The sequence below is a fragment of the Quercus suber genome, unplaced genomic scaffold (assembly GCF_002906115.3).
Source record: "Quercus suber isolate HL8 unplaced genomic scaffold, Cork oak 2.0 scaffold_9, whole genome shotgun sequence".
NCBI lineage: Eukaryota > Viridiplantae > Streptophyta > Magnoliopsida > Fagales > Fagaceae > Quercus > Quercus suber.
In genome coordinates this window covers 454,665-526,008 of record NW_027069475.1, presented here as the reverse complement: position 1 = coordinate 526,008, position 71,344 = coordinate 454,665, and the positions used below count along the sequence as shown (strand labels likewise).

At 32.9% G+C, this 71,344-nt stretch overlaps 6 protein-coding genes across 15 annotated transcripts; 3 read left to right on the top strand and 3 right to left on the bottom strand.

The window, feature by feature from the left end:
- Nucleotides 1–4,735: 4,735 nt before the first annotated feature.
- On the bottom strand, nt 4,736–6,126 carry LOC112040807 (2-oxoglutarate-dependent dioxygenase AOP3). The gene is made up of 2 exons (XM_024073730.2): nt 5,650–6,126; nt 4,736–5,373 (listed from the first exon to the last, which is right to left on the bottom strand). The coding sequence occupies exons 1-2, from the start codon at nt 6,015–6,017 to the stop codon at nt 4,995–4,997; spliced, it is 747 nt and encodes a 248-aa protein (XP_023929498.2). The 5' UTR covers nt 6,018–6,126; the 3' UTR covers nt 4,736–4,994.
- Nucleotides 6,127–16,141: 10,015 nt separating this feature from the next.
- On the top strand, nt 16,142–19,152 carry LOC112040514 (large ribosomal subunit protein uL18). The gene is made up of 9 exons (XM_024073405.2): nt 16,142–16,265; nt 16,673–16,742; nt 16,853–16,944; nt 17,501–17,627; nt 17,741–17,820; nt 17,940–18,056; nt 18,165–18,302; nt 18,420–18,589; nt 18,838–19,152. The coding sequence occupies exons 1-9, from the start codon at nt 16,263–16,265 to the stop codon at nt 18,941–18,943; spliced, it is 903 nt and encodes a 300-aa protein (XP_023929173.1). The 5' UTR covers nt 16,142–16,262; the 3' UTR covers nt 18,944–19,152.
- Nucleotides 19,153–20,591: 1,439 nt separating this feature from the next.
- LOC112040440 (uncharacterized) lies at nt 20,592–21,865 on the top strand. The gene is made up of 2 exons (XM_024073335.2): nt 20,592–20,934; nt 21,376–21,865. Exons 1-2 carry the CDS (start codon nt 20,780–20,782, stop codon nt 21,605–21,607), a joined length of 387 nt encoding a protein of 128 aa, XP_023929103.2. The 5' UTR covers nt 20,592–20,779; the 3' UTR covers nt 21,608–21,865.
- Nucleotides 21,866–24,399: 2,534 nt separating this feature from the next.
- Nucleotides 24,400–35,114, top strand: LOC136068830 (uncharacterized). 3 transcript variants are annotated; one of them, XM_065776579.1, is made up of 8 exons: nt 24,400–24,563; nt 26,932–27,001; nt 27,226–27,385; nt 28,301–28,382; nt 28,999–29,215; nt 31,797–31,861; nt 34,155–34,421; nt 34,638–35,114. In XM_065776579.1, the coding sequence occupies exons 1-7, from the start codon at nt 24,468–24,470 to the stop codon at nt 34,407–34,409; spliced, it is 945 nt and encodes a 314-aa protein (XP_065632651.1). In that variant the 5' UTR covers nt 24,400–24,467; the 3' UTR covers nt 34,410–34,421; nt 34,638–35,114. The 3 variants fall into 3 exon arrangements, with proteins under 3 accessions (XP_065632651.1, XP_065632653.1, XP_065632657.1); XM_065776581.1 differs by lacking the exon at nt 26,932–27,001; XM_065776585.1 differs by lacking the exon at nt 24,400–24,563 and having other exon boundaries at nt 26,926–27,001; nt 27,229–27,385.
- Nucleotides 35,115–49,322: 14,208 nt separating this feature from the next.
- Nucleotides 49,323–58,890, bottom strand: LOC112040878 (uncharacterized). Of its 8 annotated transcripts, none has more exons than XM_065776572.1 (15): nt 57,309–58,884; nt 56,391–56,654; nt 56,045–56,249; nt 55,806–55,891; nt 54,524–54,827; nt 54,350–54,398; nt 53,154–53,215; nt 52,685–52,808; nt 51,590–51,663; nt 51,391–51,430; nt 51,191–51,282; nt 50,564–50,667; nt 50,387–50,485; nt 50,167–50,274; nt 49,323–49,962 (listed from the first exon to the last, which is right to left on the bottom strand). In XM_065776572.1, the coding sequence occupies exons 6-11, from the start codon at nt 54,359–54,361 to the stop codon at nt 51,265–51,267; spliced, it is 330 nt and encodes a 109-aa protein (XP_065632644.1). In that variant the 5' UTR covers nt 54,362–54,398; nt 54,524–54,827; nt 55,806–55,891; nt 56,045–56,249; nt 56,391–56,654; nt 57,309–58,884; the 3' UTR covers nt 49,323–49,962; nt 50,167–50,274; nt 50,387–50,485; nt 50,564–50,667; nt 51,191–51,264. The 8 variants fall into 8 exon arrangements, with proteins under 8 accessions (XP_065632644.1, XP_065632639.1, XP_065632621.1 ...); XM_065776567.1 differs by having other exon boundaries at nt 54,572–54,827; nt 57,309–58,883; XM_065776549.1 differs by lacking the exons at nt 54,350–54,398; nt 54,524–54,827 and having other exon boundaries at nt 49,323–49,754; nt 49,836–49,962; nt 57,309–58,885.
- Nucleotides 57,320–60,859, bottom strand: LOC112040806 (putative disease resistance protein RGA3). Its single transcript, XM_024073715.1, has one exon. It carries the CDS (start codon nt 60,857–60,859, stop codon nt 57,320–57,322), a length of 3,540 nt encoding a protein of 1,179 aa, XP_023929483.1.
- Between the last annotated feature and the right edge of the window lie 10,485 nt (nt 60,860–71,344).

Sequence of the window (71,344 nt, the reverse complement as noted above, 5' to 3'; positions counted from 1 at the left end):
TTTTTTCTTCTTTTTAGTTTTGATTTACTAGGCAGGCGTCGCCTCCCTCCCCACCCCCCTCCCCCCCTTTTTTTCCTTTTCTTCTGATTTACTGGGCAGCTTGTCCAGTATTCTTTTTTTTTTCTTTTTTCTTTTTTGCTTTCTTTTTGTGTTTATGCAAATCATTATTAAAAAATAAACAAACATGGTATAATTAAATATAATTCAAACTCAAATAAGTATATGTGTTTGCATGTGTTTTATGAGTGTCGCAAAAGTAGAGATAATTTACTTATAAATGAAATAGGGCATGAGAAAATAAGCAACTTGTTTCTATGGTAACTTAGAGTGATCATTTTCTAAATCATGCTTCTTACCCAATCTTCCCAACTTTAATCAATACAGCATCATAGGGACCTAGGCATACCTTGTAAGAAAAACATATAACAAAGCCTGAAACATTACAAAGTGCCATACAAATAATAGTAAAGAAGGCATACGCAGGATTGTACAAATATTTTATTTTTAAAAACTATTTTCTACTCAAAGTGGGGTTTGGATTCCGCGTTTGCGTTTCAGCAAACGCGTTTTCCTCCCCCTTTTTTTTTTTTTTTTTTTTTTTTCGCCGCATTTTTTTACTTTTGGGAGACAAAAAAAAGCTGTGCATGAACAGTGTATGCACTGTTTACACACTGTTCATGTAATAAAAAATATTAAAAATGGATCCCACGGTACTATTTACACATTTAAAAATTATTTTGCTACAGTGGTTTCAGTTTTCAGTTTTCAGTTTTCAGTTTCAGCAACAATAAGTTCAATCCAAACACACCCAAAATGTACAAATATTGAACTGAACATTGGGTAAGATAACATTCCGTTCTAATTTAAGAATTCATAACATAAACATTCAAATCAATCTTTAAGAAAATGCTACCTCGGCTTCTTATAATGGATTCTTTGATTTCTTTTAGTTGTATTGTTTTCACTAATCAGTTGCATCAAACTACATATTTTCTCCATCCATTTGAAGGTTTTGTTAATAAAAATTTATATTGACAACTTCAATCATGGAATTAAGGTCTTTCTCTCTGTAAAACTCAAGCATCTCCTCTACGTCCTTAATACTCCCCTCAAAACTCCCTATGTTTGTCTTCATCCCTCTATAAATTGAAGAAAACAAAGCAAATCACCAACAATTAGAAACTATAAAATTCAAGTTTCTATTTTGTAATTACTATAGGATAAATTCTATGACATAGAGATATCTAAAACACAAATTAAAGCAAAAAATTGAAATTTGATATAGAAAAAAGTAGCCGCTCAAATAACCCTGAAAACTTAGAAACCCGTATTAAAAATAAAAAGTTTGTGGTTGCTCATTTTGTGACGAGAGATATATAAAATGTACACTTTTTTTTTTTTTTGCTAAACCTATAAAAATGTACACTTTCATCTCTCACTTGGTAACACTATAATATAAGTGATTTGCTATAGTCAACATTAATTATTGGTACCATATAAGATCATGAACAAATTTTAGCTACAAACTTGGTTGTAGCTAATGCTACAACTCCCACTAACAAATTAACTTGGTTATATAATATGAAAATTTAAATAATGAATGGCATGTTTTTTATGTTCTTAATAACAAGTATGTCAATTTTTGTGCTAATTAGATGTTATTTACTATTCGATCTATAAACTTATTTTTTATGCATAATTGTAGACTACAAAAATTTAAATATTTAATTAATGACATAGTTATTAATCCTCTGGAAATTTTGCAAGCATAAACAATGGACCCAAAAAAAAAAAAAAAGTATTCCAATGATAGATTTGTCCTAAAATCATATGCTAACTCTCATTTTTTTTTTTTATGACACACTAATTGGTGTCAAATAGTGACTTTGACTTGTCCTGCACAAAATTTCACTTTTTGATTGCATCATTCTTCTTATATCACTTTGTTTACTTTTATTAACAAAGGTTCTCTCGTTTATTTCAAAAAACCAATGAACAATATTATACTACGAATGTATAAATGGTTTTTTTTTTTTTTTTTTTTTTTAATCTGGATAAATGGTTTAGCTATTTAACAAGTAATAGGCATTGGTTAATACTCCAAAGTTGGTTCCAAGGTTAGAAATATGGTCCAAGCCCATACCCAAGCCGGCGACTTTAGTCATACGTGCCAGTCCTTGTGTTAACTTGCACTTTTGATTTTGTCAAGTACTTTCAAATTATCAAAAAAATAATTAAAAATTAAAAAAATACGAAGAGAAAACAAAAACCATATAATACCAAGTTGTATTACTTATCCAAAAAAAGGAAAGAAAAAAAAAGTGTACTTCGGCTAAAAGGCCCATTCATGAAGGTTTTCCTTAACAAACTTATCTTTGTCTTTACACCAATTAAGTATTGATACGAGGACAAAATAGGCTTTTGCCATTTTCGGGCAAATTAAATAGCCTTATGCCCTCTTTCCCAAACTAATTAGGGAAATGCCCATTTTTGAAAACTCGACTTAGTCAAAATCGAGTTAAGCTCTATAGTGACGTTTTTAAGGACCTATAGTGACATTTTTAAGGACCTATAGTGGCGTTTTTTAATTCAACTTTCATGAAATCGAGTTAAAAAATGTCACTATAAGTCTTTAAAACGTCACTATAGGCTTCTTAAAACGCCACTATAGGGTTTCAGAATTTTTTTTTTTTCTAACTCGATTTATCATAAATCAAGTTTTAAAAGATGGACATTTCTCTAATTAATTTGAAAAATGGGATATAAAGTTATTTAATTTGCCCAAAAAGGGCAAAAGCCCATTTTGTCCATTGATATCACTCAATAGTCTCAATTTCATCACGAGGCATGCAAACTTTGACATTCATCCATCGTTAGTGTTCTTTTGCCTTTATCAATCAATTGTCTCTAGGGTCCGTTTAGATACTACTTATTGTTAAAAACTAAAAAAATTGTAGCAAAATAATTTTTAAATGTGTGAATAATGCTGTGAGACCCAATTTTTAAAAAAAAGTTGATGAATTCCGTATTTGTGGGTCACGTGAACAGTGCATGGGACCCACACAAAAAAACGCTTCTGCTAGAAAATGCGCAAAATGTGCTTCCCAAACAGAAGCTAAGNCGGCTTCTTATAATGGATTCTTTGATTTCTTTTAGTTGTATTGTTTTCACTAATCAGTTGCATCAAACTACATATTTTCTCCATCCATTTGAAGGTTTTGTTAATAAAAATTTATATTGACAACTTCAATCATGGAATTAAGGTCTTTCTCTCTGTAAAACTCAAGCATCTCCTCTACGTCCTTAATACTCCCCTCAAAACTCCCTATGTTTGTCTTCATCCCTCTATAAATTGAAGAAAACAAAGCAAATCACCAACAATTAGAAACTATAAAATTCAAGTTTCTATTTTGTAATTACTATAGGATAAATTCTATGACATAGAGATATCTAAAACACAAATTAAAGCAAAAAATTGAAATTTGATATAGAAAAAAGTAGCCGCTCAAATAACCCTGAAAACTTAGAAACCCGTATTAAAAATAAAAAGTTTGTGGTTGCTCATTTTGTGACGAGAGATATATAAAATGTACACTTTTTTTTTTTTTTGCTAAACCTATAAAAATGTACACTTTCATCTCTCACTTGGTAACACTATAATATAAGTGATTTGCTATAGTCAACATTAATTATTGGTACCATATAAGATCATGAACAAATTTTAGCTACAAACTTGGTTGTAGCTAATGCTACAACTCCCACTAACAAATTAACTTGGTTATATAATATGAAAATTTAAATAATGAATGGCATGTTTTTTATGTTCTTAATAACAAGTATGTCAATTTTTGTGCTAATTAGATGTTATTTACTATTCGATCTATAAACTTATTTTTTATGCATAATTGTAGACTACAAAAATTTAAATATTTAATTAATGACATAGTTATTAATCCTCTGGAAATTTTGCAAGCATAAACAATGGACCCAAAAAAAAAAAAAAAGTATTCCAATGATAGATTTGTCCTAAAATCATATGCTAACTCTCATTTTTTTTTTTTATGACACACTAATTGGTGTCAAATAGTGACTTTGACTTGTCCTGCACAAAATTTCACTTTTTGATTGCATCATTCTTCTTATATCACTTTGTTTACTTTTATTAACAAAGGTTCTCTCGTTTATTTCAAAAAACCAATGAACAATATTATACTACGAATGTATAAATGGTTTTTTTTTTTTTTTTTTTTTTTAATCTGGATAAATGGTTTAGCTATTTTTTTTCTATTGGGTTTTAATTGAGCCAGCTTAATGGAGAATTTTATACAAGTTTTTTTTTTTTTGCAATTAATTGTGTTTGAGAAGTTAATAAAAAAGAACATATATTGAATAAAACACAAATTTGAACCAAAAACCCTAACAGTTTAACCCTTTTTTTTGAGATAGAGTTTCAATCTATGACGTCCGTTTTGATGATAGCTCTTTATCATCAGACTAAAATACTAATCAGTTTTTAGTGTAGACGAATATTGAACCCAAAATCTCTTATTCAATTATCACTAACTTTACCAACTAATGTTTGAATATTAGATATAGTAAAATGATTTAGTGTAGCTGATGTATTACACTCTCCAATACATAAGGGTGAGTCCCTTTCTTATGCGAGATAAATTAATAAAATGGATAAAAAAAAATTTGAATAAAACACAAATTTGAATAAAAACTCTAGCACTTTGACCACAGATGTCGTTAAATGACCCGTGCACTCAAGACATTATACTTTCTTATCATATAAGGGTAAGTCTCACTCTTACGTTACATAAAGACTCAACGTGTATAATAACTTACTAATAACGATCTTTTTTCACTATGAAAACTTTTACTTCTATTTCATATTGTGCATGATAACTTAATAATGATCTTTTTTTCACTATGAAGACTTTCACTTGTATTTTTAATCTCATCACTGTCTCACATTAAATTAAATTAAATAATTAAAACAGAAAACAAAAACAAACATATATTTTTGTAAAATAGAAACAGTGACATACCTGAAATGCATCACCAACCATGTACAAAAAGGATGAAGGTGTAGGATCTAAGCCAATCCACTCACCTTCCCTGGTCTGTACCTCAAAGGCGTTAACATGGTGCTGCTGAACTATGCTGGTGAAGGACTTGTCCGTGTGTGTAGGAAAACCCTTCTTAGGATCATAATTCTGATATTCTTTGTATTTTCCAAATCGGATAACATACCCAGTTGATGCAATGTTTGAGTCATAGTATTTCTCAACACCATAGTTTTCAAACACCATTCTTGTCACCGTTCGATCAAGTTCTGCCATTATCTTTGCGTACAAATTAGCTCCTTCACTATTTAAGAGAGAACAAAAAGATGGATCAAACAAGTAGTCGCACAAATGATCATTAAAGGTCAAAATTTCAATGGAATTTTTACTTAATTCTCGTGTTAACCCAAACAAGGGGAATTAACATTGAGAATTCCTCAATTATAAATTTAAGATTCCACCTCAAAACTCTTCCTCCAAACAAAATATTGATACTATTTCCTCTCATAAAATGTAAATTTAACTGCATAAGATAATTTATATATTTATATATAATGGAAAAATTAAGATCGAGCAATACCAGAAATGATCATTCCCGTTAGGCCACATGAGATTTGTGAACTTCTGGCTTTCTTCTAGGCACGTTGCCTTATCAATACCCATGCTTTCATGGGCTGAACCAACACTGATGTAGCCACGGTAAGGCTTGTCATGTGTGTTTTGCATCTTGGTTTCTGTGGGGAGCTCAAACAACTCTCCTATTGTGCCAAAGATTTTGTTATGGAGCTCCAAAGAAATCCTGTTGCCAATTTCTGCAACGAAACAACCTTGTTCTTCTAGTGCATGGCAAACAGCTTTGCGTGTTGAGAGCCAAGAACTTGTGCCAGGCTTCAAGTCCTCACTTGAGAAATCTATGACTGGAATTTTGGACAGAGCTTGTCTACCCATGATTTTGTTTCTCCACTACTTTTTTGTGAGAGAAAATAGTTCTACTCCCAAAACACTATATATTTCTTTTGATGCTCAAGCCTCTAGATGGAGATGCTAGGAAAATTTAACAAGAGTGCTCTCAAAGAAAATGCATTTAATGATAAAAGATTTTCATGATTTGTTTCTCTTTTGTACCAATATCATATCCTTTTATAGGATTTCTAAATATATCATAACTATATATGTGAAACCATTTTCATAAATGGCATGAGATCAAATTAATTGCTTTACTAGCTAATTTTCAGCAGAGTTAATCCTATGCCAATCTATTTCTAGGATTTGTTCAAATCCGAGTTTTCCAATAATGTAAAAGAAATGTGATCTTTAAAGTAGCTTCTTAAACAATCGAATCCTTGCCTTAGATTATTCTTTGAATACCTAAGAATTTTTCGAATTTTCTGACCCCTTCAACAGTACAAACTCTTAATTTTTGGAATCTTATGATTTTAGGCTAGATTCTATAAATAAATGGAAATGAAACATAATAAATTAGTATTCATGGATGCCAATTATATAGGTCACATTTTCAGCTCCCTTATTTATAGATGTGCATATCAGCATATGCATCCTTTCAGTGACTTAGGGTGTGTTTGTTTAGAAGTAAAATAAGGTGAATGGAAAACTTGGGAGAGAAAATTGAAAGAAAAACTTTTTTAAAGTGTATTTGGTTGGGTGGAAAGAAAGGAAAATAAATTGTAGAGCTCAGGTATTTCTCTCTAGGCCTACCAAAAATTTTCTCTCCAAAATGGAGAGAAAACTAAAGAGAAAAATTGGGCATTAGTTTCTCTCCAAAGTTTCTCTCTTTTTTTTTTTCTTTTTCTTTTTACTTTTGATTTACTGGGCAGGCGTTGCCTCCCCCCGCCCCCCTTTTTTTCCTTTTCTTCTAATTTACAGGGCACTTGTCTAGTATTCTTTTTTCTTTTTTCTTTTTGGCTTTCTTTTGTGTTTTTTTTTTTTTAGATGTGATTTTTTTATGGACATGATTTTTATTTTTTAATAAATTTAGGTGATTGATTTTTTTTTTTTTTTTTGGTTGTTTATCATTTTTTTGGTTTTAATTGGACTTAATTTTTTAACAAGGATATATGCGTAAATTTATACAAACTCACTTTTTTCATCTCTCTATTTTTCCACTCCCAACCAAACAAAAATGAGGAAAATTAATATTTTTTTTATTCTCCCACTTTTCCATCTTCTCACCATTTTCTATCATCCCACCATTTTCTAGTCAATAACATGCACTTTTCTCAATAGTTAACAAAATATTTGTTTTTTTGTTCTAATATTGTAGAATCTTTTTTATAAGCCTACTATATTGTCAATAGAATATTTGTTTAATTATTTCAATATTATAAAAACTTTTTAATATCCGTTATTCATTACAACTAAAAACAAAAATAGTATAAAGATTTAATTTTTTGAATTAGAACAAAATATATATATATATATATATATATATATTGTACGGTTAGGATTTGTGGCCCAAGCCCAAAACAATGAATTTGTAGAGTATGGGTGAAAGAGCTAGGTTGATTATGGAATCGACAACAACTAATCACAACCCTCAAGCACAAACCAACATGAATTTACACGTAAAGAATGGGTGTCCGAAGAGCTATATTATTGATTATATGGTGAATACAGATCTTAAGGTTACAATAAAACTCTTATTCTTTCCTTCTCTCTTCTTTCTTCCTCTCCTTTTCCTCAAGAGCTTCTTTCCTTTATATAACCTCCCTTCTCCTCATCTCCATCGTCCACTTGTACCTCATCCGTAAGTCCACTTGAATATATGTCATGTCAAGTATCTCCTTTAGCTCTGTGTGAGTGGTGGTAGGTGAGGATACACTGTTCAGGGGTCTTCTCCATATAAATGCGGCCAGAAAAGTTACTGCAGAGCATTAAATACGGTGGTAGCAGCTTTCCTTTTAGATATTTCTTCATCCTTATCGTCTCCAAGTATACTCAGAGCTTATCTTGATCAAGAGGAGTCCTCGGAAGATCGTCTTGACCTTTTATACGTTCAATTGATCCATACTATTCGCATTAGAGGAGTATAACCTCTTCGGACAGAAGGCAACCTCTTTGGATTGTAATCACTTTTCTTTCTAGGGGTCCCTCTTCCAGATGGGCCTTGCCCTTACCTCTCATTCTCTTCGGACGCACAGTAATCCTTACATAGGGCCCTAGGCCCCCTATGTTAGATTGGGCCTTTTTCCCCCATATATATAATTGCAAGAAACACCACTCATAAAGGATCGGATTTTTTTTTTCTTTTTATAATTTATAAAGGGATATCAATATAATTACAAACATAAACATTATATATATTAGAATATAACTATATCGCCTCCAATACTTCAAAGTCAAATTATCAAAAAATATTTTTTAGAATAATCATTTCATCATTTTCTTTTCAATATTCAACAATATTGATATAAAAAATACAAAATTAATAATTTTCTAAAACATATATAGTTTATAACAACAACAAGAACAATAAGAATAATAATAATAAACTATCGATAATATTAGAGAGAAAAGATCACCCAAAAAAACCTAGACTATTTATTTTCTCAAAAAAAAAATTAATCCAAACAATTTTTTTTACACATGAGCGTGTGTCATTTCTACCATTCAACTCTTGCATCATCTATTATCCCAATTAGTCTAATATTGCTAAACCCAACAAAATAAATCTTTAAGCCACTTTTACTTGTACTCCAAACTATATTTTTCCTCAATTTAATTTTCAAACTGATAGATCAAAAAAGTAAAGTATTAGATTGTAGATAATAAATATCAAGTAATGCTACAGACATAAACTAATTTAAAATATCTTTACAAAATGTTAATGTGACAAATTCTTATTAGTTCTAGTATAGGTTTACCACTAATATCACATTTATGCTTACCAATAATTATTTGGAAAATATTAAAGTCATATCAACAATTTGTAGCATTACTCATAAATATCATAACACATGCACAAAATAAAAATAATACTTTGCATGCAAATCATTATTAAAAAAATCAATAACATGGTATAATTAATATATAACTCAAAATTAAAGTATATGTGTTTGTATGTGTTTTATGAGTGTCGCGAAAGTAGAGATAATTTTACTTATAAATGTAATAGGCATAGAGAAAATAAGCAACTTGTTTCTATGGTAACTTAGAGTGATCATTTTCTAAATCATGCTTCTTAACCTAATCTTCCCAACCTTTAATCAATACAGCATCATAGGGACCTAGGCATACCTTGTAAGAAAAACATATAACAAAGCCTGAAACATTACAAAGTGCCATACAAATAATAGTATAGAAGGCTTACGCAAGATTGTACAAATAATTTTATTTTTAAAAACCATTTTCTACTCAAAATGTACAAATATTGAACTGAACAACCATATTGGACATCATTTACAATTTCATTTCAATATGTTGTTTGGGTAAGATAACATTCCGTTCTAATTTAAGAATTCATAACATAAACACTCAAATCAATCTTTAAGAAAATACTACCTCAGCTTCTTATAATGGATTCTTTGATTTCTTTTAGTTGTATTGTTTTCACTAATCGGTTGCATCAAACTACATATTTTCTCCATCCATTTGAAGGTTTTGTTAACAAAATTTATATTGACAACTTCAATCATGGAATTAAGGTCTTTCTCTCTGTAAAACTCAAGCATCTCCTCTACGTCCTTAATACTCCCCTCAAAACTCCCTATGTTTGTCTTCATCCCTCTATAAATTGAAGAAAACAAAGCAAATCACAAACAATTAGAAACTATAAAATTCAAGTTTCTATTTTGTAATTACTATAGGATAAATTCTATGACATAGAGATATCTAAAACACAAATTAAAGCAAAAAATTGAAATTTGATATAGAAAAAAGTAGCCGCTCAAATAACCCTGAAAACTTAGAAACCCATATTAAAAATAAAAAGTTTGTGGTTGCTCATTAACACTGCTCTCTATATATTTTACATGTGGAAAAAAAAAATTTTTTTTTGCTAAACCTATTAAAATGTACACTGACATCTCTCACTTGGTAACACTATAATATAAGTGATTTGCTATAGTCAACATTAATTATTGGTACTATATAAGATCATAAACAAATTTTAGCTACAAACTTGGTTGTAGCTAATGCTACAACTCCCACTAACAAATTAACTTGGTTATATAATATGAAAATTTAAATAATGAATTGCATGTTTTTTATGTTCTTCATAACAAGCATGTCTTCTATCAAAAAAAAAAAAAAAGCAAGCATGTCAATTTTTGTGCTAATTAGATGTTTGTTGAGGCTCATTTTTGACAAATCCCAACAAGACAAAAGGCCCAACAACATGGGCAGACCAAAATAAACAGCAGACAGAAGTCATGACAGGAATGAATGGCTCACGGGTCCATGAGATGGGTCCAGAAGAAGCAAGCAAGCTAGAATAAGCCCAAAAAGAGAAAAAGAAACAAACCCATAGGAAGTATGAAGAAAAGTAAGAATGGGCCACAGCAGGCCCAATGCAATGAAAACAAAGAGAGTAAGAGGCTAATAAAAAACCCATGAGCCCAAAAGATGAAGTACAGAGTAATTGGGTCGAGGAAGCTTAAAATGAGTTAGCAAGAGCCTATGGGTGAAACAAAACTAAAAAAAAAAATGGGCCAAGGATGCCCACAAGAAAAAAGGGACATTGGAGCCCATAAGAAGTGAAAAAAGGGGCCCAATAAGTATACTGGGTTACTGAAAAGAAAAAACACACGGCAGGCCCAAAAGGGCCCGACAGGATTGAGATAAGCAGCAGGAATAACAATCTGGTATAGCAGGAGATGCCAAACCACAAAGTAAACACCCAAACTAAAGAGAGGCCCAATGATTCAACAAGGCCTAACCTTCCAGAGAAAGGGACAAGTCATAAACGTTGGCCTGCTGGAGATGCAATCCACACCAAAAAAGGCCAAAAAGCGCACGGCAGGATATGCGCACCCATTCTCAAATCTCAGCAAACGTAAGAAACATCAAGAAGGTAAAGCATGCGTACGACCCGAGCATCACCAGCCTATACCCAGCCACTATGGAAAAGGGTGAGGTCATGGGTAAGGGTACTGTTTGGCAGTGAAGAGAAGAGTGGAAACCCATTTTTGTGTTTCTTGCCCAGACTCTTTCAGTGGGCACAGTTCTGCTGGGATGACATGCCACCCAAAAGAGGTAAGGATGGGTAAGAACCGCTGGGTGCATGCCATGAGAGACCGAGAGGGAGAAGGTACACACTGGATGAAGTAGAAAAGGAACTTTCATTGTTTGAAAGCCACCGGTCAATGGTGGTAGTCAGAACCATTGACTCAGTAAGTGGTCGACAAAAGTTTCCCATATCAGACAAAGGCCATTAAGGGGTTAGAACAGTAAAATCGATCACGACATGCTCTATATAAGAAACCCATGACTGTGTACGAAGGGGGCAAAAAAACAGTGGAGGAGAAAGAATTGAAAGAAAGAAAACAGAGAGAAAAGATAAAACAAAAGGTCAGAGAAGGAAGAAGAAAGAAAAACAGAAATTTTTTTTTTTTTTTTTTTATTTTTTATGGCAAGCATGCACCCAAATGGGTTAACCCCCTCTCTCCCTCAATAGCCTTGCTCTCCATTAGAAGCAAACGATTTATACTCAGGTATACACCATTTGGGGCTGGCCTCTTAAAGCAACTAATTTCTCCTCTGAAATTATTTGTGTTGAGGGAACAGTTTTCCCTTCCCTGGTTGGAGCCCTGTGTTAGTACTTGTTCTGGCAGACTCATTCCTTTGATTCTACTAATCCCATTCTACCCCTCTGTTTAAGTTTTATTCTTTGAACGTAGGGTCTTTTAAGTCATTCTACTTTACTTATTGTGGCAGAAATAGTGACTACACCTTTTATATATGTATATTATCTATATTGTATCTACCTGCCATAACCTTTTGACAGTGACTCTGCCTTTTGTGAGCTTATAAACATACTTTGGCAGACGTGGCGTGATTTGCGCACAAGCCGAGCCAAGGTGTGCTCCAATTAGGTCGGTCCCGACTCCTTTACTCAGAAACAACTCAGGCCTAGCACGGCAGGAGGCAGCCCAATATCTCGATCCAGGCCCACCACCTTTCAATGTTATTTACTATTCAATCTATGAACTTATTTTTTATACATAATTGTAGACTACAAAAAATTTAAATATTTTATTAATGAGATAATTATTAATCTTTTGGAAATTTTGCAAGCATTAACGATATAAAAAAAAAAAAAAAAAAGTATTCCAATGATAGATTTGTCCTAAAATCATATGCTAACTCTCATTTTTTTTATGACACACTAATTGGTGTCAAATAGTGACTTTGACTTGTCCTGCACAAAATTTTATCACGTTTTGATTGCATCATTCTTCTTATATCACTTTGTTTACTTTTATTAACAAAGGTTTTGTCGTTTATTTCAAAAAAACCAATGAACGATATTATACTATGAATGTATAAATGTTTTTTTTTTTTTTTTTTTTTAATCTGGATAAATGGTTTAGCTATTTAACAAGTAATAGGCATTGGTTAATACTCCAAAGTTGGTTCCAAGGTTAGAAATATAGTTCAAGCCCATACCCAAGCCGGCGACTTTAGTCATACGTGCCAGTCCTTGTGTTAACTTGCACTTTTGATTTTGTCAAGTACTTTCAAATTATCAAAAAAATAAAAATAAAAAAATATGAAGAGAAAACAAAAACCATATAATACCAAGTTGTATTACTTATCCAAAAAAAGGAAAGAAAAAAAAAAGTGTACTTCGGCCACAAGGCCCATTCATGAAGGTTTTCCTTAACAAACTTATCTATGTCTTTACAGTTACACCAATTAAGTATTGATATTAGGACAAAATGGGCTTTTGCCATTTTTGGGCAAATTAAATAGTCTTATGCCCCCCTTCCCAAACTAATTAGTAAAATACCCCTCTTTTGAAACTTGACTTACTCAAAATCAAGTTAAGTTCTATAGTGACCTTTTTAAGGACCTATAGTAACGTTTTTAAGGACTTATAATGGCGTTTTTTAACTCGACTTTTATGAAATCGACTTATTGGTAAAAAAATTGCCTATAACTCGATTTCATTGAAGTCAAGTTAGAAAACATTACTATAGGCCCCTTAAAACGCCACTATAGGGTTTCAGAATTTTTTTTTTTTCCTAACTTGATTTATCATAAATCTAGTTTTAAAAGAGAGACATTTTCCTAATTAGTTTGGAAGTTATTTAATTTGCCCGAAAAGGGCAAAAGCCCATTTTGTCCATTGATATCACTCAATAGTCTCAATTTCATCACGAGGCATGCAAACTTTGACATTTTGTCCCTCGTTAGTGTTCTTTTGCCTTTATCAATCAATTATCTCTAAGGGTCCGTTTAGATATCACTTATTGTTGAAAATTGAAAACTAAAAACTGAAAAAAATTGTAGCAAAATAATTTTTAAATGTGTGAATAGTGTCGTGAGACCTAGTTTTAAAGAAAAAGTTGATGAATTTCATATTTTTGGGTCACATGAACAGTGCACATGACCCCCACAAAAAAAAAAAACGATTTCGCTGGAAAATTCGCAAAATGCGCTTCCCAAATAGAAGCTAAGTTAGAAGTTGCATAGATGAGTTTGTCTAATTGTCATTGGATCCTTCTGACCATGCGATAATCGTCCAGCAGTCACCCAGGTATTTACAAGTCTCATTGGTAATAGGATTAGTCACAATATCGATCAAGGTAACAATTTTGACATTTTGATTCAATCATTTCCACCATAGATGATATAGTGATATATCAATGTTCTTGCACCCTAAAACTATTAACATTAGCCTTTTATTTAATAATAAAGTGGACTTGCTCTTAAGTTACACATTATTTTATAAAGTGATATGCTATAAGCCATACTTATTGCATCAATGTAAGTTATGTACTTAGGTTTGTTTGGGATCTGCTTATTTTATTAAAACTGAAATTTTTTACTAAAAATACTGTACATAAAGGTAAAAGTTAACTGAAATAGTACCATAAGACCCATGAATAGTATCAAAAAGTGTAGTGGTCTCATAAATAGTAGCAAAAATAAGCTGAGTAGTAAAATAAGGTGACTTATTAAGTTGGAGCCAAATGCACACTTACTATCGTGTTGGGACCATGTACTTAACTTTCATTATATACATAGCAACACAAATCTATTTCTTTCTTAACCAAAAAACTATAATTCCATTAGAGAAACACATGCTTGCTTATTGGTGTCTTGTCATTTATATTTCTTGAAAAAAAATATTTAAATGTATTATAGATCATTAAATTCAAAGCATAACCTCATGCTTTATGTGCCTTGAGGATTACTTAACATTAGAGGTAAGCATCCACGCGATTAGTGGTGGATGAAGTAGGAGTGAGAATGTTGGCTTGAGTTATGTAAACACTTGCGAGAATTTGATACACCGAAAATCTTAGGATAATTCTACAAGTTTTGTCCATGGAGTGTGAGTCGAAGCCTATGATCTAGTTGAAAAATGTTGTCAATGGACAACATGCAAATGCTTATGTATTCCCATTTATTGTTCCCAAAGGACATGTGATACCAAATTAGTTGAAATATATATATATATATATATATTTAAAAAAATACTAAGTATTTTTAACACACACACAGAGAATGTTTTTTAAAGAAACTTATAGTGATGTATATCCAAAAGGACTTTGTTAGTTGAAAAATGATTATTAATTCAAAGACTCGCGTGTCTCTTTGTTTTTTGGGGTAAGAAGGGGGTAAAAAAATGTCTCAAGCACCAAACACTAACTAATAGACCTCACTTTTTTTGAGTTTTGGATAATGAAAACTAAGATATGGGTGTTGAAAACAACAAAACCAAATGAGGACACGAAGGACACTTGTTAATTTTCATCATGAGGATGCATATTTTATGCTTAGGTTTTCACCTTGTAGACAAGTGTGCTAAAATCTTCTTAGTTCTCCATGTTTAATATGTTAAGAATGAATTAATCTTCAATTTGTTTATTAAAGTATATTAAATTCAGGTATATTAAATTCAATTTGTTTTCAATATGGATTCTTACTCCTAGTATGAAAGTCACCAAGCTAATGTCTTTGATATTTAACTTGGATCTTACGAATGAATTAATCTTCTTAAGGAGGACGAAGGTCGTTAGACTTGTGTCTTAGATCCAACAATAACTTAATTGTTTTATTTGTTTTCAATATATATATATATATATATATTCAATTTAATAGTTAAGGAGAGATTTTTGATTTATTTGAATCTTGAACATTTCTATTATGAACACCATGAAATGATAGTTAAACTACAAAATTCTTAGTGTCCTTTAATCATATGAATTGTACCTTCTATATAGATTTTATTCTCCTTATTCATCGCTAAGGAATGCCGTCTTGACATCTAATTGATGCAATTCTAATTCTAACCTTGCTACCATATTCGTGATGACTATGATCATGACTTTATTAATTCTCAAATATCATTTATTTTATTATAAGTTATAACCAAATATTATAATGAAAAAAACAAAAGTTATTTCAAGTTACACAAATCATATTTTAAGACAAAATTTTACTGGAATACAAATTATAATATTATGAAATTATTTAAATTTAAACATCTTGAAATTGTTTATAAATTTTGTAATTGAAATAATTTTTTGATTTGTTTATTATTTTACTATAATATTTAATTTTGTGAAAAATTGGAATTGTATGATGTTTATTTGTCATTACTTCAATTTTTTTTTCTTTAATTTTTACTATTTATCATATTATTCAAAATTAGTAATATGATTAAAATATATCTTTAATTTCTGAAATTGTTTTAATTAAATAAAAAAATAGTATTAATTTCCTCAAAGTCACGTGAGCTCGACCGCAGCAAGCCACAAAACCCTTTCCACTCGACTCCTCAAAATGACCAAAATGCCACCGTGTTCATAAAAACCACAAAACCCTAGCGCGAAACAAATCTCCACCGTTAGTTCCATACAAATTAATCTCATCCGTTGATCAGAACTCTCTCTAGGGTTTATATTTCTCGCTCTTTTATAACACTCAGTCTCTCACAAACGCAGAGCCGTTTATTTCTCTCTCGCTCTGTCTCTCGTTCTCTTCCTCTGAGTCTCAGATCCAGCAATGGTGAGTTTCTCAAACTGTAAAAGGGTTTTCATTCATATAGTTTATACGTTTGTTCATGTTATGTTGGTTTGTTAGTACAAATTGTGATATAGGTTTTGTTTGGTAGCTGGGAAAATGGTCTAGAGTCTTACGCTCTATGATCGAATCCCTTGTTTTTCTGATATGGGTTTTGTAAAAGGGTTTTGTTCCTTTTTGTCTTTAGCTTCTTCTTTTCATTCTATGAATGTTGGGGTTAGTTTGTTAGTACAATTTATGATATGGGTTTTGTTTGGTTGCTGGGAAAATGGTCGGGAATCTTAGGCTCTACGATATGATCTGCTGTTTTCTGATATGGGTTTTGCTTGCTTTCTCGGAATATGGGGTTATTTCTAAATGGGTGTTTTGGAAATTTTGTTTGTTCATTTTAGGCCTTCGTGAAAGCTCAGAAAACCAAGGCCTACTTCAAGAGGTTTCAGGTTAAGTTCAAGAGAAGAAGAGGTATTGTAATTTATTGTATTGTATTTGGTTTGATGATTCGGAGTTCATTCTCTTTTTGGGTATTGTGTTTTGTTTTAATCTGAAAGAATGAGTCTTCGAATGTTTTACAGAGGGTAAGACCGACTACCGTGCCAGGGTTCGGTTGATTAACCAGGACAAGAACAAGTACAACACCCCGAAGTATCGTTTTGTTGTTCGTTTTGTATCCTTTTAAATAGTTAAATATTTATAATTTTATTGTTATGTCTATTTTTTTTTCTTGATTTGTTGATTTTTGTTTGGTTTACATTTTGTTGAAGCTTGTGTTTTTTTAGTTGTCTTCTTTTTATAAGAACTGAATTAAAAATAATAATAATTGTAATTATGGGTCACTTATTCTACGTGAATTCATTGTTGAAACACCCATGATCATAACAGTTGGTATGGCAAATTAATTGGTTTGCGATTTTTGTCAATGTTTAGAGCATTTATACTAGGGTTTGTTGCTTATTAGTATTTGATTTGTTGGCAATGCTGGTTGATGTGTTGTTTTTTTTTAGTTACATTTAATAGGGGTTTTGCTGTATTTTATCTCTAATGTTATGGGATTATGTAGTCTGTATCTGTTGTATATTCTTAGTATTGGTATGTTTGTAGTACTGGCTAATATGTCTTTTCTTGTTGAGTTTCATTTGAAAGGGGTTTTTTTTTTTGTATTGTATCTCTGGATTATGTTGTTTGTATCTTTTGTGTGATTTGAACCTTAACCTTGGTATTAGACCAACAAAGATATAACTGCACAAATCATCTCTGCTAGCATTGCTGGTGATTTGGTTCTTGCTGCAGCTTATTCCCATGAGCTGCCACGATATGGCCTTGAAGTTGGCCTTACAAATTATGCTGCTGGTAATTCAGTCGTGGCTCTTTGAATGCTCTTTCCTTTTTCTTTTCAACTTTTCTTGCGTGTGTTAATATGAGTTGTGTGTTAATATGAGTTGTCACTGTGGTAATGCATTCAGCTTACTGTACTGGACTCCTCTTGGCTCGCCGTGTCTTGAAAACACTTGAGATGGATGTTGAATATGAAGGCAATGTGGAGGTACTTTCACATATGCGTAGCATTCTCTGCTCCTGTCTTACATATTAAGTGTTATCCTTTTCACTGCTTTGTTGTGAAAGCCTTTATGTAAATATGAGTCCATATTTGTTTGCCTTTAGGCTACTGGGGAGGATTACTCAGTTGAGCCCGCAGACACCAGGAGGCCATTCCGCGCTCTCCTAGATGTTGGTCTTATAAAGACAACAACTGGAAACCGTGTTTTTGGTGCCCTCAAGGTATATCACTAAATCAGAGCTTTGTATTTTTGTAACCTCCTTGGTTCACTATATGTCATAATGACTAATTAATTGTTGCATGATCTGGTTAATCCTAAATAATTACAGGGTGCTCTTGATGGTGGTCTGGATATCCCCCACAGTGAGAAGAGGTTTGCTGGTTTTGGAAAGGGTGATGGTAAGCATCTTGATGCTGAAGTTCACCGCAAATACATCTTTGGGGGCCATGTTGCTGGATATATGAGGGTATGAATTCAGATTTTGTGATCTCTCATAGCTTGTTCAATTGTTTTGTTCATTGCCTTTCTTATAATATATTGTAATATGATTTAAATTTTTATTGTTATGTTAAATTGGTTCCAGACTTTGATGGAAGATGAACCAGAGAAATACCAATCTCATTTCAGTGAATACATCAAGAAGGGAGTTGAGGCTGATAGCATTGAAGAGATGTACAAGAAGGTTCATGCTGCCATCCGTGCAGATCCCACACCTAAGAAGTCTGAGAAACAGCCTCCAAAGGAACACAAGAGGTGAGGATAATTGTTAATTTATTTGTGATGTTTTTGTTGTGTTACCGTGTATATATTCATATATTATGTAACAAGTTTATTGTGCTCTTCTGATCAAAATCTCAAATGAATACTTTTAAATATTTGCTATTTTAATCGAATGTGTTCTGTTAAACCCCATCTTGATCAATACCAGGAAAAATGTTTTCTTATTATTTGTGTTGTCTTAATCAGATAAGTTTTGACAATTCCTATGTGTTCCTTAACAGGTTCAACTTGAAGAAGCTTTCGTACGAGGAAAGGAAGGCCAAATTGATTGAGAGATTGAATGCTTTTAACTCCGTAGCTGATGATGATGATGAGGATGATGAGTGAAAGTAGTGTTGGATTCAGTGCTTTATATTTGTTGATTATCCATGATACATTTTGTTTTTTTGTCAACTCAACTGAGAACCTAGCTGTGTTTTTCTTTTTGTTTAATGTTATTTTTGCAGGTTGTCTTTCATCATCTAGATGTTTAACTAGATATGAATGTTAGTTTTGCTTCAATTATATCACAGTTTTGACTTTGTCATACTATTTAATACTGCTTATCTTTTATATTATGAATTTCCTGCGTTGTTGATCCTAGTTCCTGTGCTTTTCCCTTGAATTGAGTGCTGTAGATGCCTTTGTAAAGAATTGGTTAGGAACAAAGTTTCTCTTTAATCTAGATTGGAGAAAAACCTTTCAAACTCGACAAATATCTTTATATTGAGTGTAAATTTTGAAAATTTTACAATGGGATTGAATGTTTTTATTATGTTCTTTATCCTTGCAAAATTTTAAGAAGATAAAAGTGCAATTTCATTAACTAAATGTTTAAATTTAAAATTTTGTGATTTAAAATTGTGTAGGAAAAGTAAGTTTTTTGATCAAACAGTAAAATAACATCTATCCAAATTTGAACGAAAAAAGGGCACAAGTAAAATGAGAAGTTTGTAGAGTTTCTTTTCAAGTTAGTTATTTGTTGCTTAATTTCTGACAACATTTCTTGGTATTAACTAAAATTTTGGGTTTGTTAATTGGTAATCGGTGAGGCCTTCTGTTTATTTTCAATCTTTGAATTGCCTGCTTTGGTGAGGCCTTTCGTTTATTTTCGGCGCGTTTTAATTAGGCCCATAGCAGAATTTTGTTGTGCGATACGTGCATGATTATGGAGATGATTGAAACAAAGCAGTATCCAACAAAAAAGAAAAACGAGGCCGAAAACGCTTATGTGAAGTAATGGTGCAAAGTAAAAGCAGTAGAGGGTAATACTTGTAGAGACAATGTTAATGCTACCCTGTTGTGTGATTTATGTAAAGTAATGATGCAAAGTGAAAGCAGTAGAGAGTAATATTTGGAGAAATGTTGTTAATTCTAGATGATAAAATTGATGTCAATAATAGTTTAATGTGTCTACCAAAAAAAAAAAAAAGTTTAATGTGAAAGTTACTATCAACTAATTAGGGGTGGTTTAATGTTACTATCAACTAATTAAGGGTGGTTTAATGTGAAAGTTACGATTAACTAATAAGAATATGTTTTGTGAATAGTTGTGAAATTTGTTATAAATTGTGTTGTGTTTGTAGTATTGTTTCCTGTCTACAGTCAACTTTGCAAATTACAGAACTGTACGGGAAAGAGCAACACTAAATTATATTATCTGCGGTAATAAAAATAAATCCTTTTTCAAATGGCAAGGTTGCAGAATAACCAAAATACTTTATTTTTTTAAGTGATTAACTCTATTGCTTCCGCTAGAGCCAAAGACCAATACATATAGCAGTAAACATTTTGAAACAATGTTGGGTTTAAAAGCTTTTTCAACATTTTGGAGCTACTTTTAAGAGATTCATTTATATATTAACCCAGTGTGTGAGAGAAGGGAGGTTTGAAGATATTCAAAGAAATAATTAAATACTCGAAAAAAAAAAAAACATTTTGAAACAATATGATGCAGTCAATTTGGTTGGTTAGTTAATGGTCATACAAATAAAGAGAGACTAAAAAGATATGAAAGGGTCCACAAGTTTGGAACCTTATCTGCTACCAGCCAATGGACTTCCATTCTCATTAACATCTTAAGCTCCAAACACTATCTACTTCCTAGAATTTTTCCCACATCAGCACAATTGACTTAAAAAGAAAGTGCCTTCTGGTTTTGAATTTAACTCAGAGAGGTGAGTCATGGGCCATTCAATATCCCCAGTACCATGTCCTCCAACGCCCATCTCAACAAGACTAGAAAGGAAGACTTATTCTCCATCTCTAGGGTTCCGAAGAGTCTGGGCTTGCCATCAAGGTTGCAATGATGACCTACATGATAAACTTGTCCATAGAAGGTATGTGGTGTTCGTTCTACTAAATTTGCTTTTTACTGTACATGTTTATGTATATATGTAAAATGTACATATGACTATGTACGTAGTCTTTTTTTTCAAGGTTGGAACTTATTTGGTGGTGAGTTTACAAAATTCAAGAATTAAACATTGACAAAAAATAGTTTGCCATATTAAAATGCATGGTGTTTGATATTAGTTTAATCCATGAATTATAATCTTAATTGCCTTGTGAAATGAAAAAGAGAAAGAAACAATGAATTGAAACTAGTTTTACAAATAAACAAAGGCAATGTAGCTTAAATCAACCAAATTTTTATACTATTTTTATATTAGAAAGAAATGCGGAATCATATAAGGCAATATACCATATAAATGTAGCTCTTTAATTAGGAGATATATATAATATACATGTAACATATATGTGATACGTTCATGTTGTAGGACTGTGACCTTGGGTTTAGCTGGTGCAATGCTGAGCTTGAATGTTGGTGATCAGAGTGCAAATGCAGCAGCCAGAAGGGCTCCGCCACCACCTCCGGAGGAGAAGAAAGACCCCAATGTGAGTGGTGTTCAGGCAAAAGTTCTAGCCAGCAGAAAAAGGAAGGAAGCTATGAAAGAAGAGACAGCCAAGCTAAGAGAGAGAGGGAAGCCAATTAAGGAACCAACTGAGTGATTCAGCTTAGTTAAGCTATATCACTTTGAAAATTTTCAATGTATTTCTTCAGAACAATCTACAAGTTGTTATATTCTCTTTTGAGGGGAGGAGGGAATAATGTATTTAACAAGTATTATTAAAGAGAATCTCATTTATTTTGCTATGTGAGGTACAAAGTACAAACCACAGAACTCCCAGATTTTTCCTTTTTGGGAAAGCTATTAGTACCTTGCATAATTTTTTTTTTTTGGATAAATATAATTAGAGCCTATTTGGTAGAGAAAATGTGTGTTTGACTTGAGGGTTATGTAAATATGAATTATTTATTTATTTATAGTTTTCTGTTCTATAAAATGCATGGTGGTAAGATTATAGTAAAAATTAGAAATAGGTAATGAAAACTGAAAAGTAATGTCAAAAGAAGGATTTTTTTTTTACTATGAAGAAAGTGATTCACTTTCCATTACCACTATCGAAAAAAAGGGAGGGATTAGCTTGGTTCATGTGGACCATTGCCCATATAGCCCATGAATTAAAAGAAAGGGCAATGGTTGTTACTTGTTAGAGCATTCTCATCAGCTCTCTCATAAAAAATGCCATTTTAACACATCAAATACCTACTTTATCATTTTAGCACGTCATTTTACAATTGACTATTTATCAGCTGTTCTATTCTCCCTTCTAAATATTAAAATAATATATTCAACTCATTAAAATAATATATTTCCTCAAAACCCAACAATATTCAGTCACAGCCCCATGACAGTCACCACCAACCAAGAACCACCGCTACAACCACCACCACAACCACCACCACCGCTACAACCACCCCCACAAACTACAACCACAATCACTGGTCCTCCCAACAAATTCCAAATACAAAAACCTCAACAAAAGAGGAAAACAAAAACTCAAAACCTTCAGTGAGATCAGAACCAGACTAGTCTTAGTCTTGACTTCCCTTTTTTTTTTTTTTTTGTGAGATCAGAACCAGAGATCTCCACGGTGACAGCCTCATCAGTGAGGCTGAACTTCACGGCGACGGCCGATCTCAACGGCGACGGCGAGGCTGAACTCCACGGCGAGGCCGATCTCAATGGCGACGGCCGATCTCAACGGAAATGGCCTAGGCGGAGAAAAAGAAAAAGACAGAGAGGGAGAGTGACAGGGAAAAAAAAAAAAAAGAGATAGAGAAGGCGCAGACAGAAAAGAAAAAAGGGGGAAAAAAAGAAAGAAAAATGGAGAGGTGGAGGTTCTGGAGAAAGAAAGAAGAAGAAAAAAAAAAAAAAAAGAAAAAGGAAGAGAGGTGAGAACTGAGAAGAAGAACTGAGGCGGAGAAAGAAAGAAGGAAAAGAAATAGAGAGAAGACAGAGTCATGAATGAAGTGAGATAAACTAAATAAAAAATATTTTTTTATTATAGCATATCTGTCCGTACCGTTCCAAATATGGAACGGTACTGTTCATGTGTGGTAAATTTTATAGGATATAGAACACCTGATGAACGTTCATTTTTATGTTTGATGTGCCAAATGTGCCAAATTTTTAGCATTTGGCACATTTAAGAGACCTGATGAGAGTGCTCTTACAATGTTACATACACTGTGTTGTGTTTGTGTTACACACTTACACTTACACATTGTGTGTAATAGAAATTACCCTAAAAATTGATGAATGTGTCTGGACCAAGCAATGGATAAATACTAGCAGATTAGATTGGACCTATAGAGTAGTGGTGTGTTTGGATGGTAGGATTTAGGCACATGGATTTGGATTTGGATGATTAAAATTCAAATACTTTGTTTGAATAGTTTACAAAGAGTCAAATATCTGGATTTGACAAATTCACCTTAAAATCGTTGAATTTAAAATAATTTCTAACCCCATAGAATTTTAGAAATCCATGTGGCATATTTTAATTTTTATGAATTTGAAATTAAGGCATTTCAAATTTAAATTCAAATTCAAGTATTCAAACGCAACTTAAAGAAAGAAGTAAAAAAGACACGCTTGATAATAATGTCCTTATATTGTCCAACAAGAATATCCATAGTTAGGAGATTTATTGCTCAATTGGCATCAACATTTAGAATTCAAATCCACTTTTCTTATTGTAATTTATAACCATCAAATTATATTTTATACACAAGATAAAAGAATTTCCTTCTTAACTATAGGTATTCTCCTCAATCATCAGTTTTTGTTGCCTGGCCAGGATGGAACTAGCGTTAAGAGTTATGAAGTTTACCATTTTATTATTATGAAAAGGAGAATGAACTTTCTGAGCTTGCTAAACAGCATTGGCAACTAAAAATTCAGTCTTTGGGATGCCATAATTTTAGTCATGTATTTTTCCCCCCAAAAAATCGATTTTTATTTAAATTTGATATAAATCCTAATGACACCAGATTTAGTAGATTATATGTACTTATTAAGATTAGTAGGTATGGCTTTGAAATTGTATAGTTTTGAAATTCAGATGGACATTACAATTATTCCATTACTAAAGAAATTGAAGGAAAGTGCAATTACCCTACTTTTTATTAAGAAATGAATTATTTATATTACCAATAATTTGATAGCTTATATTTAAATAATTCAATTTTCAAACCAAAACATTTATATTTAAAATATATTTAGAATAATGTTAAAGACATTATAGATTTTATTACACATATCTTATAAACCGAACCTTTTAAAAAAAAAGTCTTTTAAACTAATGCATTACTTATAAAAAAACAAAATTAATATTTAAAAAACCTAGATTCTCTCAATGTAATATAATATAGAATAGTGAACATTTTTATCAATGGCTTGCCTCTTATTTAAGAGTAGATAAACAGTAGATACAGAGACTGAGAAAAGAAGAAGAAGAAAGAATGATGGCAGCCAGATGCTCTGTTCCGTCCAAAGAGGCTCAGCTCTTTCAGACCTTCACCGGCCTTCAACACCTCGCCGAAACGCGTCGTTTCAAGGTAACCCAAACTAAACCCAATATTATTTGAAAACACAAATTACACAATTTTTGGCATTTTACAAATTTTACAATATACAAAGTTGTTAAGAAAAAAGAAGAAGCATTTGACTGTGTATTGGGTGAAGTCAAGCTTAGTTTATAAAAGCTATTAGGGGGAATCCATTGCATTCCCAATCCATATGGTGCCAAAGTTGAGTTTACTAAAAGAGAATGGGACTATGATTAGATATTCTAGGCATTATGAATTCCACTTTGCTTGATTATTGTTTACAAACCAAGCAGTGTAGTGTTGTCTAAAACTCTGTCCAATTTCTTGGAAATGAAAGCTGCACTCTTTTTTGAAATAATTTAGGCTTTCTCCTACTGATTTTTCCCATAGGGGCTCTTAACAACATTAAAATCCTTAATTAGAAGACATGATCTGTCCCCTAGGAAGCACGTTCACGGATATGGGTATGGTATTTTTTGAAAAAATAGGACATGGGTATGGCGGGGCACATTTATTAAATAATTATTAAATATATTTTTATTTATATTTTCTATATATTTTTAAGCATTTGTTTGTCATATAATGGTAAATATATATTGTTTAAAGAGAAATAATGGATAATAAAGTGAATTCATGACTATTAAAGGATTTTTGCTTGTTTAAAATTAGAATACAAACTAGTGCTAGGGGTTAAGGGGGAGGGGAAGGGTTCGAGTAGTGAATAGGAGATTTCTAACCATTTCAAAAACCCAAAAAGAAAAAAAAAGAAAAAAAGAAGAAGAAAGGAAAGAAAAAAGAATACAAACCAAGAATAAGAATATTTATTCATTTTCAAATGCACTATTACTATTTGAGCGTGAATGCTCTCTTTGTTTTGTGAAAGATGAAAGGGAATTTGATTCCTCTTGTTACCATGTCCCGCAATTTTAAATTTTATTTTTTATTTTTTAAAGGACATGGTTGGGACACACATGCAAAAGTTTCCCGAGCATGCCGTGTGTCCAACATAAGGTACGGCACCCCAAATGAAGTGTCGTGTTTCATAGTCTATCCCCAACCAGGTTTTGATATGCTCCATATCCTTCTAGATAGTTCTTCTTACCAAATCATGATTACTAGCCTAAACAAATGTGCCAAACCACCATTTGCAAGCCTAAACATAAACCTCTCAATGCAATAGTTTATCCTTTTGATAGATGACCTTGACCTGTACCAAGTGAGTACTCCAACACAACCAGATCCTATCCAAATCATGCAAGCCATAGGAGAAATGGAAAATTCAACCAGGAATAATAGCTTTCTTTGAGGACTTTGAAAGGACAGTAGCCGACTTAAAATTTTTTTTTCTTTAGAACACTATTGGATTGGATGTCTATCATAGGAAGTCATTCTAGTTTTTTGTTTATGATTTGATTGATGCTTGTAATTTGTGTATTTGATTATTTTGGTCCCCTGCTGTGTACTTCCTGTATACTTGGGTGGCTCCTTTTTTGGACTTCGAATAAAATTTTCATTACTTATCCCCCCCCAAAAAGATGATAGCTTTCTTTATTTTGAGGGTTTTAACTAGTTTTACCTTTGTTTCTAAAAGTCTAATGACAAACTCCTACCAACAGTACATTTCACCTCCTTTTCTGCTTCACAGGGTCATTTAGAACCCTGAAGTTCCATACCAGTGCACTTATTTCAACAATGGGTCTAGAGTAAGAGGTAGTTCTCTTACTGTAGCCCCTTTTAGTGCCGTCGTTAGTAACCACTTGTGCCTTCTGATGTGAACTAGAAAATAAATTTATAGTGTAGTCAGTTTGAGATGGCCAATCTTCTAAAGGTTGAGAGAAAGATAGACCTTTTTTGGGTTTAATTCTCCTTGATTTTATTATTCATCTTACCTCTTAAATACAAGAGGAGTTACAAGCTGATGATAACAATTACATTTGAAAACAAACTGATAATACCTATCACTATTCCTAAAGACGAGCACACAGATAACTTAGCCAAAATTCAAATAAAACACAACTCAAATAACAATTTATCCAACACATGATCCCGGGTTATGAGACCTTTCCCTACAATCACAACCAATCTTGCTACTTCTTAGAGCAACATCCACATAATCCTGCAAAGTTACAATTGATAACCCTTCCCTCCTTTCCTTGGGAACTGACTTCTTTTGAGAATTTTCAGAGTTACTGCTCTCAGCTATTCCTCTTCCAATGATCATTCATGTTGGTACGTACACATAAACAAGCATATTTGTATGTGTGTATATTTAGGATTGTTTTTGTGTATTGTGATATATTCATATGTATGTGACTATGTGTTGATGTCAAATACACAAATATAAGATGCTTTTAGCATTTTGGTAATATGTGTGCAGGCATGGTTCTTAGATCAATTTGGAGTACTTCACGATGGCAAAAAACCTTATCCTGGTGCAATTTTAACTTGTATGTTTTCATCTCTCTCTCTCTTTATTTTTGTTCAATAGTTGGGGGTGGGGGGATTTGAACCTTAGATGTCTTTGTTCGAAAACCTTGAGATGCTAATCAGTTGATCTATGAGGCTCTTGGCAATGTTTTCATCTCCTCTATTTGGATTTGGGTTAGCTGTTTGTAGTTGAGACCATAATTGTTTCCGATGTGATATAGTTTATGTTTATTTTGTCTGATAGTAGAAAAGTTAGCAATGACTGGAAGCAAGATGGTGATTATAAGTAACTCCTCAAGACGTGCATCAACCACTATGGAAAAGATGAAGGGCCTTGGTTTTGATCCCTCTCTCTTTGTAGGAGCTATTACCAGTGGAGAATTAACACATCAATACTTGCAAAGGTTAACCACCATATCCCACATATCTTCTATGACTAGTTACCCTAATCGCTGATGCTTTCAAGTTTCATTCCATTTTCTTTGCTGTTTTCATGATGAACTGGTCAGTCCAATTAACTCTTTGCAGTTGCTCAAGTAATATTGATAAACTCCATTTAACTTGTATGTATGCATCTGTAACATTTGTAGAAACTTATTTATTTTGTGATTTGGCTTGATTTTTGTTTCATCCATAGTTTATAAATATTTGCAAACATTCATGTAATTATGTTTTTCAAATATATTGTACAGGTTTGTTATTTCTTCATTTTTCCATTAGCATTTATATTAACTGGAGGCTTCAGGCATGAATAGTTTATATGTGGTTATGATGCTTTCTTTATTAAGGTTAAACATGATACCTATTTTAAATTGTGTCTATTTCAGAGCTGTCAAAGGTGAGCCAGGCGCTTGCCTAGACACTTAAGTGATGCAAAGAGTCATGTAGAGCCTTACAACATTTTTAAAATCTATGCAGCTTTGTTGGACAAATAACATTCTTTGTAAATGAATGAGTTTCCCTCAGCTAGTTGTTGTTGATGACTGGAGATAAATAATTGATGTGGTGAACATAAGATTTCTTAGTCTACATGGGACAGAATTGAATTGAATTTGTTTGTATTAGATCATGTGCAACTCTAATTTGAGTAACTGCAGTATGTCTATTTTTCTCAGCTTCAATCCTTTATTTTCTTGCAATATCTACAACTTAAATCAAAACGCTTCTTGTTCGTGCATTTGATGGTCTTCTATGTACATGATTGTATCTTCTTGGTTTACTTGTTTACTTATCCACATTATGTTGTATTATGCCTTTTTGTAACTAATGTATACTTGAGTTATTATGGCTTATTGTTTCATGGAAGTTTCTTTAAATAGGAGAGATGATGCTTGGTTTGCAGCTCTTGGAAGATCTTGCATCCATATGACATGGAGTGACCGGGGTGCTATATCTCTTGAGGTATGCTCTATGTGCAGTTGTTTATATCCATATGTTTTTTGATCCTTTGCTTTTATTGGAACCCTTCTTCTCTCTTTCCATCCTTTTGATTTATGTTATTAACATGACCAACACGCTATCAAAACTCACTATTCTTGAATCACTGGTTTTATTGAGTGTACCCTCTGCAGAGAGGCAGTTTGTTGAGAACGATCTATGATTTATAAGGTTATAAATCTTTTACGACTTACATAAAAGAAATCTATGGTCTCTTGGAACTGGGTATTACTAGATTCCTGTTTAAAAGTCTGAATAAAGCAGGCTGATTACTCAAGATGACCTCTTTTCTCTCATTCTCAGGCATTGTCCAACTAAACTTAGGCATTAAGTAGAAGTTTATGGAATTGGTAAAACTCATCATAAAATCTTATTGTCACCTATTCTCTTCTTACTTTTGTCATTTCACTGAGCCAAGTTTTTTATGGGGTTCACTTGGGTGATAAACAAAACCTGGGAAAGAGATTTGCATGAAGAATCACTGTGCTTAGCAATCATATTAATTATTCATGAGAATTTCTCTTGAATTATGCTGACGAACATTTGATAAAATGATCTGGCATCCAAACTCTTGTTGTAGGGCCTAGACTTACAAGTTGTAGAGGATGTTGGAGAGGCTGAATTTGTTTTGGTGCATGGCAGTGAAGCCATGGGGACTCCTTCTGGCACTGCAATTCCCATGAAACTTGAGGACCTTGAGAAAACATTGGAGCATTGTTCTGCTAAAAGAATTCCAATGGTGGTGGCTAATCCCGATTTTGTGACTGTTGAGGCGAGAGCTTTGCGTGTAATGCCTGGTAAAAATGTTTAATTTAGTCTTTTGACTCTTTTGGGTACAGTATCTACAATGTAATAATTAAATACATTACAGCCACAATAACAACAGCCAAAACTTAGTCCCAAATTTTATAGGGTTGATTATGGACCCTGGACAGTTTAGTTAGGGTTAGCCACATGTATTATAGCTACAATCTTTTGTAATTAGTCGAGTAGGGTTGGAGTAGGTCTTAGATTTAAATCTTGCAAATAGAAAAGGGGAAAGTTCTACATCTTAGGTCCAACTGATGGTCTCTTATTTTATTGTGGTTGATGCCTCATTTAGAGTTGCATACTAATTTTTTTGGGGGGTGTGAACTTTGGAAAGAATACAAGGGAAGTGTTGAGTTGAAGCATTAATACTAGCAAGTGTAGCCCACATTATACTCCAAGCATACTAACCATTACCTTTTCATCGAAGCCTTTTGAATTACATTGCTTAATGCCTTAAAATAATTTATTTAGTTTCTTTTACGGAGTCATAATCAGGATAATTTTTATTGAAGCTTTCTTGTGTAAATTGTCCACAAGGATCATTCTTTAGTTTCTTGAACGCCCTTATTGCTCATTTATATAACTGTTCTCACCTCTAATGCATTGGCCAATTTCATCAAAATGACAAACTAATTCCTTTCAATTTACTCATTACCCACTTAAATTCCTCTTCCCAGATTTGAGCTTGCCTGTTGATTAAGCATTTCACAAGTACTGCTAGCCACAATCTCCAACAAAAGGAGCAATCAAGATATAACATATCTCCAGAGTAACCCCATTAGGCTAATCTGTCCCTTGTTAGTAACCTGTTCTTAATGGTGGAGCAGCTTTTAAAAGCAAACTTTGGAATAGCTTTTGGAAATCAAACAATGTTCCACTGGTCAACAAGAAGTAGCTTTTGCCTAATAGTTTCCCAGGTTTCTGCAGTTGTGTTCCTATCTTATATGCAGTCTAGAAACACAATCTTCATTAATGAATTGACTGTGTGTAGCTGACTTTTTTTTTCCCAACTAGCTCAACTGATCTAACTTGTAGCTGTACCCAGGTTTTTTTTTTTTTTGATTGGAAAGTTATGCATGAGGGGGGGGGGGTGTGAACTTTGGAAAGAATACAAGGGAAGTGTTGAGTTGAAGCATTAATACAAGCAAGTGTAGCCCACATTATACTCCAAGCATACTAACCATTACCTTTTCATTGAAGCCTTTTGAATTACATTGCTTAATGCCTTAAAATAATTGACTTACTTTCTTTTACGGAGTCATAATCAGGATAATTTTTATTGAAGCTTTCTTGTGTAAATTGTCCACAAGGATCATTCTTTAGTTTCTTGAACGCCCTTATTGCTCATTTATATAACTGTTCTCACCTCTAATGCATTGGCCAATTTCATCAAAATGACAAACTAATTCCTTTCAATTTACTCATTACCCACTTAAATTCCTCTTCCCAGATTTGAGCTTGCCTGTTGATTAAGCATTTCACAAGTACTGCTAGCCACAATCTCCAACAAAAGGAGCAATCAAGATATAACATATCTCCAGAGTAACCCCATTAGGCTAATCTGTCCCTTGTTAGTCCTGTTCTTAATGGTGAAGCAGCTTTTAAAAGCAAACTTTGGAATAGCTTTTGGAAATCAAACAATGTTCCACCGGTCAACAAGAAGTAGCTTTTGCCTAATAGTTTCCCAGGTTTCTGCAATTGTGTTCCTATCTTATATGCAGCCTAGAAACACAATCTTCACTAATGAATTGACTGTGTGTAGCTGACTTTTTTTTTCCCAACTAGCTCAACTGATCTAACTTGTGGCTGTACCCAGGTTTTTTTTTTTATTTATTTATTTTTTTTTTTATTGGTAAGTTATGCATGCAACCAAACCCAGTTTTTCATTTTATATTACACTAGCTACATTTGCATTTAAGCTGCTTCCAGCATCATATGTGACCCTATGACTATATATTAGGCACAAAGGCCCAGATGCCAGTTATCCAGCCAGTGGAAAATGGTCTTACCTTTACCTACACAATGCTTCAATAAGGGTCTGATGATAGGCATCAGGTCATACTTTTCCTCCATCACACTTTCTGTCGGAACCATAGCCCCACCAAAACTCTTTGAAGCATTTTGTTCGCAAATGGAGTTTCTTTGAAGCATTCACGGCCTGCTTTGGTTTGCACTAGCTGAATTGGACTTTTATAAAATCTATGTTCAGTGATCTTTAATGTCTCTCAACAACTTATAGTGCTTATTGCTCTTAGTGCTTCTTAGAATTCCATATTTAGTCCAGCAGTTTAGCTCTTTGTGAAATTTATTTAGTTACATCAGAATCAAGTCTTTTGTGAATTTTTTGAATTACTATTAAAGGTTGACTTGGGTCACACCTATCAAAAAAAAAAAAAGGTCGATTTCGGTCATACGGTCTATTACTACTAAATTCTGGTCAGTTGAACCAAATATTGAATTTCTATGATATTTTTGTCTTCCTTTTTGGTAAATCAATTTTTTGTAATTTATTCGTCTTATAGCTTTTGGATCTATTGGGTTTACCGTTTGGTGATTTAATATTAATAGGTACACTGGCGGCCAAATATGAAAAGCTTGGTGGTGAAGTGAAATGGATGGGGAAGCCTGATAAGGTGATCTCATCACATATTCTCTTTGTCATCATCATTTACCAATAAAAAGAAAGCATCATGTACTTTATCACGTTGTGTGCTCATGTGCACCCAGACAGTGACACCCTTGTTCTAGGTAGCATGCAAGTATAAACAGGTGCTGTTGATAACTGAGCTTGCAATGTGTAGTTCCTTGTCTCATCCTTTGCTTATGATATAATCTATACAATATAAATAAAATGAAGTTTTTGACTTATTGGTTGACTCTTTCTTCTGTTGCCAAATAAGCTTTTAAATCTCTTATCTTTCCATGTCATAATTGTAATTTATCTTGTTTAAATTCAATTTTTGTTACATGTTCGTTAAAACCAATTAGAACTCTTTTATTTGAATAAAACAACTAAACACTAAACAAATTTTGATTAAATTGCGTTAGGTCTTTTCAAAACTCTTTAAAAATTAGTTAAGTTGCATATTTTCTACAAATTTTCTTGATTTGGATTTTTATTTATTGATATATCTCTAAATATGTATTTTTAATATATTGTGTATGTGTATATGTTAATTTGATTTTTTTTCCATGTCTAAATTGGATGAGCTCACTACAATTCAAGAGGTCCCTTGGTTTATGTATTTTTTTGCAGACGATATAGTTTTAGTAGATGAAATTAGGAGTGGAGTTAATGCCAAGTTAGAAATTTGGAGAGACCCTTTAGAATCGAAAGGCTTTCAATTAGTAGGAATAAAACAGAGTACATGGAATGTAAGTGTAGTAAAAGTAATGGATGGTAAAACTTGATGGCCAGAGATGCTAAAGAGTGAGAGCTTTTGATATCTTGGATAAGTAATTCATAGAGGTGGACAGATTGAAGAGGATGCGAATCATAAGATAAGAGCTTAAAGGGAAAATTTTATAAGATTGCTATATGACTAGTTATGCTCTATGGTACTAAATGATGGGTTGTTAAGAAACAACATAGTCATAAAATGAGTGTAGCTGAAATGAGAATGTTAAGATGGATAAATGAATATACACAAGATTTGAAATGTGGAAATTCGCTTAAAGATAGAGGTAGCTCCTATCGATGAAAAGATGAGAGGGTCCCTTGAGATAGTTTGGTCATGTTCAAATGAGAGTGATTAATGCACTAGTAAAAGAGAGTGAGTAATCCAAGTTGAGGGAATTGAAAAAGGTAGAGGATGACCCAAAATAACATTAGTAAAAGTAATTAAAAAGGACTTATCAATTAAGGAGGTAATAGAAAATATGACTTTAGATAGAATATGGAGAAAAAGAATACATATACCTGACCCTAACTAATTTCCTCAACAGCTATCCCCAAAAATTTGGGATTTTAATTATAATAAAACAACCTAACACTAAACAAATTCTAATTAAATTATATTTACTCTTATCTAAATAAATTTTAATTGCATTGCATATTTTCACAAATTCTCTGATTTGGCATTTTATTGATTGATATATATATATATATATATATATTTATATACATATGATTCATAATTATTTTCAATAAAATTTTCTGTGTATGTATGGTTTAGCAACTATTTTAATATGTTAGCATTACATACTCTTTCAAATAACTAAGCAAGAAATTTTCAAAATTTCAAATATTTCAAGTTAGATCATATTGTTCATAGATAATTTTTTTTTACCAAATTTATAATTATTTTGACATATATAAGTTGATTAATGAATTGCAACTATTATTACAAACAATCAGCTGTGTCTCATAATATAAAAAGTCAATGGAACAGTTTTTACTTTCTAGTATTCGCCTATATCTGAAGAAATTTTCACACACTTTGCCAAATCATCTTTTGAAACTTCTCATCAAAACTTCGGTTGAAAGTCATATCCATATAAGCATTCTTACACAGCACATATCAAATAATTCTTTGAAACTTGTTATGGCCCTAAACTCATCACTATGGTACGGTGTCAGCCACAAGGTGAGCACTATGGTGCACCCAGGATCATGAAGTATTCTCTTATCAATAAGCTATTCTTATATATATATATATATATAAGAATCTTGTTCTGCTATTTCTATTTCTTCTAATAATCCTACATGCTTTATCAATTATTTGGTTGTGATATGTATAGATGTTTGATCTTCAACCTGATAAATTGTCACTCTGAAAGATGGGACATGATCTCTCTGTCTTTCTCTTGACTATAGTGTTTGTGATATAACCCTTGTTCGCTTCATTGTATTTATTTCAACTAGATATACATCCTTCCTGTATGCTCCCCAGAGTCTAGTTTTATACCATTTGAAAACTGTTTCAGATAATCTACGAAGCAGCTATGGCCATGGCTGATGTGGATGTTTCTGATTCTATTGCTGTGGGTGACTCTCTCCATCATGACATCAAGGGTGCAAATGCTGCTGGAATCCAGTCAGCTTTTATCACTGGTGGGATCCATGCAAACGAACTTGGACTTGTTGGTTTTGGAGAAGCTGCAGACTTATCTTCTGTGCAAGCTCTTGCATCCAAATATGATGCATATCCTTCATATGTGTTACCTGCATTTACATGGTAGAAGCTGATCTTGGTAAGCACTCTTAAGTTCATATGGCATTATAGCTTACAGGCAAATTATTTTTTTTGTCAATAATTTCATAACCTTTATTTGCTTAAACCCCTCAACTTGTTTGATGATATGGCTACATGTCTTTTTTTGATAAAATAGTGCTACATATGTCAGTTGTACTCATTAGTTCAAGAGTGGTTAACTTGAAATTATTTAATTGATAATTGTTTAATGCAGAAATTGAAGATGTGGAAGAAGCAACAAAAGTATCCCTGCTATTGATAGCAAATGCTATTTATACATTCAAGTTTTACTATAGAACATTGTGATGTTTGGAGTGGGATGGGCGATGCTGAGAACATTGTATCATACTGATATGCTTCAATTGTGAAGAAGAAAACTAAACTCATATTGGAATAAGGGGTGGAATGTGGCTCCTTCGTGCATTATGTGGAATAGTTGGAGGAAAAGAACGCTTGAGAGGCAAGAACTTTCTCGGATGAGAGAATAAATTCTGGTTTTGTCAGTACTTTATTTTGTGGACTCTCTAGTTTGTGAATTTTTATATTCTTTGTATTGATTTTTCCACCTCATAATGGCAGGAGAGTGTATACCTGTATACTTAAACTGTGATCCAAAATCGTTGTACAATTATTCTTAATTAATTGCAATTACTATTATTAGAAAAAAAGTGAGAAAATAATATTTTTATCAAATGCTGGGGTTAATGAATTATCAAGGGAGCTTCCGACGGAACTTGGAAATCTTACTAATTTAACAACATTGTAATTTGTAAGTTATCTCTATTCTTAATTTTGTAACCTTTTTTTTTTGTTTATTCAATTTTTTGTCATATTAAACCATAGAAAATATAGAAAACGTTTTTCCAAAAGAAATTTTTTTTTTTGTTTTTTGTTTTTTTCACTGAATGGAATATAAATTGAATGAATCCCAAAAAATATTTTACAGCGAAACAAACAAATCGTAGTCTTGAGATGAGAGAGAAATGAAAGTGGATATGCAGTCATTTACTAAAATCTGGAATTCTTCGTTATGACAGCTCAAGGGTCCAGCCATAGAGTAATTATTAGTACCTGATAATTTTCTTGAGCCATATCTCAATGGGAAAGCCGAAACTAGGAAAGGGATGGAGGAGACTGAAGGGTCAGTAAATTGATGGACGTGGCAAAATGTTTTTAAAAAATGAATCATCTTCTTAAAAACGTTTTTTTTTTTTTGGTTGGAATTTTTTTTTTTGAGTAAATTTTGGTTGGAAAATTAAATTGCATTGTTTGTGACCTTGGAAATTATGCTAGAAAACATGTGGTATGAAATTTATTTGTGGTGATTTGATGAGTAAATGATATTAAAATTTTTTTTGCTCATTAAAAGCGGAAAATGGTTTCTGTTGTATTGTGCTTGTCTTCTATTGGCTACAGATTACGTTGTTTTCTGTTTATTTGTATTTTCTATCCAAATCCAACTAAACACTAGAAATTTTTTTTGCTAAAACAAAAATTGTATAATTGTATTTAAGAGATAAGTTTTAAACGTTAGGAAAAAAAAAAAAAATAGGAAGGAAAAAAACTGTCTACATGGCACAATAGGAGAAGAGTAAAATAAAAAATTAAAGCATTTCATTTTTATACATGATATAGATATAATATAGAACATGTGTAGCTACAAGAGCCTTTATAGCTTAGAGCATCTTCATTATCTCATACAAATTTTGTTTTCTATTTTAGTATTAGAATTTTTTTTTTCTATCTTATATACTCACTTCGAAAAAAAAACCTTATATCAAATTATCCATTTTACACTATATTTCATTAAAATGTTAATTTTTTCTTGAATTTATTTAATTCTTTTTCTTTTTATTCACATACAATAATTATCATCCACCCTTTTTTTTATCATCATGATATCTAAAGAAAGAATAAAAAAACTAAATGCAAAATTAATAGAGCCCATATAAATTTACACAGTTACTATAGCAACTATATATTTTCACACAATTTTACTTTATATGACTTGATGTAAGTGAATTATATATATATATATATAAATCTATTTAGAATCCGCTTATTTTGCTGAAAGTACCATAAATAAAGGTAAAATTTAGCTGAAATAGTACAGTGGAACCTATGAATAATATTAAAAAGTGCGGTAAGACCTATAAATAATAGAAAAAATATACTGAATAGAAAAATAAGTTGACAAAAATAATTTTTGCCAAACAAATACAAAGGGGGAAAAGAGTTCTAAATTTAATTTGATCAGCTAAAATGTGTTCTTTTTCTATTATGAATAGGGAACAGGAATACCGGTGCTCTAACAAATGTATTATAATAATAAACTATTCAAATTCCGCTTCTTTTAAAGCCTATTTGGATACTGCTTATTTTGCTAAAACTGAAAACTTATTACTGAAAGTACTATAGATAAAAGTAAAAGTTAATTGAAATAGTACAATGAAATCTATGAATATAATTAAAAAGTGCAATAAAATTCATAAATAATAAAAATAAGCTAAATAATAAAATAATTTATAATTTTAATGGCAATCCAACCGTATGCTAATTGTTATGAGTGTAACTATTGAATTATATAATGTTTTGTTAAGTGCAGTTTTCTACTCTGTCCAAGTGTCCATTGACTTGTTTATCAAAAAAAAAAAAAGTGTCCATTGACTTGAATTGACCCGGAGTGAAGTGGTAGAGTTGGTTGGTAGAAATGGATCAGAAAAGTTTGGTCGCTGTTGCGATAATGTGGTGATTGGGTGGTGAAGTGGGAGGTGACAAATAAGCGTATATATTCCAATCCACGCCGCCGGAGAGATATTCAGAGCAGAGACCATCCTCACTCCTCGGTAATTTTTATTTTTCTTTCTCATAACAAATTGTGGGATTTTTTTATATATAAAATAACTATAAAATCCAAACAATATCATTAGTTAGGTAACGTTTCAAACATATTTCCTTTCTAACAATTCAAGTTCAGAGGAGTCGATTTTTTGGTTATAAAATCGAGTATATTGGACTCAAGTTTCCTTTTCTAAACAACAAATAAGGTGGCCAAAGTGTCCACGTAGACCAGAAATCGAGTTCATTGGACTCGGTTTGCCAGCCTAGAAAACGAGTTCATTAGACTCTTTTTATAAGCCCAGAAAACAAGTCCACTGGAGTCGTAATATGTATGTCATGTAAAGTAGGGTTCACTTGCAACTCTTCCATAATTTTTACTTTCAGCTCATTCAGGGTCTTTAACTTACGGCGTATCATCATATAGCAGCATTGGATACCCGGACCTTGAAGTGAGCATCCGTCATAAGGGTTGGCATTGCTAAGGGATCCACCGCAGTATATATTTATATGGATCATTGTCAACCTATAGATCATCAAGTGCAATTGTGTTAGTGACAAATTTATAACGCTCAATCAACATCAATCACACAACTTTGCGTATGAAATGCCAACAATATTTACACTAACAAACAAAACAAATATTCCCATATGTTGTAAAAACATAATAATCACAATATTAATTTTTTTTTTTAAAACATAGCAAATAATTTAATCACAATATTTACACTAACAAAAAAAAAAATTCCCAATATGTTGTAATTTAATCACAATTATGTACTAAATATTCCCAATAATTAATCATAATATTACTAGTCATTATAGATATTTTTTCTTAAGTAGATTCATGATCTTATAAATGTGTCCAAATATAAATATAAATGTGTCCAAAAAAAAAACTAGCAATATACTAACAAATAAATTAATCACAATAACAAATAACAAAAACAAAACTTTTCCTAATATGTTCTAAATATTTTCTTAAAAAATTTTTCCCAATAATTAATCATAATATTACTAGTCATTATAGATATTTTTTCTTAAGTAGATTCATGATCTTATAAATGTGTCCAAATATAAATGTAAATGCGAAAAAAAAAAAAAAAAAACTAGCAATATACTAACAAATAAATTAATCTCAATAACAAATAACAAAAACAAAACTTTTCCTAATATGTTCTAAATATTTTCTTCAAAAAAAAAACTAGCAAATAATATTGTAAAAACATTACCTGAGAGTGTTTGTGTGAGATGAGTGTTTAGGAAATGAGGTACTGAGAGCTGAGTTTTTTAGGAAATGAGGTATTGAGAGCTGAGTTTCTTAAGAGTAGAGTTGAGTTTCTTAAGAGTAGAGGTGAGTTTCTAAAGAAGGTGCCCCACGGTAAGGAGCAAAATAGGTCCCAGCTAGGACCCATGGCAACACGTGGAGGGATGGGGATCATTCATGAAAATCGAGTCCTCTGAAATCGATTTCCTGCTCAGTACATGTGACCGTTCAGCCTATGGGACGAGACTGATGGTGTTGCGAGATGGATTGACAGGACTAGGAAATTGACTTCACTAGAGTCGGTTTCTATACAAAGAAACCAAGTTCACTAAAATCGATTTCCATGTATAAAAACCGAGTTCAATGAACTCAGTTTCTATGTATAAGAAATGAGTCCAAAGGACTCGATTTCCTTATCTACGTGGATTCTTCATCCACCTCAGCTACGGGCAAAATAGGCAAATATGAATAGGGAAATCAATTCCTCTGTACTCGAATTACTATAAACTAATATAATTTTAAACGTTGCCTAACTTATGCTATTGTTTGGGTTTTATGGTTATTTTCTAAAAAATCCCCAAATTGTGTTTGAAAAGTGAGAACCTAAGTAGTATGGTATGTCTTATTTTCACGCTATGTTATTTTTATTATTTTTTTATTTTATTTTATTTTTTTTATGAAATTACATGATAGAGTCGAAATCGTATGTTGCATTGTTGCTTATCTAAAAGTCCTTTCTTTGTTTTTTTTTCCCCCCTTAAATTTGTGGGGTTTTATTTTCATAGACCAAGATCGTGATTTATTTGCGGGTTACCACTTCTTTCAACTTAGGTCCTTTAATAGATCAAGATATCTTTGTATCCTACAATTACAATGGCTAAATCAAATGACAAAAGAAAAGACATTAAAATAACACTCATTGGGAGTTCTTTTGTTAGTAACTATGACAAGACTGTAAGTAAAAATGACAAAAGGTATACCTTCAATATCTAAAGGCAGTTCTTAGAGAAGACATTTTATTGTCGCGGCAGATGAGGTCACCTATTATCAAGATTGGAGTCTTAAATACAGGCAAAAATGATGTCTCCGCTGATCAACACACTTCACATTCTGATGCAATTGGCACTACCTTTTGATGTTTTCCAAGGTACCAGTCCAGGGAATTGAAAACTAGAGTGGCACTAAAGAGTGAGTATCCAGCTCTTTTAACTATTCCCTTCTGGAAGTGGACTTCATATTTACCCATTTAAGTAAAAATCGTTCAACTTTTCAGACCTGCATAAACAAACATTCAACATGATTCAGTCACAACAAGAATAGAATTACATTTTCCAGTGGGTTATATGCGTAACAAGAAAATGCATTACAGTGAGTAATAGTAAAGCTTAAAGCTGGAAGTATTGACTAGGCACAAATTTGTTCAACCTTGATTAGCAATTAGCTACTATCCCTGATTCTTTTCTGGGTAGACTGCGAAATTAACTTATGTAAGCATAGATTGAGCATTTATACCAGTATGTTCTAACTTTTTCCCTAAATTTGTGATACCTCCCTCAATTTTTTCAAATCAGTTTGCAAATTCTCACAAAATAATCATAATTCTATGGCAAGAAAGCCGCTTGTATCTCGTTTCAACTTATTATTGACAATGAGGCTTTTAGTGTAGGAAATACAATTCAAATTAGATAATAGCACAGCTATAATATTTTAGATTTTTAGTTATAGAAGATTTCATTGATAGAAGTTTTCAGCCTTATTTCCGAGTAATACAAATTAAGTTTTAAGCCATATTGTATTAATTGAATAATTACAAACAAAATTCAGCTTACAGAGACTATGTCCATTACCCTCCATACAGGGGTATGAAATGGAGCACCCAAACAAGTTGGCCTCATAGTTAAGGCAACAAGACTGATAATAAGAGAAGACTGTAACAAAAATCTAAAAGTCCATTAATTGAAGCTTACTATTATATGCTCTTTGCAGAGATTTGTAGCAGTGATTATCTGTGAAATGATCTTAACAATCAATCAAGTGTTCAAGATGGCAAGTCACCAGATATATTTCGTAGTGCATAACTTGATCTCTGACAACAACAAAATGCATCAAAATTGAGTTCCAAGTTGCTCTTCTTAATTGGGATCTTCAATTTCTTGCAGACGTCTGAAGACCGAATATCATAGTTTATGCCATTGATTAGTACTAAAATTTGAACATTCAAAACGAGATATATATGATCATAATCAATATGTAAGGGTAATCCTAGATGTGTACCTCATAATCTAGAAAACTGTTGAAGTCACTGCTACAGAGACTTTAAGTTAGGAAACCATAACATAGGATTTGTACAGTGGACGAATAGTCAGGAATCCTATATGTTCTAGGGAAAAAAAAAAGAGTTATTTCTGATTATATATATAGGAGATTGAAGCGAACATGGTGAAAAATGTAAATCCTGGGAAAGCCTAGGCCTTACTTGATGTGTTGTCGAAGTGATACCTAATACACCCAATTGACATTTGCAGGTACATTCAAGTTATGGTTCCAGCTGACCTACAACTGGAAGTCTTTTAGGAGAAAAAAAAAAAAAAAAAAAAAAAAACTGAAGACAGTAAAATTAGCTTAGCTTGAGAATAAATGTTACTGCAAATATGAAGTAATCCAATGATGAGTAATACAGCTTACCCAACATTATAATTTGATCTCAAAAGAAAAAAGATGTTAACCCTCTCGTTTGATTTGAATTTGAAGTTATACTTAAGTGCACTCTGTACAGCAAACTGGACTTTAAGGTCATCCACAAATTTGTTTAAAATAGAATAAATAATTTGTCACGAGTATTTCTCATGTTTAAAACTAACTTCATTTGAATTCATATCATTAATTAACTTTGTAGAAGCTTGAATATGAATAATGAAAGAGCCCTAATTAATCTAAAATTTTAGTGAAAACTTAACGGTGAAGACAATATAAAAGTAACTAAAGAGCCCTAATCAATGCATTGTTGGTAGACCAGAATACACACACACAAATAATCTCAAGAAGGACTTGATTTTGTTTGTAAATCGATCTTCAAGCTTATCATGAATGATTAGTCAATAGTCTTGAAGGTTTTGATACATGCATAGACTTGTGCCTATATATCTTCCCACTTTTTATGTTTTTGCATTATTGTTCAACCAAATGTCAAATCTCAAAAAGAGATAATGAGCTGCAAAAGCCGTCATACATACTAGTATGACTAAGAAAAAAGAAAAGGACTTGTATTGAAATGTATGGTGCCCAAAAAGCCAAAGACTTACTTTCAAATTGAAATATAAAAAATTTTAGGCATTGATCTCAAAATGAGATGTTGTACTTAAACGATCAAAAGTTATGAGTTGAATGAAGAGAAAAGAAATGCTTCAAGATTATGTAATCATTTTCTTGTGGGAGGTCATATATGTTCATTTCTATAATTGAGATAGACACTTGACTTAGTACTAGTTGTACATGACTTGATTGAATTGATATAGCATTATAGTACAATATGTATCCTGCACTTTCTGCACTAGCGCTTGCCATCTTCCAAGAAATTGCTCCTTTGCCAGACTCCTCTTGGATACAAATTCGTTGGTAATTTTTTTATTTAAATGTTTTAGATCAACTTCTCATTTGTCATGGTAACTTGTTTAAATTATTTGATCTAAATAGTTGCAAGTTGTATTATGTTGTGATATATCATCTATTAGCTGAGATGTCTTTTGTGCATGGTTGTTAGTTTTGTATTGGTATAGTTGGGATGATCATGTATCGTTGGATACATGTGTCTATACTATATGGTAAGATTTGTATTGACTGTATTAGTATGTATATTCTACATGTCTAATCCATAAGCATGTAACTTTATTTATTTAGCAAAAAAGCATGTAACTTTACTTTGGGCCAGTGTAAATTTAAGAGATTAGGCCTAATATTGTCTAACAACTAAAAAATATATCAGCATTTTTTTTTGGTGGGGATCATTATGTTTGTCTTCTTTCTCTTTAATTTTGTTTTTTATTTTTTATTTATGGACTTTTTCTCTTTAATTGTTTCATTTGATTGTCTCATCTATATCCTTCTATCATTATATGGATAAAGACTTTATCCATAGGGTTATATGACCAAAACTAAAACAAATCTTGTTAGTGTGGCCAATTTGATTGTAAATCAATAAAATATATGATATTATATGCGATATACAAATATAAAAAATCAAGTCACAATATGATTAGAATTTTGAAAATCTATATTTATGAAGAACAAGAAAGGCATGTTAATGGGATTTCTACCATTTAGAAAATAATGAGTCACAAAACTGAAACCTAAGTCTGAATTTCTCCTCCCTCTTTCTCAAAAAAGAAAAAAAGTCTGAATTTCTCATATTCACATGCATTTACAAAAAATGTAAACATGTGTGAGCATGCAAAATTATGCTTGAATAATTTTCACCTCAAGTATTACAAATTTTGACCACTTTTATCTCAATCAACTCAAAAAGGCCAAAATCCAAAAAAGTTGGGAAAAAAAATACAGCATCATTTTAGTATACATAGGAAAGTTCATTAAAGCAATTGAAAATATTCCAGGACTAACATATTCATAAAATGTACAAGCTAATCAATACAAAACATTTGATTGCTTCAAACGTGTTTGACGAATCGTGGCTAGCTACTATGTACTATCCAGACATTGTACATCTCTAAACATCAAAAAGTGATACACAGCCTAATAAGCTGTATGACTAGGAGAAGTTAATTCCATAACTCAATTTTTGACATAGCTAATTCACCATTATAGCTCATCAAGAACTTCTACCATTAGGTTGGGTATATTCGGAGTCAACTTGACAGAGTTAGGTCACACTCAATGCCCAATTCCTCTAAACTCTAGCTTTGCTCTAACAATCAATCCAAGATCTGGGACATCAAAGAGTGAACAATTTTTTTTTTTTTTTCCAGATTTGACCGACAACTTTGGTCAATCAATCTTCCATAAAAAAAAATGTCTTTTACTCTTCAGTGTTGGCTAGTTCCATATTGTTAACAATCATGCAAGTACAAATTCTTACCAAGATCAACAGAATGGTCCTGCCCAGAAGGTGATATAGTAACAATGCCAACAGTGCATAAGATTGTATCTATGGATATCACTATTTGAACAATATTGTAGGGAAACTGTGAGATGCAAAAATAGAGAAAAATATGCACTAAAGAAAAGCAATCACACAAGACAATATTTACATGGTTCAGCAATTTGTCTACATCCACAGAGTTATAGTGATTTTACTATTCACAGTGAAAAAATATGAGATGTGATAATACAATTTTTTTCTCTCCTTAAAAAAACACACCAAACCCTAATCTAAAACCAACGGTATTTTAGTCATGCACAAAGGCTTCACAATGAGCTAAACATAGACCTAACAATTTTCCCTACTAGACCCCAAGAAGGCTTGGTCCATGAAGTGCAGGCTTGGGCCGATTCAAAAAAACATTACAAATTTTGGTACACATGTACAAAAATTATACATTGTCAATTTTATATAGTCAAAATCTATCAATTACACTCATTACTGGGTCGCTTAATAAATTATTGAAGCTTGCCATATTTCTCTTGCTTCAGCTGTAGGTATGAAAATATATTTCAATGCCTACATATGGCAGCACAAGGATTAAGCAAAAGAGAAGAACTATAGTTTGTATGGAACCTCAAGATATAAAGAAGGGAATGCCGAACAATAACCCGGCCAGTTTAGACCTTGATGAATGGTGATAAAATATTTTAGATAACAGCACAAGGTATACATAAACATGCAAAAGACATTTCTTTGTATTCTACAATGACAATAATTAAACCAAATGACAAAAAAGAAGACAAAAAATAACACTAGGAGGTCTTGTAATTAAGGAGGACCAAATTTTACTCGGTACTCGATGAAATTTCATTGATATTGAGTACCGTCTTAAAAAAAATTTCTCCTTCTAATTAATTACAAGTGGTGGCAAACATGTAATTCAACCAACCATGCCTTCAATTTTACTCTCTATTTTTTTTTTTGGGTAAAACTAAAACTAAAATATATTCCTTTCTTAAAAAAAAATGATAATAAAATGATGTAGTGCTGTAACTTGTACATAGGTTATTCAGATTTTTTTTATTTTTTTTATTTTTATTTTTATTTATTTTTTTTTTTTAAGGAGGTGCATTTAACCACTAAGATAAGAATAGTGTTATCTTTTCCAATAATATTTTTAAAACAACCAAATGTTTGAATTTTACTAGAAACTATTTTTTGAGAATCAATTCAATTGGGAAACCTAATTTACTTACTATAAGTAGTTTTTACTTTAAAAAAAAAAATTATATAAGTTAGTGGAGTCTCAATCTTTTCAAGACTATTCTACTCTTTCTTTACAAACATGACTTCCAATTTTTTTTTCTTCTTTAATGTTCTAGAAGTCCACGAAGTGCTGGACCGGACTTTAATTTCATTTACAACTCTAATGATGGCAAAATATATAATCATGATTATTTCTCAAGTTTGGAACTAAAGTTCAAATATATTCATAACCCGAACAAATCATATTAAGATTCATAGTCTTTTCTCAAAAAAGAAAAGAAAAAAAGATTCATAGTCATATAGTCAACGTGGTTTTTTTTTTTTTTTTTTTCTCGTAAAATTCCATATAACAGGGAACATGAAATTGTGAAATTACCTTAGAAATTTGAGCCAGTAAATAAAGACCTTTATTTCTGAAAAATTGAAAGTCAACACCCAAAATAAAAGACAATTCGATAGGAGCCCAAATTACTTCATTGTTGGTAGACCAGAATTCTATATATATAATCAATCTAAAGAAAATATGGGAGTTGATTATTCAAATCAAAATAAAATTTTCTTTTGGTTTCAGTAAAGGAAAATTTGAAGATCTGCACATAATATGCATATTCTTCATATGTGTAACCTCCATTTACATAAGCTGATCTTGGTAAGCACTCTAGCTTGCAGGAATTTTATTTTATTTTTTTGTCAATAATCTCATAACCTTTATTTGCTTAAACCCCTCAACTTGTTTGATGATATGGCTACCTATGTCTTTTTTTTATGTAAAGACTAAAGAATGGCTACGTATGTCAGTTGTACTCTTTAGTTCAAGAGTTGTTAACTTGAAATTATTTAATTGATAATTGTTTATACCAGAAATCGAAGACGTGGAAGAAGTATCCCTGTTATTGATAGCAAAAGCTATTTATACATTCAAGTTTTACTGTAGAACATTGTGGTGTTTGGAGTGGGATGGGCGATGTTGAGAACATTGTCTGATATGCTTCAATGTTGAAGAAGAAAACCAAACTCATATTGGAATAAGGGGTGGAATGTAGTTCCTTCGTGCATTATGTGGAACATTTGGAGCAAAAAAAAAAAGAACGCCTACTCTAGTTTTAGGGAAAAAGTTAGATGCAAGAGAGGCAAGAACTTGCTCTGTTGAGTACGAATGGCAACGGGTCAGGTTTGGGCTGAGTTTTTCCCTACCCACGGCCCGAACCTGGCCCATTTACTAAACGGGTTTTTTTTCCGGAGCCCGGACCCGCCCCTACCGGGCCCCATGGGCCCCGTCTAGCTAGGCCAAATTTGGGCCTAATTCTCAGACCAAATCATGGCCTAATCACAATCAATTTTTTTTTAAGGCCCAGATGCGACAACTTTAAAAATATGAAGGAAAAAAAAAAAAAAAAAAAAAAAAAAGAGGAATACAAATTAGTTTTTTTTTTTTTTTTCCACTTCTTTGTTAATACAGATTTCTCACCACCAAAAAAATAAAATATACAAATCACAATCCCAAACATAAACAGCTTTTTGTTTTTGCTCCTCTGTTAATACAAATTTTTTACTAAAAAAAAAAAACACAAATCACAAACAAAAAACACAATCAAGCTTCTTTCGTATCTGATACTAGCGTCGATGTCGCTGAGCGACATACGCGCTGCGGCGGAGTGTGCAGCTGAGGCTAGGTTGCATAGATTGTCGCAGGGTAGCACTAGTCAGGAAACGACATGTCGGCTGAGAGGTGAGGCAGCTGAGAGGGTGGCAAAGATCTTGAGAAAGAGAGAAAGGAGGAGGCTGAGAGGTGAGGCGTGAGGCGTGAGCGTGCTTCTGTGTGAGGGTAAGGCGCTGAGTGAGGGTGAAGGAGGTTGTGTGCGTGAGGCAGCGACTGAGAGTGAGGGAGGCTGTGTGTGTGAGGCAGTGACTGAGAGTGAGTGAGCTGAAATGAGGGATTGAGGGTGAGGAGGGATTGAGGGAGGCGTGAGGCAATGACTGAAGAAATAAGGGACTCTAGGGTTTGTTATAGCTCTATATATATATATAGGGGGTTTTGGTAATTTCAAGGTAATCGGGTTATATCCGGGTCGGGTTTCAGATTTTTTTGATAAAACCTAGACCCGTTTCGGTTTTTTTTTAAAAAACCATACCTGACCCTATTCTTAATCGGACCGGGTAAAATCCGGCCCATTAGGGTTGGGCCGGGCCAGGTACCTGCGGGTCGGGCAAAAATTGCCATCCCTACTATTGAGAGAATGGATTCTGGTTTTGTTAGGACTTCATTTTGTTGGATAACACTAGATGAGTGTTGACTCTCTACTCTAGTTTGTGAATTTTTAGACTTTGTATTGGTTTTTTCTCCTCATAAGGGCAGGAGAGTGTAGACAACAATTCCTGTATTCTTTAATTCTGATCCAAAATCATTGTACAATTATTTCTAATTGATTAAAATTACTATTATAAAAAAATATTGTGAAAAGTCTTTTTATCATTTTTTTAAGGGGAATGTTCCAAGTACATACATTGGTAGCATCCTAAAAACTTATACTATGAATATTAAAAGATATTAATTGTAAAAAAGTCGAAGAATGGACATGGCCCTCATAAGCAACAATTTAATTGAAATCAAATTAAACTCACATCTTCAATTCATTTTTATTTTTTATGATTATTATTCTAATTTTTTAATATCAGTATATCTTACACTACATTCCCAAATTAATTCTTTGGGGGATGCCATTCTAGTTATCGTGGAAGAGTCATATTAACTCACACTATTTTTAACCTAAAGAAAAATAATTATGCCGCATGAAACAAATGTCACTTGTAGGGTTAGGATTTGTAACCCAAGCCCAAAACAATAAATTTGTAGAGAGCAGGTGAAAGAGCTAGATTGATTGTGAACTTGGCAACGATTAACTACAACATCCAAGTGTGAACCAGCATGAAGATACACGTAAAAACAAAATGAATTGATGTCCGAAGAGATATATTATTGATTGAACAGTGATTACAGTTCTTAGGGCAATAGTAAAGTCTTTCTCTAACTCTTATTCTTCTTTTTTTCCGATCCCCCATTATCAGAGGCCTCTTCCCTTTATATAGCATCCTTCCCCATCATCTCTATCGTCCACTTGTTCTTCATCTATGTATTCACTTGAGTATATGTCACGTCAAGTATCTTCTTTAGCTCTCTGTGAGTGGTGGTAACTGAGATTACACTGTTTAGGGGTCTTCTCCACATAAATGCGGTCAGAAAAGTTGATGCAGTGTATTAAATACGGTGGTAGCAGCTTTTTCCTTTAGATATTTCTTCGTTCTTATCATCTCTAGACATGCCTAAAGCTTATCTTTATCATTGGAGTTGCTAGGAAGATCACTTGAACCTCCTGGGTATTTGTTTGATCGAGACTTGCTATATTGGAGGAGAATATGCTCTTCGGACAGCTGGTGCTCTCTTCGGACTGTGCTCCTCGTTCATTTCCAGGTATCTCTTCCACATGTGCTCCCTCTCAACCACTCTCTTCTCTTCGGGCAAACAGTAATTTTCAAATAGGGCCCTAGGCCCAATACATAAGGGTGGGCTTTTACCCCCCACATCACTAATTTGAAACTTTTATTCTCCCTCTTTTTCTTGCTTATCCAAAAAAAAAAAAGTGCAGGCCAGTTTGTCACAATTGTTTCTCTGTTTGTAATTTTTGTTGCATTATAGGCGTCATTAGTGTTGAAGTTTCTTCCATTAAGTGATTCAAGAAAAGATGTTCACAAGTACTGTATCTTTGGCTAGTCATGAGTAAAATGTAGAAAATTGGTAACCTAATGACAGTACTGATAACTTTAAAGCTATGATAATTTGTGTGTACGCACCTTTGTAGTTTGCTTTGCTGTAATAATTTGATGTCCCATTTGTTGTAATAATTTTTGTTGCAAATTTTTTATTAATTTTTAATTTCAATGTTGGTAAATTGTTCAAGTGCATCTCTCTATTATAATATCTCATGTCATTTTGAATTGCCATATTCATATATGCTTAAAATTCCCTCTAAATGGGATACAAGCTTGGTGTCAAAAGTGGAGAATGGATGTTTGGTTCAATCCTAATTCTTGGCATTTGAAGAGAAATGTCTGAAAATTTTTGGTGAGATTCTGTTGTTTAGGTAACGTTTGGATCTCCCAAAATTTCAAAAGTTAGATTAGGTTGCTCTAGTAATGTTGTTTGTATTTTTTGAAAATATGTGTAGGTGAAAAAGTGTGTAAAAATGCATGTAATATTGTTTAAACACTGAAAACTGTTGCTCAAAATACCCTACCATTCCAAATGTTGCTAGGAGATTTTGCATTATGATTTTGTGTTGGGCATTGCCTAAAAATAGGGAGATGATGCCCCATCAAATGTGTCTTATAAGGCTTAACATTGTAACAGCTAAAGTATTTTGAATATTGGAATGTACTGCAAATCCATCTGTTACCCTTTTATTAGTCTAATCATGGTGGCCAAAGAGTTAATTGGACCTTTTATAGTCTAACAGGAAACACAATTTGAAAATGAATAACAACTTGAAAATGATTACAACTTACAAGTACAAAACAAAGTATTCCTGATAAAACGTTACTTATATAGAATGACCTACTATGAAAACTAAGATCATCTCAGGAAAAATTTCTCAATATTAATAAAAGGCAGAAACACTGTTCAAGCTTTTGATCATGATCCATATACTTGGCATGTAATCTTGAGAACTCCAGTTCTTTCTTGCTAAGGACAACCTCTAGTTCAGAGTAAGTTTCAATGATGGTTGATGTCAAAGCTGAAAGCGAGACAGCAGAACATGTTTGGAATGGCTATGTTGTTTGATGGCCTGTGTAACACTGTGTAGAATCTGTGTATTCTATTTTTGGTTAGCGCTTTGTATAACCAATGTCAGAATTGGTCCAACTCGTTCACAAGAATAAAGACTCACCCATTTATCAGAAGTTCAATTCAAAGAAGCCAGCATGGTCATGCATATATGGAGCTACTCAGGAAAGTCAAAACAATGTAAGAATGCCTTCTAGTTCAACCACTGTTGTGCACCTCGCTCTTTTCCCCTTCAAAAGATGAAGGAATGCAAAAGTCATCAGAATCTATCAACATAGTGGTAGTTCGAACTAACACATTTCAGTTTTAGTCATAACTGACTTAATTGTTAGAAATTTAAAGCCACATTTGTTAGTAATACAATGTCTAAACCATATGTTACTAATTGAACAACAAAAAATATAAGTCAACTTCCAGAGATATACGTCCATTACCTTATCTACTAACTTTATGGAAATATCCTCTGAACATTTGTATGAACTAGGGCACCCAAACAAGTTGGCCTCTTAAGTTAGGACAAGAAGGCTGATGAAAAGAGAAGACTGCAAAGATTAATTGATGTTAGTATTATTCAATGCTTTGGTAGAGATGTAGAAGATCTTATTTTTGAAATGAAATCAATGTGTATAAGGTGGCCAATCTCCATATGTATACCTCGATGTCCAATAAAATGTTGAAGTCACTGGAACAAAGGGCTCTATGAGGCCATGATAACAACATAAGATTCGATAGGTGGATGAACTACCACGAATTCTGTTCAGTAAAAGAGATCCACTGCTTAGTATATAGATAGGACATGGAAGTAACTATGGTGTAAAAGCTAAGCCTCACATTATATTGTTGGTTGTCAACAACCCAGAGCCAACTTGTAGGAACTATGAGATCACACCATGGATTCCTTCAGCATCCAAGGATTGTGGACTGACCATAGAATCCTGTTCAACAAGTGGAACACATTAGCTATCCATTCTATGTTTGGGCAATAAGGCCTGGAAAATACAATCATCATTCTTAAGGCCAACTAATGATCATTAGAAAATTTTCAGGGATAAAAAAGAAAAAGAAAAAAAGAAAAAAAAAGAAAGAAAGAAAAAGAAATCTCAGGAATGGTAAAATGGCTTACGAAAACCCATTACTTAATCTTTGACAAAAAGTGAATCACATTCAAATTTCGACTTTCTCCTCTTTATTGGGAACTTTATCTTCTGCCAAAAGTCTAACAAAAAAATTTCATAGTTTGTAATTGATTATATCTCAAGATTGAACATTCAAATCGAGATATATATGATGATCAATTGATCATTAATATGTAAGTAGACTAATCACAGATGTAATATATAAAAGTGCTGAAGTCATTGCCTATCCAATATTATTCGAAATGATTATCTGAAAATTCTCAGAGATAAAAATAAATAAATAAAAAAAGAAAGAAAACTTGAGAATAGTAATATTGCTTACCAAAATCCATAACTTGATCTCAGGAAAAAATGCATCAAATTTGAGTTTCAAGTTGTTCTTCCTTATTGGGCTCTTCAATTTCTTGCACAATTCTAAAGATAAAATTGTATAGTCTGTCATTGATTATTTCTAAAGATTGAATATTCAAATAAAGATATGTATGATGATAACAGTATGAAAGGCTAATCACAGATGCCTACCTCAGAATCCTGAAAAGTGTTGAAGTCACTGCTACGGCAACTTTAAGTTAGGGAGTCATAATATAAGATTTGAAAAGGGGATGAATTGTCAGAAACTGAACATATTCAAGAAAAAAAAAGAGCTATTTCTGATTATAAAGATAGGAAATGGAAGCAACCATGGCATAAAGTCTAAACCATAGGGAAGCCTAGGCCTTACTTGATGCATTGTCGATGGTGAAACTGAATATACCCAATCAACAATTGCAGATACAAGTAATGGTTCCAGTTGACCTGCAAAAAGAAATTTTTGAGGAAAAAATAAAAAGAAAGAAAACTCAAGACAATAAAATTATTGTAGGTTGAGAATCACGAAAATCTTGAAGCAATTCAATCATAAGTAATACAACCCTCCCAATCAATGAAAAATTATTGAACGTTATAATTTGATCTCAAAAAATAATCTAACCCTCTTATTCAATTTGTTTTGAATTTCAAGTCGTACTTCCTTATATTGTACTGTACAGTAAACCAAAAAGTTCGTCCACAAGTCTAATTAAAATAGAATAAATAATTTTTCATTGATTATTTCTCAAGTTCAAAATTAACCTCATATAAATTCAGAACATCAACAAACTTTGGTGAAGTCTGAAATTTGAATAATTAAAGAGCCCTAATTAATCCAAAATTGAGAAGTCAAAACTTAACAAATGAAGACAATATAATAGAAACTAAAGAGCCCCAATCAATATATTGTTGGTAGCCCAGAATAAACACACAACACACACACACACACACACACAATCTCAAGAAGTTATGAATTGATTTTTCAAATGAAAATACTTGATTTCTGTTGCAGGGAGGAAATTTGAAAATCTAAGTATGCTATGCAGCAAAATATGTTGCACTATATGAGCAAACAAAAATTCTAAGGAAACTATTAAAAAAAGTAAGTGCATAAGCTATTCTATTTCAAAGTGAAATATTGAAAAAAAAGGACATTTGAGGAAAAAAAAATACCAATTTTAGATTCTTTAGAGCTTAGATTAGGGATCAAAACTCAAAATTTTATCTAGATATTTACAATCTTAAATTATCTATGCTGAAGTACAAGAACTCTAATTGGGAAATGAAGTATTTCCAGCATCTGCTATTTAGTAAGGTACCACATCCTTCCCGCTGTTGATAGAAATCTCAGCTTCTTGCAAGTTGCATCTGTTTAAAGATAGCTCATCAAATAAATGAAAGGTTCTCCAACTATAGTGGAAAGGCATCCACTCTTGTCAACTCTTTGATTTTCAAATATGTTACTTACGCTTGTTGAAAAAGACAAGCCAGCAACTTGAGCATAGGTCACCACCCACATAATGTTTGATTTGTGTGCAACCGGAAATGTCAGACAACCTTCGAACAAAGAGAAAAAAAAATTGTGCAAGTTCCTGCAACAATTCAACAAATAATTTTTCATTCTTCTATGGATCCAGATTATGTTGCCAAAGTCAGATAACACCACAATACAGAGTATGTAACTGAAAAATCATAATGAGTATGCAATTCAGCGCATTCTCTTTTCCCCATTTGACAGAATATGAGAATCTTTAGTAATAGAGAAAACTTAGATTTTGAAAAATAGCAGATGCTAATGCTCTAAAGTGCGAAATAGCACAGAGTCTCAGCTTTAGGTTTTGAAACGCTACCAATAATAGATCCGTGTCTGTGATTAGAAAATGGAAAAGAAAAAAAGTTACAAAATGAAAAACATGGAAAAGAGCAAATTACATTACCTTGAAGAATTCCATATAACTCGCACAGAGTCATCAAACTCCCCACTGCTGTCAATTTGCCACTGAAATATAAAGCAACAATGAATTTGAAAGGGAACAAAAAATTTAGTAAATAGTACACAAAATTGAAAATAAAAAAAAGGAAACAGTGATAATAAAATTTTTTGAAAGAGAGATAATAGAAGAGAAAGAAAAAACTCGCAAATTTTAGTGAATAACAAAGAAGCAATGAAATCAATTTAAAAGTCCATCTATTGTGATTCAAAGGGAACAATCTTTTATCCTTGGTCCACTCTGACTACTTCTCTCTCCTTTTCAAAGTGAACAGTAAAAAAAAGTTTTGACTGTAATCTAAGGCTTCACAAGTGTATAAGTTAGAATAAACCTTCAACTACTGTGTCCAATCTTCCACTTACACGTCCAAAGAGAGGGATTGCACTCCATCTTTACTGGAAGGTAGGGGCATTCTTGTCCCTGTAATTCATTACTTGAAGAGATACAAAACTTCTCCACCCCAACACAATCAATATTAATGACGCAAACTGATGATATAAATGGGTATCAATATAATAAAGATAAAATGACATCTAAACTTACAAACTCACCTCAAAATTTTGTAGGTCCTGGAATTTGTAATAAGTAGGGGAAGAAATCTAATTGTTCCTATCCTTAACGCCATGACTAAGTTCAGCAGGAAATATCTTATTCCTTCTTTTCACTGGCATGGATTTCATCAAAAAAGAGCACATTATGGCTAGAATTGATGTAAAGCGTCTATTTTTCATTTTTGAATATGACATCGGTGATCCTTAATTTCCCTTTTCCCTTTGCTATGTATACTTTTCTGAACTTAGAATGCACAAACGGTAATAAATATAATGCTAGAACTTTGAACTACAATTGAAAAGCTAGATTTCAAGAAAAGAGAGCAATTACTGGGCCAATTGTTAAAAGTACAAAAGCAAATCTGATAATTGGCTGAAGCTCAAGAACAATATAATATTGGGAAAATATCAATCATTTTGTGTGAATTTAAACTTTATCCATGACACTTATGCAAGCATTTATTAAAAAAAAAAAAATTGAAAAGAAAAAAAAAATCATTTTTCATGCATTATATTATATTGGGGGAAGGGCAATAAAAAAGAAATTAAAAAAACCTTTCCAAGAGAGTTAGATAGCTTAAGTAAACAAACCTGTTCACGCATTAGCAGACCTTGGTTGAAATTCAAGAACCAAGTCTTCCTACAGACACATTATGCCCAAATTATGAGAAAAGCTTGAAGAAAGTGAATATATTATGGAAGAAATAACAAATAATTTATGAATGAAATTTTGATAATTCATTCTTATATGAAAAAAATACATACTAGTATTAGAGAAAGACAGAGCAGAAAGCCAGTTATGGACGGACTCACCACCAGCTTTTTGTGATATCACATGAGCTTCAAGATGCTACTAGGTGGATGACAAAGCAGTCAATCTGTTTTAGATGACAATCTTGGAAAACCCGGGGCATTACCTTCAGCTCATCCTTCCTTTTAATGATGAAAATCTTGGACAATAAAATATCTAATAGATTGCATAATGTGGTGAGGCATAGAATGGGAGCACATGCATCAGCTTTAGGGAATCATGATTGCCATATGCTGCTCCTAAGTAGAATCTTCTCTTCTACAATGGGATACTAGGGCCATCAGTAATAGAAAAAACAATTATAATTCCACAAATGCAAAAGGAACGTTACCCAACTATGAAAAAGGATTATAATATGTAATGATTATTCTGAATAACCATCTCATATGAAAACATAGTTGTAGCACATGAAACAAGCACAAAAGATTCCTTAGTTTATTGCTATTAATGTATGTGGCCAGGGTTTAATAGCCAAAACCAAAAACTTGAAGAATTTATTCTATTGAGCTCACTCACTAGTCTAGTTTCTGGAGTATGAAAGAGCAAAACTCCTCAAGTTCTTCAAAATTTGAACCCATCCTGAATAAAAGACTCACTTAAGCATTCAGTAACTTGGAAAAACTGAGAAAGTCTATAATCAAGAAAAGGAATAATAATTCCCTCTTTAATTTGAAGAAATCCTTCACTTTGTTTTGCACACAAGGAGCTTTTGTATGAACTTACAATCTCTAATGCTCAATTTAATTAGCTAGCTTTTGAAGTTTCTAAATGCAAAAGCTTAATGTATATGCCCATTGGTGTTCAATGATTGAATGGCTAAATAAAGAACACAAGATGTTGCTAGATTCATAAGAGAGACGATACATGTCAACAATTTAGATAGAATAAACAAAGGAAAAAGATGAGGACAGTGATGATTTGCCAAGTTTAGTTACCTTCAAGCATAAATTGTATTGTATTATTACAATATGGTGGTCCCAATTGTTGGGATATAAGTAATATTAAATTTCTTAAGTTCTTGCTCTAGTTGTACTAATAAAATACTACCAACACTAATCATATCAAAAGAAATTCATAGAATATTTTGGATTGACAAAATTTTCTTTTCCTTTTTCTATGCAACAGGTTTGTATATGTTGTAGGAAAAGTGATAGGGAAGAGGGGATCTTTGGCATGAATAGTATATTTGTTGGATTCATATAATACTTCATAAATGAGAAGAGAAGAAAATCTTACCAACTTTAAAGAACTTCTACTAAACTCCATTGAATTAGTCAAATTGTTCTTCCAGCTGAATACAATATATATGTTGTCACTAGCACCTGCACATCAAGACAATATAGTTCATTAACAAAGAAAAAGATTGGGGGAAACTAAACTGAGATAGGATGAAAGTAGGGCAATTATGAATAGAATTGGTTGATTTAAGGTAAAGCATCAAAGAAGAGATGAGGATTAAGTTTAAGAAAACATACCACACATACTATTGTAATAGTATATATGTGAACTTCAAACAGATTCCTCTTTTCAAACCATTCCCCATCTTTGGACTAGGATGTGTTGTCGCCCTCAACACCTCTATTTATTTAACTTTGAGACAGTTATGAATGGATAGGCATAGCAATTTGGTGATCAAACGCATGAAATCCACTTTAGGGAGATAAGTAAGGTCCTTGCATCCTATAAGTACCAAATGTTGAAGAGAGAAGTTAGTCCAACGACTATAGCAAATTGTACATTCCATAATATCAACAATTTCAGAAAACAGTAGATGAAATAAAGAAATAAGAAGAATAGACGATGAGATTTGGGGGAACTCACAAAATTTTAATGAACTCCAATCAGATAGGAATCAAATTGACACCCCCACTAGACTCTGTGCAATTGTTAGCCACTCTGGCAGCAACCACAATAAGCAATATCTAGCTTTTGCTGTAAAGTGAGTATCACGTTGGCAATAACTTCTAAAAAATTCTTGACCAATAACTTCTAACACCAGAGAACATCTCTTTAGCAAGGGAATTGGACCTCTTGAGGAGAGAAAATGTTAACCCACGATCAGGTCTTGTATGAAACCATCCGTTTCTACTAGAGCAGAATGTTAGGGTCATTAGTAACAGAAAATAATTAGTTTTAATTCACAAAGAACAAAAAAACATGGGAAAATTTTATACAAAGAAAACTTCAAATGCAAGTATTGCTTTTGACTTTACAAAGTTCTACAGTTTATAAGGTCTTTAAAAAAAATTATATAATTAAATTTAAGAGCTTATCTCTTAAAGAGATTAGAGAGATAAGCTCTTAAAATTTTAAATCCACTAATAATTGAATGGTTAAATAAAATTACAAAATAGTAGTGGGAGTGGGAGTACGTTATAAATTTTAATAGCAAAACCAGAGGAAAAAACAAGTTTGGTTGGAAAATTAGATACCTCCACGCCTAAATTGTAAGTTGTATCCATCCCAATGTTCAGATTTTATGAAGGTTTGTCCAACAGTAATCTAATCATGCCAAAATAATTTTATAAAAATACTACCGAATATTAAATTCAATGATAGAAGAGAATAGAATACGCAATCCAGGATACTTTAATTGATCTAATCAGAAATTGCCAAAACATTTAAAAAAAAAAACAAAAGAATTTCGCGGAAACTTAAAAAGAGAAAAGAATTGGAGGCAATTAAGAATATAATATCGATTTAAATGAGAGTATGATAAGTGGATTTGACTACACATACCGCTTGTTCGCTTAATAGATTCTGATATCTGGAATATGGGCAATTTTGTACCGCTCTTTTCCACCAATTGCACAACATTCCTTTAACTTGGAGCAACGGAAGATTTCCAGAATTTGAAGAGAAGAAAGCTTGGTCAACCACTCAGGCCAAGTTTCCATGCCTTCAAAGTGAGATATGAAGAGACTTTTAAGGGCAGTGAAGACTTGAATATTGTCCGGTATGGACTTAAGTTTAGGCCACCCTCTCAATTCTAAATGTTGCAGGGATGCGTGCAAGTGTTCGATAGAAACGAGACTCGGGAAATCATCCAGCTCCTTACAAAACTTGCCAATCGCCAAAGTCTTCAAGCGGGTGAGAGATTCTAAACCCTCTGGGAGACTCGTCAATTTAGGACAATGACAAATTTGTAATTCGATAAGAGAATGCAATCCTCTTAAATCAGGTATTGATATCAGATTATCGCAATACCTAATTTTTAATTGGGTAAGAGAATGCAATTGTCCTAGATTTGGAATGGATTTCAATTTATCACAACGCTGAATCTCTAGTAGGGTAAGAGACGTGCATGATTGTAGCCCAGTAGGTAGAATAACACACCCATTTATCTCCAAGCGTTGAAGATGGGATGGGACACCTTGTATTTGTAATTTCCAACAGACTTTTATTTTAAGCGATCGAAGAGAGGTGCAGAAGGCCCATACATCCTCATGTGACACGATGGACTCCAAATCGGCCCATCCCCCTATCGTCAGAGACATGAGACTCGCATTGTTTTGCAATAACTTCTCTGGCAGACAAGCAAGTCCTGAAATATTCCAAACCTCGAGGGACGTGAGTGTGGTAAGCTTGCTGATAATGTTTTCAAATGTCGTGCTACACATGTCCCTAATGTGTAATTTCTTAAGACTCGAAAAAAGACATGGAGCACTTTTCAGTTGGTTACAAAATTGAATGCTCAACTCCTCAAGGCAAGGAAACACCGTTAGGCCTGTTGTTGTTGCTGGCTCCATCACATCCGCCCATTCCTCTAGATTGGGCATTCTACTCAAATCAAGTTTTCTCAAAGCTGGGAACAATACAGTGCCATCACTTCCATTATTATAGTTACTGTAAAACTCAGTTCCTATACGTCTTACACCATCCATTCCTAGTATTGTAAGAACCCTAAGATGGGGTAGAAGCCCAAGAGTGGGAAGAACCTCACATTTTCTGCAATTCCCAAATCTGATCTCAATTAAATTGCCAAATAGCAGAATTCCATCCCAAGCATCAAGGCTTGTCAACATCCATGATGGGAATTTCTTTCCTCCAAAGTCATCAATTGCTAAGCTCTTCAAATATCGGTGAGGCTTGAGACCTTCCAACACCTCTTCATCATTCTCGTGGTTGCCTTCTCTTTCCGATCCCCGTCTCGTCCAGTAAAATCTCAACTCATATATTTTGGCCTTTTCTTCTAAATTTGCTCTTCGGGCTTCTTCTTTATCTCTCACATGCTCTAGATTCCAGAGGTTTAATTTTCCTCTAAGTTGATTTAAGCATCCCAATTCCTCAATCCGATGACCTGCATCTTGACCCACAATAAAACATCGCAATGTTTGTAGACACGTCAATTGTCCTATATCCTTAAGTTTTTCATTAAATTCATGAGGGATATAAATATGCCTTAAGTTTATCAATTGTTTTAGATCTTCAAGAGGCTCTCTGACATTTCGGCAACCTTCGATTCTTAAAGTTTGCAAATTGTAGAGTTTGGTGATGGACTTTGGTAATGCTCTGATGGATAAACTTGCTACGCTGAGAAGCCTCAAATGTATTAAAAGGCCAACTGAACTTGGCAATTCTTTTATAGAGTTTCCATTTAATTTCAGAACACGTAAGCAATTAAAATTTAATAACGTGTTGCCAAGCACAACATTTTTAGAAACAAATGTGCGCAATCTCCTAACATCATCTTTTGAAGATGGAATTCTTGGTACAATTTTTCCATCAGATTCGATAAATAAATATCGTATGTGACTGATGTCACCCTCCAAATCCTTATTCAAAAATAAGGTCTCAGATTTTGAAACTGAGAGTGCAAGATCATGTACCAAATCATGCATCTTGCAAATGGTAATATTATCAAACTCATCCTTTTTCTCATCTTGAAATAAGGAATTTGCCAACAAGATATCAAAATACATGTTACCAATATCCTCCATTACCACACAACTTCCTTGAGATGGTTGAAGGAACCCCTCAGCCATCCAAAACTGAATTAACTCTTCCTTTGCAATCATGTAATCTTTAGGAAAAATTGAACAATATGCAAAGCATTTTTTAAGAGATGGTGATTGCAGATGATCAAAGCTCAATTTTAATATTGGTAACATTTCATGGCTAACATGTGGGTAATTCCAAATTTCATTGTTTTGAATTGCTAACCATTCATTTTTGACTTTTTTACGAGCCATTGTCCCTCCAAGGACTTTTGCTGCTAATGGGACCCCTCCACATTTTTTGGCAATTTCATATCCAATAGCCTCCAAATCTGGAGTTAATGGAATTGAAGATAATTTTTTCTTGATTATGTACCAGCATTCTGCCTCGGGTAGTCTTTCTAAGTGATGCCGGGGATGTGTCTCCATGATTTCTGCCACCTTGTCACTACGGGTTGTAACAATGATACTGTTTCCAGTATTTGACATAATTCCTAACAAACAAACCCTTAATGTATCCCATTGTACCAGATCTTCATTCCATACATCATCAAGAATGAGAAGATATTTTTTCCCCTGCAACTCTTTTTGAAGGTTTTGAAGTACTGTATTCTTACTTACTGAAAGACATGAGTTATTGGTAAGGGATTCAAGAATCCCTTTTAAAATATTTTTGTCATTAAAATCATCAGAGACACATACCCATATTGTCTTATCAAAATGTGTTTTTACTAGCTCATGATTGTACACTAGTTTTGCAAAAGTTGTCTTTCCCAAACCAGCCATGCCGACTATAGGAATGACGGCGAGTTGTTGATTGGTTGCACTAGTCAGCAAGCTCACTATTTTTGAAATTTGACTTTTCCTTCCTACAACTTCTGAATGATCAAGAAAGGAGTCTGTCTCTCTAGTTGGAACAATCTCAACATTTGAATCTACTGACAATATTCTAGCAAGTCCAAACCCATTTGCCAACCCATTTGCCAACCCATTTACTTCTGCTAGTTTTTCCTGAACAGCCTTAATTTTTTTCGCCATGGAGAGACTGAAAATAAATGGGTCGAGGAAGTTTACCTTTCTCTTCCTTTTGTTTTCGACCTCTATCTTTTGCCGGAGATTCTCGTATATAAACTCGTCCAGCACATCGTCAGCTTCATAAGCAACATCTTCAAGCTTACGGAGCCAAAGCTTCACATAATCATCTCTCACTTGTCTTCTCTCGGCATCAGTCAAAACAGCTCGAATCATGGTTAATGATTCACCAAGCCCTCTTAGCTCCTCCTCGCAGCCCCAAGCATTGCCGATCAGCTCAGTAGCAAATGAAATCACCCTGCTTACGATTACCTCTGCCATCGTGCTCTGATGATAAGTCAAAAATAAATTGAAAACCATTCAGAAACTATAGAAGAACTGGTGATGCGTCAAAAAACTAACAACTATTATTGATGGCAGAGTGAATTTATAGAAGAATTGTGCTTGTGATGCGTTAAAGACTACGGCCATCGTTTTCTTTTTCTTTTCTTTTCTTTTTTTTATTTAAAAATTGTCTTCATTTTCTAAAGTTTGTAAACATATCTGGTTATAAGTATCTAATTTGTAAATGGTCACATCAGCATTGCGTGCTTTCATTCCCTCAAGTACAACAAATGTAGTGGAATTAGCAAAGAATGATCTGTTGCATGCATGTGTAAAAAATGATTTAGTTCTTAGATTACAGCTTTGAGAACAACAATTTTGTTCCCATACAGGAGATTAAAAAAGAAGAAGTAAAGAATAGAAAAACATTTTCCTTATTTACAAGGTGGGGGTATTAGGTTTGAGTTATGAAGCATGAACTGATAGTAATAATCATAACAATATTGATGAAAACAATAATAAAATGAAGCACAAATTATTTCCAGAACAGAGTCTTACTTGACAATGTAAAAACTAGAATTTCTTCTTTGAGAATCAATGCACGTGATGATCTTTTGTAATAAGAGATTACAATTTTGGAATTTGAGATTACAAAATAAGGAAAATGGAAAAAAAGAAGAGGATGGGGAGTGGCCAGTGGGAAGGAGATCTTCGAGGCTTTTTGTCTATTTCAGTTAAAGGTGGGACTTCTCAAGGTAAGATGCAAGACATTTAGGCCGTTTGATATATGCGGTTAAAAATTGAAAATTATTGTTTGAAAACTTTTGTGAAAATATGTATGAATAAAAAAGTACGTAAAAATATTTGAAATGTTGTTTAAAAATTAAAAATTATTGTTTAGAAACACTCACCCAACACCCTCTTATTAGTCTAGAGCAGGTCAAAATTGGACTTGAACAGTTGAACCCATCAACCAGGCCAAACTCAAAGAAAAAAAAGTTAAAAAGAAAAAGTGCAAATTACAACTTATGATAAAATATAAGCTAAAACTTTAGCCGGTTAACTTACTCAGAATTTCATAACTCATCTATGTTAAAAATAGAGTTAAATATGTAATTTTACTTAACTTTTATATTTCTCTCTTAAAAAAAAATACAAGATTAAATAAGATAAAAAATGAATTTAGTGGAACATTTGCATAATTAGATTTCAAACTATGGTTAGATAATCGGTCAAATTTCAAGTAAAAAAGTATCAAATTTCAAATCACAGGTAAATAACTTAAATTTAAATCAAACTAGATAAGTTGTAATTGCAAAAAAAAAAGCAGGCCTTTATGGAATTTTAAATATGTGAAAATGAGTCAAATGACTCATACCCAAAACCAATCCAAGAAAAACAAGTACAGTACAGGTTTGATCCATTGTGCTAAAAGGGTTCAAAATACAAGTTTTTCCTCTATTTATTAAAAGTTGGTATGCAATTTATACATGTGAATATTCTATATTATCTTCTCAATTTTTTCTTGTATCTAGTTAAGGCATACATTAATAGTCAATTTTAAAATATTAAAATTGAAAAAACTATCAAAGCAGTTAGTTATTTTTTTATTTTTTCATAAATTTTTTTTTAAATGGTTTATTAATATATGTCCTAAGGTCATACGTTAGTAAAACATTTTTTTTTCTTTACCAAGGATTTGTAGTTTAATTAGTAGGTACATTATAGTATTTTTCCCATGGAGGTATTTATGATTCATTTCCACTTCTATCATTGTATAGATTTCAATTACGATCTAATTTTGTGCCATATGCTCACCTAAATATTTTAGTCTTTATGCTAAGTGAATTAATAAGTGCAAAATACTAAGAGCCCAATATTAATGAACTATAAAATAAAAAATAAAAAACTCAATCATATATCTACTAAACAAAAATCACCACATGTTCTATCTTATTAAAAATTATAATAAAATGATAATAAGTAGTATTAAACTTAGACAAAATTTTTAATATGCATCTAATTACATTTATTTTTTCTAATAACTCAATTAATTATATACATTTTTATGATAAAAATGTGTTTGTTTTTAAATATATTTATGTGTATGCATGTGTTACAAGCTAGTTTATTTATTTAAAGTCAAACCGAAAGAAATTTCAATTAAATTTCTAAATTGAATTTCAGTTGAGCTCTAATTTTGTGACATATGTCAATTTAATTTCTTAATTTTGGTGAAGGTATTTACTACTCATTTTAAAAGTTGAGATTTTTGTTAATTTTTATATTAAAAGTAACACCAAATTCAAGAAGAATTATTTCTTTTTTAAATATAAAAATTTTATAACCATTTCTTAATTATGGTGAAGATATTTACTACTCATGGTAATAATCAAGAAGTTTGTTAATTTTATATTAAAAGTAACACCACATTCAATGAGAATTATTTATTAAATATTCTTTCAAGTTTTTTTTAAGAGTTTATAAAATATAGAATGAACATCAATAATTTTTTAACCTATCTAGGAATTAAAATATGATTTTTTATAAAAAAAAATATGTATCTAATTATATTTTTAAATATAATTATTTATATACATAAAATTACAAGCTAGAGGAAGTTAATACGAATTTTTATGTTGATTTTTTATAGATTTAAAAAAATCAGTGACTAGTCTAAATTCAAATACTTTTGATCCGAACCCAATCTTGATCCTAACCGCCGTTCCGAATTTTCAATGGGTCTTTATTTATCATGTTCGCATTCACGCTTCAATAATTTTAACCTCATTGATTACAAATTTTGACCACAGTTGTGTTTAGTTCAATCAATGCCTTACACTTCTTTTTAGGTACTTGAGAGTTCACATGCAATTGTTTTCCACCAATTTCACTAAACACACAGCCCCCTAAGGTGGAAAACAATTGCATCTGAACTAAAATAGACCCGGTTTTTCAGGAGGTATATAAACATGATACAAGGCAGTCAATGGAGGAGGGAGTCATGGAAGATGTGATAGCACAGCAGGCTGGGTCAGCAATGGAAAAAGAGTCAGAAAAGTCTTTTGAGGAAGCTATAGGAGAGAGAGATAAATAAATAAGAAAGTATGATTCAAAAAGCATTGTGTCATCTTGCTCTAGAGTTAGCACAGGAAAGGAAAATCACGTGGGCCAGCCTGAAGTCATTGGAACTAACATGCCGTGTACTTCAACACTCTCAGCTCATTTGTCCTTACCTCCAAGAGCACATTTGGCAGAGATACCATCACCTTTGGCAGAGATACCACATCACCTTATCAATCATGGGTATGCTGAGAGGGGACTTGGAAAAGAATTATTAGAATAGGGGTGGAAGCCGATGCAACTATGTCAGAAGCAGTGGAGGGAAAAAGAAGTTTAGGCGTGCAATAAACCAAAATGAGTTACTCAAAAAAAAAAAAAAGGGTTTTACATGGAGATATAACAAAAAATAAGATATTGGCAGAGGTTGTTAATCAGCTCTGTCAGAAGCAATGAGTCTATTATTATAAAACTGTCATGGGCTTGGGAATTCACGTACAGAAAATGAGCTTGTTAGATTGATACTGGTAAAAGATCCATTTGTCGTGTTTATAGTCGAAACATGGACAGACGAAGCAAGGCTATATCGTACTTTGAGCAAGATTAATTTCGACCAGAAGTGGGTGGCTCCAAGGATGAATAGAGGTGGTGGGTTAGTATTATTTTGGAAAAATTCTATTAACATTGATGTGGTTGATTCCCAGAAGTATTTTATTGATACAATCATCAATGGGAATTCTGATAATGCATGGCGTTTCACTGGTTTTTATGGAGAACTCGAAACCCACAGGAAGAGTGAGGCATGGAGCAAACTGAGAAGTTCAAATAATAGAATGAATATCCCTTGGATTTGCGGTGGTGATTTTAATGAAATAGTCCGCCAAGAGGAAACATGGGGTGGGGCTTCTAGAGACCATAATCAAATGCAACTATTTCGAGATGTGATTGGCGAATGTCAATTTATGAATTTAGGATTTGTGAGGCCGAAATTCACGTGGGCAAAGCACTATGCTGATGGGCATTCTATACGAACAAGATTGGATCGTTGCATGGCTACAAATTCTTGGTTTCAAAAATATCCAGGAACTAGGGTACACTACCTTAGTTGTATGTCATCGGATCATTCTCCCCTTCTGATCAATCTGTCAGGGCTGCCGGAACCTAGAAAGAAGAGATGTTTCAGATTTGAAGAAATGTGGTTATCGGATCCATCATGTGGTGAAATGGTGGAGGAAGTTTGGAGTAGTACAAGGGATTCAAACCCAAGCACAGCCATTTTAAAAAAAGTGGCTAAATGTGAACAATGATTATTATGGTGGAATAAACACAATTTTGGGCACGTGAGAAGGGATTTAGAGTTAAAGAAGAACCAACTGGTTTTGGCCAAGAACGAGGCTATGGTGAGTGGAAATAATACTCGGGTTAGGAGCTTAAGAATGGAGATTAACTTGTTGCAAGACCAGGAATCAAGGATGTGGTGTCAAAGATCTAGGGTGTTGTGGTTAAGCAAAGGGGACAGCAATACAACTTTCTTCCATAGTAAGGCTACAAAGAGATTTAGGAAGAATTTAATCAGAGGAATAAGAGACCGGAATGGAGCTTGCTTGATCGATCAAGAGGAAATAGGGCACGTGATGGAAAGTTACTACAAAGATCTTTTTTCCACCTGCAATTTGTTTCTTGATGTTGACTCTCTTGAGAAAATCCCTCGCATGGTGTCCGAGGAGATGAATGCAGATTTGATGAAGGAATTTACAGAAGTGGAAGTGAAGGAAGCCTTGCATCAGATGGCTCCTCTAAAAGCTCCGGGTCCTGATGGTATGCCTCCATTGTTTTATCAACACTTTTGGGGGACGATGAAGCATGATGTTATTTCAGCCATTATCTCTTGGTTGAATTCAGGTATCCTACCCGAACCCATTAACCATACACTCATTACTCTTATCCCTAAAATTGCTAATCCTGAACATATGTCTGAATTTCGCCCTATTAGTCTTTGCAATGTCCTGTATAAGATTTATTCTAAGGTCTTAGCTAATAGGTTGAAGAAATTTTTACCTTCCCTAATTTATGAACATCAATCTACCTTTGCTAAGGATAGACTAATTTCAGATAATATTATGGTTGCTTTTAAGACCCTCCATCATATGAAGCAACATAATTCAGGGAAACATGGATATATGGCTATCAAGTTAGATATGAGTAAAGCCTATGATCGAGTGGAATGGGTATACTTGGAAAGGCTTTTGGAGAAAATGGGTTTTTGTGCTAGATGGGTCGCTCTCATGATAAGTTGTGTGAAAACGGTGTCGTACTCTATTATGGTGAATGGGGAACCAATTGGGTTGATCCACCCTAAAAGAGGAATTAGGCAAGGAGACCCACTATCTCCTTTCCTTTTCCTTTTATGTACGAAAGGTCTTCATGCTCTCATAAAACATTCGGCAAGGAATGGGGATATCAAGGGATTTTCCTTGTGCAAACGGGGCTCTAAGCTAACCCATTTGTTTTTTGCAAATGATAGTCGGCTCTTCTATAGGTCAATCTTTGAGGATTGCCATAATATGTTGAAGATATTGGGTGAATATGAGTCTTGGTCAGGGCAAAAAATTAACAAGGATAAGACGGCAATCTTCTTTAGTAAATCCACCGCGGATGAAGCAAAATCAAGCATAAAGAATCTCTTCCAAGTCCAAGAAGTGAAATCTTATGAGAAATATTTGGCTCTCCCCTCTTTTGTAGGTAGAGGAAAAAAGGCTAGCTTCAATTACATAAAAGAAAGGGTTTAGAGAAAACTTCAAGGATGGGAGAGTAAATTGCTTTCTCAAGCGGCCGGGTAGAGAGGTTTTAATCAAATCTGTGATCCAAGCTATCCCTACTTATGCTATGGGGTGTTTCAAATTACCTTTGGGTCTTTGTGACGACATTGAGGCAATGATAAAAAAGTTTTGGTGAGGGCAAAGGGGAAATAAAAGGAAAATTCATTGGATCCGGTGGAGTGAATTGACTAAATCAAAAATGGTAGGTGGTATGGGTTTTCGCGACCTGGCTCATTTTAATGACGCCCTTTTGGCGAAACAATCATAGCGGCTCTTGCACAAGAAGGAAACTCTCTTCTACAAAGTTTTCAAAGCAAAGTTCTTCCCTAATCAATCTTTTTTAGAAGCTAAGGAAACAAGTTTTGGGTCCTATGCTTGGAAAAGTATACTACATGGCTGGGATGTTATTCTAGATGGTGCTTGCTAGAAGGTAGGGAATGGAAAGTCCATAAAAATTTGACAATACCAGTGGTTGCCCCGAAAACATCCAACCAAGATACTCTCTCCAATGGTGGAAACAATGGAAGATGCCACAGTGGATTGCTTAATTAATGAGGAAACTAGAACATGGAATGCTGCGATGATAGATGGAATTTTTGCATCACAAGAAGCTGAGGAAATAAAGAATATCCCACTAGCTAGAAAAGACATGGAGGACTCTATGTATTGGCCGTGGGAGCAAGATGGGAGTATAGTTGTAAAACCGGCTACCGGTTCTTGAAAGATGATGAAGTTGGTTTTCAGGTGGATGTGAATCAAGGCCATGAGATAGGGCTCTGGAAGAAGATTTGGGCTCTTGAATGCCCAAATAAAGTGAAAAATCTAATTTGGAGGGCTTGCCATAACTCTCTCCCGTCGAAATGTAATCTATTCAGGCGAATAATTATTACAGAGCAGTGCTGTGATCGATGCAAGGAAGCAACTGAGGACACATTGCACGCGGTGTGGAGTTGTAAAATGCTGGATGAAGTTTGGGGAGCAAATGCCTTGTGGAGTTTTCGGAGTCAACAGTGCTTTTTAAGTTTTAGAGAGCTCATGGCCTGGGTTTTTGATCATCAAAGAAATCTGGTGCTGTTTGCTTTCAATATTTGTTCCATATGGCACCAAAGAAATCAGATACGGACTCAACAGAACCATCGCCCCCTTAACCAAATCTCACAGTGGGTTCACGACAGCTCTGCTGAGTTCAAAGCTTTGAAAATCGCACAATTCCCCAGTAGACTGGTGAGAAGGGCTCAGTGGAAACCTCCTGACAAGGAAACGTTTAAAATCAATTTTGATGGCGCCATCTTTGCTGCGGATAAAAGTTCTAGTCTGGGAGTAATCATCCGTGACAGTAAGGGACTTGTTATGGCTTCCATGGCTGCCCGGATTTCACAACAGCTCCAGCCAGTGGAAATCAAAGCTTTGGCTGCCAACATAGCCCTTGTTTTTGCTAGAGAGTTGGACATTAAAGATGTTGTTCTGGAGGGAGACTCTCTATAGGTGATGGAGGCGCTCAAATTCAAGAACACTGGACTTGCCCCGTTCGGTTTACTGCTACAGGATTCCTTAGATTTATCTGCTGGGTTCTCAAAATTGTCCTCTACTCTCATACTAAGAGAGAGGGTAACACAGTTGCACACAACTTGGCTCAATTGACTGTTAATTGTTCAAATTGTGTAATATAGATGGAAGATGTTCCATATAATGTAATGACTTCTTACCATGCTGATTTAGCTGGTATTTCGTAATATATTGCACCTTAGTGCTGTTTCTCAAAAAAAAAAAAAAAAAATTCACTAATACAGCACAACGTGCATCCAGTACTTTCTGCAGTATCTATTGCCATCTTCCAATAAATTGCTTATTTTTCAGACTCCTCCAGGATATTTGATTGTGTTTGATAATATTATTCTAATAATATTGTTTAGGTATTATAAAAATATATATGAGTGAAAAAATATTATAAAAATACGTGTTTTGATATATTAAACAAGACTAACAAATAAGAAAAAATTCATTGGCAATTTTTGTATATAAATATTTTAGATCATCTTCTCATTTTGTATGGTAATTTTTTAAAATTATTTTATCTAAATAGTTGCAAGTTGTTATTTTGTGATATATCAACTATTAGTTGAGATATCGTTTTGTGCATGGTTGTTACTTGTTGTTTTGCATTGTTGTGTAGTTGGGATGATCATATGTATCGTTGGATACATGTGTCTATATGGTAAGATTTGTATTGACTGTATTAGTGTGTACAGTCTAATCCATAAGCATGTAACTTTATTTTGTGCCGGTGTAAATTTTTAGAGATTAGGAATCTTTGTCCAACAAGTAAAAAATATATCAACAAATTTTTTTTGGGATCATTATTTTTGTCTTCTTTCCCTTTAATATATATATATATATATATTGGGATTTTTCCTATAGAGTAATGTTAATGATACATAAAAATGCATAATAATGTGTTATAATTTGCCACGTAGCAAATTGTGAGTGGTGGAAGTGTGATAGTGGGCCATGTGGGGACACTTTCACACTCATAACTCATCACATAGCGAGTTGTAGTACAAAATTATGAATTTTTATGTATTCCTATCATTACTCTTTCTCTTTAATTGTTCATTTGATTGTTTCATCTATATCCTTCTATCATTATCATATTTTCTCTATAGGGTTCAAGAGACCAAAACTAAAACAAAACTTGTAAGTGTGGCCAATTTATTTGTAAATATTATTAAGAGAATTGTTAATCAATGCCTTAAGAGTATTGGTTAAAAACTATTTTTAGAAACAAACACACATAAAGGAAAATGAAAATAGTTTTAATATAAAGACACGTCTAAAAAGTTATGGTATCTTTTAAGAGATAGTGAGACAAATTATACTATACAATATATTCTACTCTCTTAGGTAAAAAATTCTATTGCATAAGTGATTACAGAATAAATCATTAATTGAATTTATTCCAAATTTGTAAGAAATATGCTTATATATTTACAACTTTTACAAGTCCTAGACTATTCATATATCACATAATACATGATATTATATGTGATAACAAACAGCTCCAAAGAATTCAAATTTTGAAAATATATATTTATGAAAAAATAAAATAAAATACATAATAATGACATTTCTACCATTCAAACTGGATCCTATAATTCAACCCAACTAATGGCTAAGTCGTAATTTCACTTCAATTATTATAAATTTTGACTACTTTTATCTCAATCAACCATTTACACTGCTCTCCCCTTTTCAGGTACTTCACAGACAATTGTCTATCACCGATTCCATGTAGTCTATTGATAGTACACTTACTGTGCATGGGGCACTTTCTGCAGCATCTCTTGTCATCTCATCTCATCTTCCAAGATTTGCTCCTTGGACAGACTCCTCCTGGTTGCCACTACTTGGAATTATATTTTGATCTTTTTTATCCATTTTATGTAATTGTTTATCTTAATGCATAAGAGAGAAAAACTCATGGGTTGATCTAAGCTTAGAAGTACTAGTGACTCCTTTTAATTAATCCAGGTAGTTTTAGTTTGATCCAATCTTGACCTTAATCTATTAAGTTCAAACCCAAACTCAATCATGTAGCCAAGACAGACCCAAAAAAAAAAAAAAAAAAAACTAACCCGACATCATCTTCTCGCTTGAATAATTTTTAGCCTTGCATTAGGGGGCCTCAGTGCAAAATTTTTTGCTTGATTATTCTAACTTTTGACCACCTGTGCCATTGTTCAATCAACACTTCATCTTCTTTTGAGGCATTTCACATGCACTTGTCTACGTTGGCTCGTCATGTTTCTTCGTTGATTGATGTTTATTTCACCCAAACTAATCCACACAATTTTAATTTTGCACAAACACCATTAAAACTGCAGAACTTGTATTTTCACGAAATCTGACTTCAAAGCACAAGTTTTGTAGTTTTGGGGCGTGGATGCTAAACTGTGTTGAATCGTGATTTCAAGGCATAATCTTTTTACAATATGTTTGGATTGGCGGAAGGGAAAAGAAAGGAAGGGAGAGGAAGAGATTTTCATTGTTTGGTTTCAAGGGTGGAAAGGAAATTTGTGTAGATTAGCTTTGTGTTCAGTCTCGGATTAGTATGTGTGCAATAGCAGTTACCCTGTTTGATCTTGGTAAGGTTTGGATAGCACTTCTTTTTACTTAAAGTCAAGTTGCGTTTTCTGTTTTTTTTTTTTCTTTTCTTTGCCAATTTTCTTGACTTTTGAGACAAAAAAATACTGTTCATGACAGTGCGTGTATTGTTCACGCACTGTTCATATACTGTTCATGCAATAAAAAATATTAAAAATAGGTCTCACGACACTATTCACACATTTAAAAATTATTTTGTTACAGTATTTTCAGCAACAATCAGTTTTCAGCAACTTTCAGCAACAATAAGTTGTATCCAAACGGACAGCTTATTTGCTTTAAAAAGCCCCGTTCTTCACCATGATGACCTATTGCTAATGAAACAGGAAAAAAAAATCAGGAACATTCCATGTGCAAGTTAGAGATGGTTAACCCAAGCTATGAGCTCAGTAACTGCTCTAACCGAATACCCACCTGACCATTAGAATTATACAGTTGGTTT

Excerpts from the sequence above, each read along its gene's own strand:
- LOC112040806 (XM_024073715.1), bottom strand. The coding sequence starts at position 60,859 with ATGGCAGAGGTAATCGTAAGCAGGGTGATTTCATTTGCTACTGAGCTG.
- LOC112040878 (XM_065776551.1), bottom strand. Across the intron at positions 53,216-55,805 it reads GTAGAAGTTCTTTAAAGTTG|TGGCAAATTGACAGCAGTGG; the intron begins GTAAGATTTTCT and ends TTTATATTTCAG. Across the intron at positions 51,664-52,684 it reads GCTTGTCTTTTTCAACAAGC|GTCAACTGGAACCATTACTT; the intron begins GTAAGTAACATA and ends TTCTTTTTGCAG.
- LOC136068830 (XM_065776579.1), top strand. The coding sequence starts at position 24,468 with ATGATGGCAGCCAGATGCTCTGTTCCGTCCAAAGAGGCTCAGCTCTTT. Across the intron at positions 27,002-27,225 it reads TCCTGGTGCAATTTTAACTT|TAGAAAAGTTAGCAATGACT; the intron begins GTATGTTTTCAT and ends TTTGTCTGATAG. Across the intron at positions 28,383-28,998 it reads GGGGTGCTATATCTCTTGAG|GGCCTAGACTTACAAGTTGT; the intron begins GTATGCTCTATG and ends CTCTTGTTGTAG.
- LOC112040514 (XM_024073405.2), top strand. Across the intron at positions 18,303-18,419 it reads ATGTTGCTGGATATATGAGG|ACTTTGATGGAAGATGAACC; the intron begins GTATGAATTCAG and ends AATTGGTTCCAG. Across the intron at positions 18,590-18,837 it reads CCTCCAAAGGAACACAAGAG|GTTCAACTTGAAGAAGCTTT; the intron begins GTGAGGATAATT and ends GTTCCTTAACAG.
- LOC112040807 (XM_024073730.2), bottom strand. The coding sequence starts at position 6,017 with ATGGGTAGACAAGCTCTGTCCAAAATTCCAGTCATAGATTTCTCAAGT. Across the intron at positions 5,374-5,649 it reads AACGGGAATGATCATTTCTG|TGAAGGAGCTAATTTGTACG; the intron begins GTATTGCTCGAT and ends TCTCTTAAATAG.
- LOC112040440 (XM_024073335.2), top strand. The coding sequence starts at position 20,780 with ATGGGCCATTCAATATCCCCAGTACCATGTCCTCCAACGCCCATCTCA. Across the intron at positions 20,935-21,375 it reads GATAAACTTGTCCATAGAAG|GACTGTGACCTTGGGTTTAG; the intron begins GTATGTGGTGTT and ends TTCATGTTGTAG.